Source organism: Pectinophora gossypiella, chromosome 10, assembly GCF_024362695.1.
Source record: "Pectinophora gossypiella chromosome 10, ilPecGoss1.1, whole genome shotgun sequence".
NCBI lineage: Eukaryota > Metazoa > Arthropoda > Insecta > Lepidoptera > Gelechiidae > Pectinophora > Pectinophora gossypiella.
In genome coordinates, this window is record NC_065413.1 from 2,777,455 (window position 1) to 2,849,543 (window position 72,089).

General features: G+C 38.9%; 2 protein-coding genes and 1 long non-coding RNA gene across 6 annotated transcripts; 2 read left to right on the plus strand and 1 right to left on the minus strand.

Moving 5' to 3' along the window:
* The first annotated feature begins 3,713 nt into the window (after positions 1–3,713).
* Positions 3,714–6,072, plus strand: LOC126370312 (ras-related protein Rap1). The gene has a single exon (XM_050015163.1). The coding sequence runs from the start codon at positions 3,875–3,877 to the stop codon at positions 4,427–4,429; it is 555 nt and encodes a 184-aa protein (XP_049871120.1). The 5' UTR covers positions 3,714–3,874; the 3' UTR covers positions 4,430–6,072.
* A 6,948-nt stretch (positions 6,073–13,020) lies between these two features.
* LOC126370192 (rootletin) lies at positions 13,021–39,844 on the minus strand. Of its 4 annotated transcripts, XM_050014948.1 has the most exons (36): positions 39,762–39,844; positions 39,504–39,689; positions 38,391–38,602; positions 37,834–37,999; positions 36,931–37,143; positions 36,021–36,203; positions 35,312–35,448; positions 34,398–34,618; positions 33,771–33,901; positions 33,405–33,556; positions 32,941–33,086; positions 32,107–32,237; positions 31,259–31,455; positions 30,089–30,254; positions 29,536–29,725; positions 28,813–28,982; positions 27,843–28,035; positions 27,162–27,345; positions 26,292–26,467; positions 25,587–25,772; positions 24,823–25,003; positions 24,306–24,471; positions 23,589–23,702; positions 23,177–23,384; positions 22,545–22,831; positions 21,894–22,001; positions 21,719–21,803; positions 21,054–21,148; positions 20,445–20,673; positions 19,889–20,033; positions 19,069–19,201; positions 18,227–18,338; positions 17,303–17,460; positions 16,156–16,326; positions 15,148–15,282; positions 13,021–13,307 (listed from the first exon to the last, which is right to left on the minus strand). In XM_050014948.1, the coding sequence occupies exons 2-36, from the start codon at positions 39,663–39,665 to the stop codon at positions 13,200–13,202; spliced, it is 5,751 nt and encodes a 1,916-aa protein (XP_049870905.1). In that variant the 5' UTR covers positions 39,666–39,689; positions 39,762–39,844; the 3' UTR covers positions 13,021–13,199. The 4 variants fall into 4 exon arrangements, with proteins under 4 accessions (XP_049870905.1, XP_049870906.1, XP_049870908.1 ...); XM_050014949.1 differs by lacking the exons at positions 39,504–39,689; positions 39,762–39,844 and adding an exon at positions 38,753–39,282; XM_050014951.1 differs by lacking the exons at positions 39,504–39,689; positions 39,762–39,844 and adding an exon at positions 39,230–39,260.
* A 6,463-nt stretch (positions 39,845–46,307) lies between these two features.
* LOC126370345 (uncharacterized) lies at positions 46,308–52,795 on the plus strand. Its single transcript, XR_007566862.1, has 3 exons — positions 46,308–46,456; positions 50,732–50,763; positions 52,596–52,795. It is a non-coding gene; the product is annotated as an uncharacterized LOC126370345 (long non-coding RNA).
* The last annotated feature ends 19,294 nt before the right edge of the window (positions 52,796–72,089 follow it).

The following is a 72,089-nucleotide window of genomic DNA, read 5'->3' on the forward strand; positions in this document are numbered from 1 at the left end:
TAAACGTTTCTTTCTTTCTTTCTTTCTTTCTTTCTTTCTTTCTTTCTGTCTTTCTTTCTTTCTTTCTCTCTCTCTCTCTCTCTCTCTTTCTTTCTTTCTTTCTTTCTTTATTACAGAAACGACATGTAACCAGGAGGTTTTAAGTGCAACCAGTTCATTTATTACTTTGCAAAACTGATTGAACTTTTGCAGCTTATCGTACATAATATACGTATATGTTTATGAAATTAGTTATGGGTCTTAGTGCAGGTATATGTTATATGAGAATAATTAATAGATAAATTAATATATATTTTCTGACCGCTTTTGAAGGTGATATACATAATATTCTACTTACAGAAGCACTTAAAAAAGACCGTAGTATTTGGCGTATTTTTTATTTTTTAATTTATTTATTCCAAAAAAGGTACAATTTTTCTTAAAAAAATTATTTCGCCAAACTTATACCAGTTTGTTGGCGGGCGCTCTTATAACTAAATGAGTATGCACCTTTTGTTGCTTAAAAGAAATTGCTAAATACTTAACAACTATTACAATGGTTTGATAATCGACTTTACTACCCACACGATAAGAAAAAGATCATCCAGACAAGGTCAAAAAAGGGCACATAGAAACATTGAAGGACTTTCCAGGCTACGTTCGTCAAATAAACGTAGATGGTGCTGTAAAGATGTCCCTTCGTTTAATCTTCTAATTTATTACCTACACGTTACGATGTCACTTACACCCCGTACGGTCACGAGCATTAATATGTATATACTTTGGTACCATGTCACATTAACTTTTTTGACAAATTGAACTGTAAGTCTCACTAAATGTCAAATATGTTAGTGCGACAGAGTCCTAAAGTGGGTACATTATATTGCTCATGACTGTACAGATAGGTAGCCATACAAGTACATATGGGCGTCAGTGACACCGTAACAAATATTGAGATTTAAAAAACCCCTTGGACTCAACTCCGAATCATGGTCTCAATCATCCCTCAAAGTTTTCGTTATAACACCCTGAATATTTTTTTTTACTGATGTTTACCTTAGCTTTTTAGATGAATTATAATTATCCTATGGCACTCTTTATTTTTATTTATTTATTATACTTAATTTTTATTTTACGCTTCGGGGCCTCAGCGCTCCCCACTCCGCCCCGAGGTAGCTACCCAACGTAACTTTGTAACGTCGTCTTATCGTCTTATTTAATATTCGCGACGCATTGACAAAGTTATCTCATTAGTCGAGAATTCAGATAACCGGAGGCTCGGAGGGTTCGCAACATTGATGAATAGAAACTTATTTAAGTAATCTCTAGTAATAAAGTGATCCTTAAGTGGGTTTAAAATAAATGTTATGGACTCGGTTACTTACCTATTCATAATATAGAAGCGCTTATAATATAAAATTTCCTAGAAATAGGTAGGTGTAAAAAAAAACTTAAAACTTTATAACTACTTTATTAGGGAGCCAGGCCGCATAATACTTATCATCGGTACATACGTATAAAATATATCTCTTTTGTAACTATTTTATTTACTAACTATTTTTTTCTAATACCGCTGGGGACAAATCCCAAAAAATCACTTTGTAATCTTTAGTTTGGCTAGGACATTACAGGCTAATCACCTGATTGTCTAAAAGTAAGATAATCCGTGCTTCGGTAAGCACGTTAAGCCGTTGGTCCCGGTTAATACTTATTGATGTAAGTACGTAGTCGTTACATGAGTCATGTCAGCCTTTGGCGTCTCAATAATAACCCCTGACACCAGGGTGGATGAGGTTGGTAATCCACCTCACAACTCACATGACAGAAGATCTATTTTGGTGCATTAAAGTATTATGTTTATTGTAATATCTGCCTTGTGATATACATTCGCGCGCTAAGGTGACCAAAGTGGCTCGGACGAGTCGACACAATAGCAACTGCCCTATTGCCATTAACCATACACAAGTCATGGATACCATGTAATAACGTGATAACAATTATTTATAATCCAAACATGAATTCAAACTACTTCAAACTCACACAGTGTTACTACGAAACACAAACTAAAAATAAACTAGGTTTAAAAAAGTATTTCGCGCCACGAAAGAAAAAGACTGATTTTAATGAAACTAACTTGACAGGTCATAATAATTCTATGCAGAATCTCCGACAGTAGCGCCGCGGCCTTCGGGACTTCTTTTGTAACCTACGGATTATATTTTAAACGTAGTTAATCTTTGTTTTTTAGTAACACTGATAAAGTCGAATTCTGTGTTTTAGAACCCGAGGCGGGATTCGAACCCAGACACTAGGACGTAAGTCACGCTTTCTCCGGAGGAGATAGGTATACGCTATATTTTATTTATTATTCTTATTAGTTTTGAGGTTAAATAAAACATTTACTTTAATAAAAGTCTGCCCATGTCTACATATAAGTACATATATAATAAAATAGTTCACTCATTTCGTGACTCACGCAAGAGGGCTATTAAACTTTAATTAATAATAATAGTACTTATAGTCATATGCGTAGGTAGGTACAGTGATCGTGCGTATAGGTATATAGGTTTAAAAGTTACGCGTAGATACCTACGTAATCTTATTCCAAACATTTTGTCAACAAATTCCCATAATTTAAACCCTAAAAATAATACACTGTATTTATTTGCCTAAATACTTAGTCTTTTGGCCTAAATTGCTATTTCGATTTTATATACATACATACATAAACTCACGCCCGTAATCCCCAATGGGGTGGGCAGAGCCACAAGTAATCATAGACAACTTGCAGCCACTTTTGATACTAAGTCCTAAGATGGATATGATGAACCTTATGGTGATAAGGGATCAGCCTATCGCCCATAACATTAGTCCATCATGTATCATGTGTCATCATGATTTTATATAGATAATATTTTTTTCGATTTTATTTAGATTTTATCTTAGATCTTACCATTTATTGGTAAGAATATCAAAAGCGCCATCTAGTTAATAACTTAAGAACTTTTACAAACTTAACTTAAACTCGTGGTGTTGCTAGTAAAAAAAAGATTTGGTTATTACAAATTCCTACCATTAAAAATAAATGTTTGTAAAGTTACATAAAAAAAGGAAACCGATTTCTAGAGGCATATTGAAGCTTTATAGATTGTTTAGATTTCATAAATTAAAAACATAAAATGGAAATGTTTAAAAAACATCAAATTACCTATATCTGTGGTATAATATCAAATTGTGTATAAAACATACACAATAATAAATTAACAAATGTTCAACTCTGTATTTCAATTCAATTACAATTCTCGAATTGAAATAACAATAGAAAAATAAATATCAAAATTTAAAAGAGGACGTATTTCTTTTGTGGTTATCTGTAAATACAGCCATTCGCTCAACAATCGTCGCCGACTGTTCAAAAGCATTTAAATAGTAATTGATAAAGTCGAGCCACGTCAATTAAATAATTATTATTTGTGGCATCCTTTGTTTGATTTGTTTAATAATCTCTCATCCGCAGTTTTGTTTTGCATTGCTCATGCAGTGCACCGGCTAACTGTATAAAAAAAAAACATGTAATAATAACGTTGATCTACACAAACACGTGAATTATAATAATTATAACTCCTCTATTTTTTTAAACCATTATTCTATATTATATTTTGTTTACAAAAACAATGAAACAGGCCTTATGTATTAAACACTACCATAGTGTAGTGGTAAGAAATGGTGTTTTTTTATGGTAACTTTGTCACAGTGAGCCATCGCCCTGTTAACGGTGTCATGGCGGTTTGACTTGTTAAAGGTTTTTTTGCAATAACTCAATAGTTAATGTGCTTTTTACCGATTTGATCTTCGATTTCGATAGTTAAAAACACGTGACACAAAATAGTTAATCATGCGTGAATACAAAATAGTGGTGTTAGGTAGCGGAGGCGTGGGAAAGTCCGCCCTGACCGTACAGTTTGTACAAGGCATCTTTGTGGAGAAATATGACCCGACCATCGAAGACAGCTACCGGAAACAGGTGGAAGTGGACGGGCAGCAGTGCATGCTCGAGATCTTGGACACGGCGGGCACAGAGCAGTTTACGGCCATGAGAGATTTGTACATGAAAAACGGACAAGGGTTCGTGCTAGTGTACTCAATCACGGCGCAGTCGACATTCAACGACCTGCAGGACTTGCGCGAGCAGATCCTGCGAGTTAAGGACAAGGATGACGTGCCGATGGTGCTTGTGGGCAATAAGTGCGACTTGGAGGCGGAGCGCGTGGTCGGCAAAGAGCAGGGGGCCAACCTCGCGCGCCACTTCAACTGCGCCTTCATGGAGACTTCCGCCAAGGCCAAAATCAACGTCAACGACGTGTTCTACGACTTAGTGCGACAGATCAACAAGAAGTCTCCCAAGGACCCCAAGCCGCCCAATAAAAAAAGAATATGTGTTCTTCTGTAAGAGTGTCGCGGGAGCCTCCGACGTATCTAGGTATAAAATATTTAATGATTTAAAAGACTTCTTGTACCCGGATTTGGCTCTTGACGGTTCCCAAAATTAATGAGGTCGGGTGTGGAGCGGCAGTGCTCGGCCGAAACCTGTAGCATTTCAAGAATGTGCATTTGTTGAGCTATATCGTGATCCAGTGTTATAGTGAGAACGCACACACAGTGTGGGGGACATCTCTACTCCTGTAGTTGTGTAGTTTACACTTTTTGGTCTATTATCAGTTAGATGTCGCTCATTGCAAGACCCACGACACTGTGTGTGCTGCTCTAGAAATTCTGATTGTATTTTGTGGATGCAGTAGGTTCAGAAGTTAACTAGAAACAGTTATCAATTGATTACGTTATCAACATTTGATGTGGGTCCATTGTTTGGAGACCATGGGGAGTTTATTCTGTAATAACAATTCCACAAATTATAATTAATAAATATTCTTTGTAAGGAAATTAACTTGCAATATTAATTTACTAGATATATTTCAATAAGATACACTTTTCATGGACTCCCTATATACCAATAGCCGTTTTTTCTGATCTTATGGTAATAATCACCTGTATACATTTAATAATAGTTAATTTGTATAATTCGATCATACTAGTACTCAACAATGCTATGTGCAGACAGTCTTTTGTCAATTACAATGAACAGGAAAATTAGAGCAGCAATGTTTTGCCACGAAATTATCTCTCAAGGGCACAATGTTTTAACAAAAGTGCTCTGAATATTAAACATTCATTATTGCATATAATGTAGTTAATCCCATGTAGTACCTCATTAGGTAGATAAATGGAACTCCAATGTTAATCAGCAATATTTATAGTAGAAAGTGTTCCCGCTGTCTGGACCTAGCATAGGGTTTACTTTAGTGATATTGTTGTGTAAAGGTACTGATGCAACTGAGAGCCCCAACTTCTGAACGGCTAGAATGAAAGTTATGTCAGGCTCCGAAGAGACCTGGAAGTGCCAGCCGGCCTGAACCAGTGTGTAATGTTTAATAATTAAGGATACATTAAATTTTTTCAGATATATTATTGTCTTGTTATATAATTCAAATGTATCGAAGGAACGTTGATAATGCGACACCGTTTAGGACTCGGTAACCTTTGAACAAATATTAGTGAGCCTTAGGTGATTGCACCCGCCGACGTAGCGTCTCAGTGCGGGCAGCCGGCCCTGACCTGGGCCTCGCTCGCAAAAGACTATAACCCCTTACCTAAAACCTATGAAAATGAAAACTCTAAAAAAATTTTATCGTTATTGTAAATGGAATAAAGTTTTATGATTACTGGCTCATTTAAATGTAAATTACCAACATATGTTTTGCTGCTACAACTTTGTTAAACGTAATAATTATAGGTGTTCAAATATTGTTACGGGATTAGATGTTTCCTCAATTCTCTTTTCTGTTACATGTAAGATTAACTGCACAAGGATATTGGTAATGACTTTGATCTGAGTTGAATTATATTTTTATATATATCGTGCAAATTAAGAACTTGTATATTTTTATCTTTTTCAATCAATAATCGACATGTACAATAACTATTAATTTCTTTTTTTTTTGCAAATTTATCAATAAAACCAATTTTAAATATTAATTATGTTCGGGGTGTGTTTGTTTTCCCCTGGGCGCGCGTCACGCCGGTGTCGCGTGGTGCGGCGGCGCAGGCGCGGGCGCGGGCGGTGCCGAGTTATCTCGATGAGTCACATCCCAGCGTACCCTCGCACGTCCAATCAACGACAAATAGGCCGGAATGTTAATGGAATTTAATTAAATGAAACAACCATTACATCTACACTATTTATTGACTTGACAAAGTGTAAAAACCTTTCGTAAAATGTGTCTCACTTGTTACAATACTGACCAACTAAGTAGGTATAAAGTTTATATAAATAAAATGGCAGTGTGACGTGGCGGGCGTATGTCGACATTCTAGTAACATAAGAATTGACACAGTCCAATGGAAATGAACACAATACAACTAACTTAATCTCTAACAATGACCCCAATAACTAAGCAATCTAATCTATGTCGCAAATCAAGTGTAGAGTTACAATTAGACTGCACCCCGTGATGTGAAACAAGGTCTAATACATAGATCGAGCTCACTACGAGGCGTGTCACGTAGAAATTAAGTCTTTAATACAATGGTGTTGGGTTCATGTTTGGACATTGAAAGCATGTGGGATAGTGATCAAATCTACATACAATTGCGCTCTCTAAAAATTCCGCGTAAAGTGCGGACGCATAGATAATTTGTGTTAACACTATTTTTATCGAGACCCCACGCTGCGCTGGTGCGCTTATCTGACAATGGGGTCACTCCACACTCACTCGCATATATTCTGAATACCATCACATCACACATTAAGTACAATCAGTATTCCACTATAAAGTTGGCAATAAGTGCTACATAATACTTTTATCGGGTCAATTTATTTCCTGATAAACGTTCCAACGTGAAATGACTGATTGATAAGCGTTATCCACGGTGGTCGCTGCATTTATATGAGCTAATTTCATGCTTGGTTTGTGATGACAACTTTGTTATAATTTTACAATTCAAATCATATTAAAAACTGTATATAATTTAAAAAATATTTCTATGAATATCCATGTATGATATCACGTACCAATGTACGTCATTTCTCACGACCAAAAACGAAAAACATTTGAATATTGTTATTTCTATAGAACCATTGTTTCATGAACACTAGTGACCTTAAAAGGCGGATAAAGTGATTAAAAACTACAAAATCCTTAATTCTACAAAATGTACTTATAAATATGTGTTTTAATAATACTTTTGGACGGATCTTTTTTGTAATTTCTATAGTTTACCCACTATATAAAATGCCTTAAATAGTAAGACGTCATAAAAATGGTAAACCAAGCCGTATAGGGCAACGCTGACTCGATATAATGACGATTTAATAAAAATAGGAACCGATTGACTAGAACAATTAATTAAGAGATCTTTCAAAACTAAATAGGAAGGTAAATCAACTTGTTTTACAACAAAATTACAAGGGTGACTACCCTTAAAAGTGCAACCAGATAACCATGTAGAAATGGAAAATTAATACACCAGTTTACCTATATTACGGACAATTCCCTTTCAAAGTCCAAAGGTTAAAAGTTCCGATTGTCCAAAGCTAATCAACTGACAGGAGCTTCATTTCAACACGTACAATGTTTGACTATACATCTTTAATCGAAACTAAACATCTAATGCGGGAATGAACATCGAAATAAGTGTCAAAAAGAACTCGATCCCAATTACCAGCTACTTACACAACCACAGGTGTCGCTATGTAAATAAACCAGACTCAGACAATGGCTTCTATACCATCTACGTGTATATGGTTACATTGAGAAGACCTTTGTTGTCAGTTTCCCGTTTTCTCAGCTCGAATTGAATTTGTAACAATACTAGTGTGGACAGGTGCGTGGGTGCGACGATCTCGAGCCCTTATTAAATATTCTCTTACGAATTCCATAAAAAAGTACCTAGGTTGTCTATAGCCCAAGATACAACCGCAAACATTCAAGGTAAATTGTCAGATTCCTGATTTACGTCATGATGCAAGGTTTCTTTGTCGACAATCATTATAAGGGTATTTGCAATGACTTTCGTAGAACGTCAATTGGAGGTAATTAGGCGTTGGTTACAATCAAAAATCAGCTCTTGGACTATGAGTACAAGAACTTCGATCTATGTCACATACCTACCTACTCGCATATGGTAACTGTTTTAGTATAGGATAAACCATGACCAACATGAGTGTTTTCGCACTATTGACCCGCCAATTGACGAGTCCGAAGTGGCAGTAGAAGTACCTTCCGCACTCATCTGTCATCTGATATCTAAGTAATTCTCTACTATCCGTAATACAGACTTGGATCGGATGTAGTGCGAAAACGTCCTCTAAAGAACCGTTCTATAAAAGTGTAGGATGAAAAAAGTAAACCATCTTGACTACTCCAAACAAGTCATAGCTTGGAAGTAGTGAGTGCATGTTGCGTTTCAACTTGCTCAAGTTAATTGTGACGTCATAGGCAAACCTGTTGCACTTACTGCGCGCGCATCACACTTGTATTATACATAATTAACGCTTGTATTCTATCGGAGTAGGCAGTCTTCAGAACGTGTAGCCACATGGATAACATGACAAGGGTCCCATTATATTATGCGGTTCATCGAGTGTAGGTATACAATGTATGGCGAAATTGTGGGGCCCACACGATGGTTTATTGACATTATATGGCCTGACCCCGACACATCACGCCCAGTGAATTGCGTAATGTAATATAGCCTTAGACCTACGGCGTATAACGGATACGGGTGAAGACCTCAACGGTTGCAGAGGCAGAGATGGGAGCCATTGGTTCGCGCAATGCAGAACGGAGGAGTCACAGGGACCTGGAACCTGACAGAGGGCAGCAGTCACTGTCAGGAGTCCTAATACAGCTTTGAAATAGACTACTCTGGGCGCCATCCCACTCGCGCAGACAGAGCACTGCGGAGCGGAAGGCAAGAGGGAAACCACTGCCCTATTTTTTTTAAATAAGCAGCATGTAGAATTCTACACCGACAAGAGCGTGGCTCTTAAATTAGTAATAAATAAGGCCTTAATGTGATAGGTTACCAGTGCAATGCCCATAAATAGGCCATCGTGTTTGAGGAACAGAAGCCCGCAATCGAATTCTACGCGCCCTGGATTTTCAATCATGTAAGTATCAAACAATAGTCAAGACAAGAATTCACATAAACAACATAATCACAAAGGCAGTCTAGACAGGTTTTCAAAGTGACTCAGAGATCATAGGTTAAAAAAAACGCTTCCGCCACTTCCGAGCTGACTTCGTGGTTCTTCGTGGCGACCTTATACTGAGTCATTCTGCAAGTAGGTTACTCAAGATCACTGATTCATATGTGTATTGAAACAGTTCCATAATAGGAACTGCGCAGGTAATAACATCTCTGTTGAATTTACAAATCGATTGTAGAAATCGGATTGCAAAATACCTACTGAATATAGATACTTGTTTGAGAAATATATGAATTAATTTTGTTCGATTTGGAAATGACAAGATATCGAGTGCGGGTATATTAAATTGCTACATAGACTCACACGCCCGTAATCCTTTTCAGGGTCGACAGACTTTCATTTCTGTATACATATACCAGGACTGGGCACAGGCTGCTCCACTGCGTGTCGTTTCTCTAGTTTTTTTTTTTTTATTAATAAGACTGAGTGTTAATCTTCTATAAACCGATTGGAAACAGAGTCCCAGGTTCGATGTTTGATAGAAACCGTTTTTTTTCTACGTGTCTAAAGTTTCATCTCCAAAACAGTAAAATTAAATAACATTAGAACTATAGTTAGCGGGGACCAGGAAAAATCTGCGCATTGTCACATTATAATATAGGCCATTGACGTAGTTTTGATAAGGATTAGGGGCGTGAATGTTGACGTAAGGATGGAATATTTCATATTTAAATTATGCAAAAAAAAATAGGAATATTTTAAAGGAAAACTTTCCGTTAGTCCGCCATTTTTAAACAATATTCGAGAAAAATTTCCCTATAATTTGCGATATAAATATTACCTACTATTATAATTTATTTATTACCTAATATTTTTTAAACATTTAGTGAACCACGTGCATTTTCTATCTAATAGGAATTTCACTACAACGAAGGACTTTCTAGGGGACGTTCCTTAAAAATATACAGATGGCGCTGTACAGATTTGCCTTCGTTTAACCTTCTAATGTCATGGATAATCGTTTATCTTTGTTTTTGGGTAAACGATGACCCCAGTTATTACACCCAGGCACAACACATCTTCCATCCATTATTATTCTGATCAAATAAAAGGAAAGCAATATAGCTATGTGATCCAAATATTAATTATATTTTTGAATAATTATATACCCGAGCAACGAGAAAATAGGTAATTATCACGTTAAACCGAATGGCGCCTATATTTTGTTTAGGGAACGTAGCATGGAAAGTCCCTCAATTAAATATATAATATATACAGGGTGTTAGTGACATCGTAACGAATACTCAGGGGGATGATTCAGGCCATGATTCTGAGTTAATATCAAGTGGAATTTTTCGTCGCAAAATTCATGATGTTTTTTAGTTTTCTTTAAATTATTTTCAATTCTATACTTTTGCGATGAAAAATTCCACTTGATATTAACTCAGAATAATCAGCTGAATCATCCTCCTCAGTATTCGTTACGATGTCACTTACACCCCACACAAGTACATACGGTAGCCGTATGGCTAGGTAGTAGTAGGTATGGGTGTTAGTGACACCGTAACGAATACTGTTCAGTAACGTAAGTTCAGACCATGATTCTGAGTTGATATCAAGTGGAATTTTCAGTCTGAATATTCCTGAAAATTTTTGTGTTTTTTTTTTAGTTATTTTCAATTCCATACTTTTGCAACGGAAAATTCCACTTGATATCATCTCAGAATCATGGCCTCAATCACCCCTCAAAGTTTTCGTTACGATGTCACTAACACCCTTTATTTATGTACCTGCTACCAGATCTCTATAAATCGGGGCTAAAAAAGCCACGTCGAAGCAATTCATCTAAAAAGCAATATTGCAATTTGACATTTGCTTATATAAAAGTGCGCAATGCAAACAAACGTCAAATAGCAATATTGATTTATTAGATGAATTGTTTTGATGTGGCCTTTTTAATCCCCTGTATTTTAAAGATTTCATTATATAATTTTCACCGAATCATACGTTAGACGATACAACTATAATAAAAACTTCTATTCATATATTTTAGATAGGTAGGTACATTGAAAATTATTGAACATAAGTTCATGACTATATTCCTCATTGACTTAATCAGAGGCACACTCATCGCAACATGAACCATCCACACTTCATCGCGTTTGAAAGAGACCAAATAACATTTTGATCACGTCCCATAAAATACTAATGACAAATTACGCGTCATTTAATTAAATCACCATTGAGGTAAATTCCGAGAATCTACCTCATACAACGCGTCAAAACGTATTATGATTCAATTTGTACTTGGAACATTATAATCTTAGTCCTGGGGGGTTCAAATGGCCACATTGAAGCAATTCATCTAAAAAAGCAATAATGCTATTCATCAAATTGCAATATTGCTTTCTTAGATTGCTTCGATATGGCCCTTTTAGGCTGCCTGTCCATTGAAGCGGAGCGAGCTTGCGGAGCGGTGAAACGGATAAATATTAACCAATAGGATTGCATAAAAACTCCGCTCAGCTGCAGTGGACAGAGATTGGTTAATCCTATTGGTTAATATTTATCCGTTTCACCGCTCCGCAAGCTCGCTCCGCTTCAATGGACAGGCAGCCTTAACCCCCCTGGCATGTGTAAATCGACCATTACGTTCAATAGAACATAACAAGCTCGTCAGAGGTACATCCATCACACGATAAACTAAGGGGCCGTCCATTAATCATGTGATGTTTTTTTTTTCTCAATTTTAACCTCCCCCCCCCCCCCCTGGTGATACGTGATGATGTTCAAGACTAAATCCCATATCACGTTTTTTTGTAAAAGATCATTCGGCTATTCATCAACGGCTAACAATGGCGGCTTTTCATAGGATTCAGCATATCTTGTTTTGATGCACCATGAGTTTTCCACACTTCCAAATGATAACGATTATTAACGATCTTATTTCCAATGCATAGACGACATCACATTAGCAGCTATTACCAGGAGACTTTAAGGAAGACCTCAGTAGCAATAAACACATACTTTTACATTACTCCGCAGTGAATCTTGAGTAAAGTTGACAAATACTTGAGTACGGTCACGAGCATTAATATGTATTAATATGTATACACTTTAGTACCATGGCACATTAAGTTTTTTGACAAATTGAACTGTAAGCCTCACTCATCATCATCAATTTAAGAGCCACGCTCTTGTCGGTGCAGCATTTTTTAGGGAAAAATAGGGCAGTGGTTTCCCTCTTGCCTTCCGCCCCAAGCCTCACTAAATGTCAAATATCTTAGTGCGACAGAGTCCTAAAGTGGGTACATTATATTGCTCATGACTGTACTTATATAAGTCATACTTTTAATCTAGCATTTCACTTTTAGACGGACAGACAAATATTTGTCGTTTGCGTTGTTCAGCAAATATGACAAGAGGACATGGAACGTACCATAAGAATGTAACTTGGTACATATGAAGTGGGTCGTAAGGTTGAAGATACATTATGAAAATCTGATTACTAAATAAACACAGATCTAAAACTAGGAGACGAAAAACATCTTATTTTTTTATTTAACTTATTTATGAATTTTAATCAAAGTAAACGAAATTGTGTCATTACACTCAGCGGTGAAGGAAAACATCGTGAGGAAACCCACATTCCCGAGAAATGCATTTTCGGAGGTATGTGACCTAACCTAACCTGTATTGGGGTGGTTTTCCCTTCGCGGATGGGAAGGTCAGACAGGCAGTCGCTTCTGTGATTAACCGGACATGTCAAATCATCAGGTTACGTAAGCGGACCCTGGAATAATGCTAGGGAGATGATGATGAGGCGTTACACTCCGCGAACCCTTTCACAGTCTATGATAGTTGATAAGTCTTACAAATCTTCCTTAGCCATTAGCGTTATACTCGACTATGGTTGTTTGTAGTTTGGCATATGCTGGTGTGAAGTGGTGGTTTATTTGGAGGAATCGTAGCTGTCGTTAAGTGGTGGAAGGCTGTGGGCGAGAGTACTATCCAGTTTCCGCGCCTCGTGTTCCAAGGTGTACGAGTCCAGCGCCGGGTCCTGTAAGAAAACAACATACACAATGTCGTGGCTGGGGTTAAAATAGCCACATCCAAGCAATTCATCTAAAAAAGTAGTGCTATTTGACATTTATGTTACAATTTCTGTTCTTTTATAAATTTTCTTTTTGCAGTCGAAATGTTGTAAAACATTAAGCTAAGCTTGTTTCACAAATCTATGTCCAAAATCTAATATATCTATAAATGATTGTAACACTAAGAAGGTAGCTGATGCCTATAGCACAGGCTTGAGTCTATTTTATGCATCAGCTGAAATTATTATTTTGTAACTTCAAAATTGTTGTTAAATGGCTTTGTGTGGAAATACATTTTATTATATAATATTATTTGTTTGCATTGCGCACTTACGTTTATACGCGCAAATGTCAAATTGCAATATTTCTATTTAGCCTGTTGCTATTTATGTGGCCTTTTTAACCCCCCAGATCTTAGAATTGATCATTTCATGATGTGTTTGATCATTTCATAAAATGGTCATATTTCATAAAATAAAATATCATGAATTTGCCACATTATGATATAGTTTGGCCAGATCAATGAACACAAAACGACTGAGGACAGAAGAGGCAAGATGATTGGACACCTAATAAGACACGACCAATTCATTAAAAACATCATAGAAGGAAAGAGAGGAAAGGGAAGACCAAGAAGAGCTTACATGGAACAGATTAAAGAAAAGGTTAACGTCGTGTCTTATAGGGAAGTCAAGGAATTGGCCTTTGATAGACTGGAATGGAAAATGCTGCACCGACAAGAGCGTGGCTCTTAAATTGATGATGAGTGGCGCTGGTGTTGATTATATTTAAAACTTGGTTGATATTATAATCGTTGAATAAATGTAATTCTACAAATTTCCATATCAATAGCATCGATTAGGTAAATAATTTTAAACCTAAGAAATTAATCGACTATTCGCATTTTTAATACACCACATAGTAGCATGGACACCGCCTACATTAAGACCATAAGGTTCACAACATGGTAAAAGAAGTCCAGGTATGCTCAATCGTATGACAAGCAACCACTGCTAGCCCTTGATGACGTAAGTGTTACCACTGCCTTACCATTAAATAGGTATCTCCAACGTTCCAAGGACGTAAATTTTATTATTGAAAATTAAGTGAATTACTGACTAATGTATTTATTTGTCACATATATAAAAAATATTAAAACTGCTATTAAGGCAACAAAGGGACAGCATCCTGTCGAACATGATGGATCATCTGTAAGAGCGATAGGCTGATCACCTATCATCATACGGTTTATCATTATCCACCTTAGGACTGTGTATCAAAAGTGGCTGCAAATAGTTTCTTGATTATTTGTAGTTCTGCCCACCTCTTCGGGGAATACGGGCGTGATTATTATCATAATTAAGAACCCGTTAATATGTGCTTTAATACGGGCGTGAGTTTATGTATGTATATATGTATTAAAACTGCTAGTAACTGTTTAAATAAAAGTTCAAAATTTCCTTGCAAAAATATAAAAACAATTGGTCGTGGGTAATTTATTATTTACGCAATGGCAACGCATGGTGAGATGACGTCACCTGGGATAACCTTGAAATGTTAGCTGTCACTTTTGAGCATACCTGGTTTTCTTATACCATGGTAAAATTATGTATTTTTTTTTTTCAAATAAATATTTTTCTTTCTTTCTATATTGTGTTTGAGGAACATAGCCTGGAGTCCCTCATTCTGGAGCGATATATCCTACCGCACACACTGCAGAAGCCTTCGGCAACCGCCGAAGGAAACCAAGCCGGCAGCATTCCAACTGGAATGCTGCCGGCTTGGTTTAAGTATGTAGTATATTACCTGGGACACAGTACGCAAAGAGTCACCCAAGGCACTGCGCAGGCGCTGCACGTCCCTGGCGGCGCGGCCGCTGCGAGCCACGTAGGCTTGCCGGCGACGGATCTCGGCCGCTAGTTGGGCGCGAAGCTGGGACGCCTAATAATAGAAGATTTAGTTAAGAAAGAATGAAATGATTGATTTCTATTAAGGACGTGACAGTATAAACTCAATCACAGCAAAAAGACACAAAACAATTACCTATTACGGCCTCTGTGGTCCAGTGGTTGAGCGTTAGACTCACGATCCTGAGGCCCCGAGTTCGAATCCCGATGGGGACATATCACAAAAATCACTTTATGATCCCTAGTTTGCTTAAAACATTACAGGCTGATCACCTTATTGTCCGAAAGTAAGGTAATCCGTGCTTCGGAAGGCGCGTTAAGCCGTTGGTCCCGGTTACTATTTACTGATGTGAGTGAGTAATCGGACATGAGCCATGTCAGGGGCCTTTGGCGGCTCAATAGTAACCCTGACACCAGGGTTGATGAGGTTGGTAATCCACCTCACAACCCACACGATAGAAGAAGAAGATCATGCTTTCTGTTAGACCGAGGTGTCAGGTGATGAGCCATATCGTCATCTGTTGTAATCGAGCCAATCATAACCCTTCTCTAGAAGAAGATAGCTTTGAGACCAGGGTTGATGAGGCTGGTATTCCAACCTCACAACCCACACGATAAGAAGAATTATCTATTCAACAATACTAAACTAAGTTTTGTAATTGTTTTCTTTTTATTTTTAAATTTCGATTCTATGGTTAACGCAATGAATGATATCCTGTTATTGGCTATGATACACTATGTAATGTAAAACTGCTGTCGGATATCTTATGAATAAAGTGTTATCGCCTGAAGTAAGAAAGTAAGTAATAAGTTTATTTCCTCCACAAAAAAGAATCCATAGCAAAAGACATTTGGTTTGTACATACAATATTTGAGAAGAGGCTGGTGCCTAAACTAGTATTGTGACCTGATGTTCCAGCCTCACGATCTGCTGCCGGTGGCTGGCCTCCCTGGCTTCAAGCAGCCTCTCAGCCTGCAGCGCCGCCTGGCGGTAGTGCTCCACGTCCTCGCGCATGTTCGGAGACACGCTCGACAGGTCCGTCAGGTAGCGGTTGCGGGCTATTGACAGCTCTGCTTCCTGTTACCGGTAGGAGCATGTTTAAATTTATAGGCAACTAGCTTTTGCCCGCGACTTCGTCCGCGTGGCGTGTATCTATCTTACGCGGTTTAGATTTTTTCATACAAATGTTTTTTTCCCGCTAACTCCCGTTCCCCTGGGAATTTTGCAATATCCTGTTGTAACTAAGCTTTAAGTTTACTAAGGTACCTGCATGCTAAATTTCAAGCGTCTAACTTAAGCTGTTGTTTTTTCATACAAAAGGATTTTCCCGCTAATTCCCGTTCCCGTGGGAATTTAGGGACTGCATATCATTTCACCCAGAGCTTCTGTAGCGACACATTTCATTACATTTTACAATGTCAGCGTTCTTAGTAGCAAGCAACGGCAACGTGGCCCTGTGCCTGGCAGTCTCTCCCGTTCCGTCACCAGGCTAGGTACACTGCCTGTATTTAATATAACCGCGTGTTATTTCCCGGTGTTCCTCATAATTTGTAATCAGTGTTTACTGGACGATACAGATTCTAAACTCACTAAGTGTTTTTAATTTCGTGACTTCCTCCTGATTAGTTATAGTCAGAACAATAATTGGTGTGGGTCTAAGTACTATATAATATACCCATATATACAAATGAAGGACCCCCACACTTCTATGGTGTATACATTTATGAAACAAAACACAAACTAGACTTATAAATATGTAGTCATTTTGCGACGATAACAATATGAATAACTACATTAAATACTATATATTAACTATATTAATTGTGCAACCAACACTGATAACCACAACTTAGATTATACACAATCTGTCTAAACGGTAAAAGGTTGCATCTCGAAAAAACAGCAAATAATATAAAGAAAAGAAAAAACATTTTAACGTTAACCTTAGAAGGCATAGGGAGAACTAAGGACTCTCACCACACATAAGGACTAAAGGGTTGATAAGGTTGGTAATCCACCGCACAACCCACACGATAGAAGAATAGTATCTAACCTTATCAGAGAGTTCCTTCTCGAGGCGCCGTATCTTCATCTTCAGCTCTCTATTCTCCAGCTCCACGAGGCTCAATTCAGTGGAGAAGCTCTTGCCTTTGCACGTGCAACTAGGCGGCTCCTTGTAACGACCTGATGAGTCCTTCGTTGAATCTGGGCCTAGGGAATGATTAATTTTGTAAAAAATAAACATTTTTTTAATAATATAAGATCGCGTTTGTCCAGTCTCACCTGATGGTAAGTGACAATGTTGTTTAGGGTGGATCACGCGTTGAAGACTCCCCTAGAGACTCCCACATTATAACGAGTTGGAAAAATAGACGACGGCAGACAGTTCCAATCCATCGCTGTTCGCATCAAAAAACAGGCACCGAAGTATTTCCTACAAAAGCCGACAGACAGGCTATCCTTTGTCTGTCGACTTTGGAGTCGAGTCTTCACTAACAAGACATCATCATCTTATTGTCTATGAGCTTTAATAAGGCCGCCTGTTGTGCTTTTCTTTATATGTTGTCCCTATCTCGGTATTTTGTGTCCATTGTGCTCAATAAAGTATTTTATCTATCTATCTTTATTGGTCGTCACCGAGTCGAGAGAGTTAATTCCACCCACTCCATTCTAAGCACAAACACTTAGACGTCGGCAGGCATTTCATCCTTATGTTGTCACTGATCCGCGCTAAACGTTTTGCATCTTCCTTATTGTTTGGACAGCAAAGGACTGGAACGGTCTGCCGTCGTCAGTATTTCAACTCGTTATAATCTGGGGGTCTTCAAAACTAAAGTTAACAGGTATTTGCTGGGTAAGCGTGATCCATCCAAGACCACATCGTCACTTACCATCAGGTGAGATTGTGGTCATTTGCGAGCCTATAGTTACTAAAAAAAAACATGCCCCCTCAGAAACCGACCCCAGAGAGAGGTACCTGAATCCAAGTCTGAATAGTAGACGCTCTTCTCGGTTCTATCGTGGCTCTTGCTTCGTAGAGCGGACGGCCGTGGCATGCGGCGATCTGCCTCCATCTTACGTACGGCATCCTGCAATATTAAAAAATATTAGTGACATCATAACGAATACTAAGAGGGATGATTCAGCACATTATTCTGAATCAATATCAAGTGGAATTGTCCATTGCAAAAGTATAGAATTGAAAATAATTTAAGAAAACTAAAAAGCAACGTGAATTTTGCGACGGAAAAGTCTACTTGATATTAACTTAAAATCATGGTCTGAATCATCCCCCTATTCGTCTGTCGTTAACTATATCGATATGTTACGCGTACTTGCGTACTCCTACAAACAAGATTACCTAAGCTTTGGCCACAGATTAAAGAATAATACGTATACGTATAGAACGGTAACTACCCGCACCAATTCGCATCCGCTCAGGCCCGAGCTAAATTTACCTCACCCCCTCTATGTCTAACTTTAATTTAAATGGGTCGTATACTAGGTTCAAGATAAATTATGAAATTCAATTACTAAACAAAGACAGATCTAAAACTAACGAAAAACATTTTCGTTTTTGTATTAAACTTATTTATACATTTCAATCAAGAAAACGTAAAAAATGTCCGATATTTTATCACGTTTATTTATGACGTCTAAGAATGCTTTTTATACAAATTCCAAAGAATTTTCGTGTTTTGACGTTTAGTGGCGGTGATGATGATTACTCCATCGACAAGAGCGCAGCTCTTAAATAGAGAGAGAGAGAAAAAGTAACTGATTTGACTAGTTGGAAACTAGCATACTCTTAACATATACCTGTAAAGCGTCGCACTTGGCTTTCATCTCGGTTCGCTCGCGCTGCAACGCGTGTAGTTCTCGCTCCAACTCGCTGTCGTTGCTCTCCTTACCGTCCCATGTCGTCATGCGGAGCTGCGACTCTAGCCCGGACCTGTTTAATATGATGTAGAAACAATGGTTCTGGTACCAATACTCTTCTTATTCTTTTAATATTTTTATCCTCTGTAAAGGTCCCCCTAGCGCTCGAATAACAGATGACATACCAAGAGTTTTCAACTCTCGGTCAACCGAGCGTCGCCAGGTCTCTTTGGGCCACCCACCTTTCGCGTTTTCCACGCGCACACCAGACTTTTGTTTGCATAGCGCACTTCCTTTTATATGCACAAATGTCAAATTAGAATATTGATTTTTTATATGAATTGCTTCGATGTGGCCTTTTTTAAATGCCCAGGTTCCACAGGTTTCTCCAAGGACACCCATCCCCACCCATGACCCATCCACCATCCTTTCCACACCATCTAATTTTATTTTAAGTTACACCTGTCCCTTTCTTATCCGGCGAAAAGAAGGGACGGGATCGACAGGCATAGAATTTATGGAACACACGTCAATCGCTTAAGTACTTAGTATCGTAGCTGCCTAAAACGCCCTCCGAAGCACGGATCATCTCACTTTCGAACAATAGGGTGATCAGCCTGCAATGTCCTAACCAAACTAGGACTCATAGAGTGAATGTTTCTGATATGTTCCCTCAGGATTTCCAACCCAGGACTTCCACATTTTGAGCCCGTTCAACTATTAGACCACAGAGGTCGTCACGTTACGTCTATGAACATACCTCTGTACTTCTACGTTGGCCAGCTGGTTAGTCAGTCTGTGCACTTGGTCTTCTAGTGTCGCATTCATTCGCTTCAGTTCGCCTAACGCCGTCTTAGCACTCTCCAGTTTCTCGCTTAGTACACGACGTTCATTCTCGCAGTTGGCTGAAATAGGGGATTGAGTTTTATTATCTATTTCTCGTACATACGAAAAGCAAGGACTTGTTTGTTGATTTTTTGAAATTCTATATCCTCTAGTGTGACAGTGTGACAAATAGTAGCTGTATATACTGTACACCTCTGCCTACTCCACCTTGCCTTGGAGAGGTGCATCTATGTTCCTGGTTACCCATTTATTTCCTTTTAACTTCAACCTTTCCAATAATCCAAACCCACTTACTATACTGATTTTAATCTTACAAAATGTCCGTGATCCTGATAATCAACTCTTTCCATCACAATCCTTCACGCTTTACCAAAAAGAAACCAAATACACTTACCGGATTTCTTCCAAATCTTGTTCATCCTGGAATTCGCCACTTAATCCCATAAACAGACTAATCTATATGTACTTACCAATACTCTTCTGAATCTGCCTCAGCTTGTCGACAGCGTTATGCTCGTTGTTCTTGGCTTCGTTGAGCATCCGCTGCGTCTTGCTCAGTTCCGCTCGCAGCTCGCTCTCGGCCGTCGCTGCCTTCTGCAGCGACGTAGACAGCTGCTCTACTGTGCCTTTGAGAGACGTGCATCTGTCTTCCAGAGAGGCAATCGTGCGGGTGTAACCTTCGCAGCGTTCTTGGAGTTTCTGTGGAAATAAATAAAAAAACCTCGTTTTACACAGACACTACACACTGACGTTATCGTACACGCGCATCTGTGTATGTGACGTGTGATGCCCATACGATTGAAGACTAAAGTAAAACGTAAAAGTAAAAGTAAAACTGGGGGGGTTTGAGGTAAACCTAGCTTAGCCGCTGATGAGCGGAGAGTTGCCGTTCTATACGTAGTATTATTCCTTATTCTATGGCCAAAGATTGTTTCGGGGTATCGAAGAACAGAGCGCCCCGCAAGTCGAAGTGTGACTAGGAATCGATGATCCAACGGTGTTGGCAGTTGTACATGTGCGTCGCGCTGTGTAAACATAGTTAACGCGTTTCTCTGAAAATAGTTTAATATAGACCCGACCTTCAAAGCTTGATCTCTATCTCTGGCAGCGACAGCGGCGCGCTGGATGTCGCCCTCCAGTTGAGCTCTCCTCACGTCCAAACGCGCTGCGCGACCTAAACAACATCATCAATATATTATTATAATTGAAACTATTTGAAACGCTACATTACTCCGTTATACCGGTTGTAAAATAATACCGTCTGCGTTCTTCCATAGCTTTAGTGCCAATGCTCGCCATCGGCTCTCGTATTTGTAGTATGGATAGTTAGAATGTCATTATTCTATTTCGCCTTAGAGTAACTCCATGTTAGTGACCGTATAAACTAAGTAAATTAGCGCCATCTAGTGAAGGTGTGTCGTATTATTATGAACACTTTGACAATTAGTACAGATGCTCGCTACAGGCGCTCCAATGGCGCGCGTTTTAGCGGCAACTTTTCTAGTATGGCGAGGGACACTCTGTTTTATACAGTATATTACTTACTCTATGACACACACTAATTTAAGAGCCACACTCTTGTCGGTGTAGTAGTAGTCCATGCTACTATTTAGGGAAAAATAGGGCAGTGGTTTCCGTCTAGCCAACCGCTTCAATACAATACTCAATACTCAAAGACAATACACACACACAGACAGTCATGAATAAGAACGACATTAATAAGACAAGGATATGTTAAGCATACCTTCAGCAGCTGCCAAAGCTTCACGCAACTGCCCGACCTCTTGCACGCGTTCTGCTAGTTGTACACGGAGATTTTCAGATTTGTTCTGCAATGCATCATGGCCGAAAATAAGGGTTATTATCAAGAAGTGTTTGTCTACGTATAACGTAAAAGTAAGTCTTGGTTTTAAACTTACCTCATTCTGTACCTTCTCTTCTGAGACTGAGCTCAAAGCAGCTTCCAAGCTGGTGATCTTGTCTCTCAGGTTACTGATCTCCACTGTCTTCGCTTGAGCTTGTTCGTTCTGAAACAACAAATTGTATAACATAACATAAGCTCTCAACTACATGCCAATTGGGATAGTCAGAGATACATCCATAACAAGATGAACTAAGTACCAACACTTCACCGAGCTTTCCGTTAAACCAATGGGTTAGGTGATGAGCCGTATCGTCGTCTATATAATGATCGAGTCAACTCATCATCTCCCTAGCATTATCCCGTTTTTCACAGAGTCCGCTTACATAACCTGAAGATTTGACAGGTCCGGTTTTTTACAGTAGCGACTCCCTGTCTGACCTTCCAACCCGTGATGGGAAAAGCTCAATACAGGTTAGATCACATACCTCTGAAAATGCACTTCTTGGGAATGTGGGTTTCCTCACAACCTTTTCCTTCACCGCTGAGCACATGATAATAATTTATGATCCAAACATGAATTCGAAAACAAATTCGACAATCATTGGTTTAGGCCTGTGCTGGATTCGAACCTGCGACCTCACAGTGAGAGTCAAGCGTTCTTCCAACTGAGCTACCAGGTACGAGGTACGTATATATTCAAACTTACCAAAGCATTCAACTGCGCCTCTTTCTGGCCAACTGTGCTCTGCAAACGAGCCTTCTCCTCCTGGATATTCCTCAGGTTGCTGGTAACCGACTGTAACTTCCCTTCACCCTTGCCCTGTTGGTCGGTCGCCTCCTTCAACTGTTTCTTCAGCATGTTCATCTGAGACTTGAAGTCGTCCCGTTCTCTCTCTATTTGGCACACTTCGTGCATCAGATTGCGAACGCCTTTCTTGATCATTTCCGGGTCCACGTCTATGATTTCGTTGCGGTCTTCTGAGTGATCACGACCTGTGGTTGACAAAATTTTAAAATGTTCATCGATGTTTTACAGTTATAATTTAAAAAAGTTTATGTCGTCTCTCGCATGGCACAATTACGTTAAAGCAAAATGGTCATCAAAAAAAACCTCTTTTTTCATTCTTTTATCATAACTTTTTGGGTATTTATCCCAATTCACATGACGTCAAGGTATATTATGTACGATATTTTGGCGCTTAAGTAATTTTCTTTCCAGTGATGATATAAAAACAAACAAAATACGTTTTTTAGATCATTCCATGGATGAAGCTTTTCTATTGGTTCAAATATCGCGTTGCACGCGATATGCATATAGTAAATAAAGTAGGTACATACCTCTATGCGGACTATATCTCCTGGCGGGGCTAGCGAGCCGCCTCCTGGCAGCCGCCTGCACCGACCCGTCGGCCTGCACGCCACACACTCGCCGCAGCGCGTGCACTATCGATGACAACTTGGCTTCGGCTTCGCGTTTGCCGTTCTCGCATTGAGAAAGCGATGCTTCTAGCGCGCGGCAGCGGCCTTCGCTGCCTCCGAGACGGGCCTTTAAAAATAAATAACAAAAATTTGTGTTACTAAAATCAACGGAAAAATTTAAAGTTCATCGTTCTTGCGTCCAACGAGTGTTGTCAACTGTTTTCAATCGACGAGTCATATCGTTTTAACTCCGCAAAGACGTCTTGGAGCTAGCGATAAATCAATTTGTAATATGGGCAGAACATCTTCCCTTCCACGATTCAGTTCATACCTTCAACTCTTGGATCTGCTGCGTGGCGTCAGCAAGACACACCTCCAAGTTGTGTTTGAGCTCCTCTAAGCGACGCTCCTTCGAGCGGCAATCTTCGAGTCGCAACACCAGTTCCTATAAAAATATAGATTGTTTTCACATTGCATGACAGTCGTCCCGTGATCATGGCACTTGCAACAGTGTTGAAATATCGGGAGTCTCATATCCCTGATTTTAACGCGGTAAGAACTCGCTATCACGTGTTTTAATTAAACTGTTTTCTTCAAAAACATAAAAAATATTGGTTTAAATTACTAATAACAACAAAGTAGCATAATCAGTTTTAAATTTGAGGTGTCCATCGCCCCGCATGCATCCGATAAACGTGTCCGGCCCAGTCCCACTTCAATTTGGCGGACTTTTTCTCCAGATCATTGAAGTAATTCGTCTATAAAAGCAATATCGGTATTTAACATTTGTTTACATTGCACTTACTTTTATATGCGCGAATGTCAAATTGCAATTCTGTTTTTTGAATAGCTACAATGTGGCCTTTTTGGCCCCCTGATCGGCAAACCTCCTCTAGTACAACTCCTCGTTGGCGACTAGAAGCGAGTCAGCCCTAGCGACTCCCGGCATGGCTTCTAGTTAGAAACCAGCACCACGTTATCAACATATATACCGACATCTTTTGGTATGCAACCCCCTTTATAGGTTATAGTAACGCCATGTTCTTACCTGGTCCCTGGCCCGGCAAGCTTCCTCCAGCTCAGCTCCTCGTTGGCGACAAGCAGCGAGGTCAGCCCTAGCGGCTCCCAGCATTGCTTCTAACTCAGCGCCGTGCCTTCGTGCTGCAGCTGCTTCGTTAGCGCAACGCTCGCGTTCTTCTGTCTCGTTTTGGAGTCTGTAGAGACAAAATTATAGTGGTATATTACTCCGCGACGTATGTACACAAAAAAATATAAAGCTTATCTAATAATGGCGCAGAAAATACTGTTTCCAGTTCCTATTTAATCTTCCTTAGCGAAATGAACTATCACCAATTCCTCTTTCTTGCTGTTGTGAGTCTTCAACTCTAGAGAGGTGAACCTGTTATTTTGTTAGGAAATATCTCAACGACACCATGACTTAATAATACATATACACTAGCAATACATATACCGCAATCTCCTGTTTCTTATTGTTTCCATGATCATTTGTGTTCTCTGGTTGTCCCTTAAGAACAATCCCTATGATACTGCTTCAAGAGTCTTACCTGGAATGCAACTCCTTGATATCATGGTTAGCTTGTTCCAAAGCAGCGCGTTCCCTCTTCAACTGCGCTTCGGTGGCTTTGAGCGAGCGCGTCACATGTTCGCCGCCCGATTCCGCTTCCTTGAGCAACGTCTGAAGACGAGACACCTCTAGCTCAAGAGTCGTGCGGTTCTCTTCTAAACCTGGATGAAATAGGATGGAATGTCTTTATTTGCTCAAAACCAGAAAATAATAGAAGTTTCTGTTATTAGTTATAAGGTTAATTTTTTTCAGTTCCTTGTCTGAGAACTGATTGAAGAATGTGGAGGAAGCACGTGAAGTATGTCAGGATCGAAGCAAATGGAATTCCATAGTCTCCGGTGGGAAATAGGCGTGAGGTAGGTAATTATTTTATTGCATGCATGTCTGAGAACATGTAAAAACATATGAGATATAGAATTAAAAAAAGATATTTAAATTATCTTGACTCCTTTTATTTTCAAAAAACCAAATGCGCCTTACATTCGGGCTACAATCCAATCATAGACAATCACCTTATCTTTTTAAAACTTCCGTCCCATTCATTAACCCAAACTCAAACCAGCCTACATTCAAACCATAACTCAGACCATAAACAACCAAATCTCCGTTCATTATCCTTCTATATTTTTATCTCTTATCTCTTCCTTTCTACTCACTTTCCTCCATGCGTGTACTTATTTTCGGCAGCTCAACAATAGCCCAGACGATTCACAACCCAGACATCAAAAGTCAAAATGTACTTACTGGTGATTTTGTGGTATGCCTCGTCCGTCTGCCTGGCGGCTTCGCGACGTTCGTGCTCGGCCCGTTTGACGTGATCGCGCAGGTCGCGACAACTAGCGCTATACTTGTCGCGCTCGGCTATACAGTTGCTCAGCTGGCGACGCACATCTGTCAGTTCTTTGCGAAGACTATCTGCTTCGTTTTCCACTGATGACAATTTGTTTTTTAAATTAGTCTTCAAACAAAGCGATTTAAATCTACGTACGGATATGCGTACATTTATATACGCTTACCAAAAGCGAACATACCAGGGTGGCAGAAGTCAATTGAAGTCATAGAACCTCAGTAGAAGTTTTCCTAAGGAGTGCCAGATGTAATGGAGGATATTACACAGTACGTCACTTGAAAGAGCCATGTTTTCACTCTAAACAGGTTAGTCAAATCAGTTACTTTTTACTAAACGTCAAAACACGAAATCAAACTTGTATGAAAAAGCAACCTGAGACGTCACAGAAAAGGAATCTACCCATTGACTTCTATGCATGTCACAAAACAGTAATTTCGAAAACATAACGGTAGTTATGTGGGGTTCTTATATTCGAATTCACCTTGAAATATGTCGCTTCTTCCTGCTCTTAAGCTTAGCTCGTATCTTAATACTAGCTTAACATCCTCATGGAAAGCCTACAAAACTCGTTCAATCACGCACTATACACATATACTCACACTCCTTGAGCTTGCGTATGGTGTCCTGCAGCTGCGCGTACGCGTTGTCGTACTTGTCCTCGGCCAGCGACAGCTGCGCGCGCACCTCGGTACACTCGCGGGTCACGGCCTCTTTCTCCAGGTGGAGCTCCTTGATGCGATTCTCGAAGCGAGCGCATTCATCCTCAGCCGCCGCCCTTTGGGAGATATAAGAATCTTATTACTCCTGTGAATTCACTAAATATCTTTCTGGTAAGTGCCATGAGGAGTCTAGTTATTTCACACGGATAATACAAATAAAAAATATGATTAGAATACTACACGTATTCGGAACGTACAGCATTACTGTCATACAAATAAACGGGAGGGAAATCCATTATTCCCGCTAAATGTACGAGAAAAACTACACGAAAGTACCAAAAATACATTACTCCCGCTCGTGTTGCTCTATGCTCCCGCTTTCGCAATTTAAATTTTTCGAAATTGTAAGTAGGTTGGACTGTCCGTACATGACTTATTCTTCCATGAGTCCATGACTCACTTGTACAGGAACACTATATAAATGTCTTATTTTTATTGTGTATGTTACACAGATACACATATCTGTGTAATACTAATATTAGGGAGTAAGAAATCATTGTTACTAACATCCTGGGTCCATGTTACCCGTAATATATATTTTTTATCCAGTACGGTAATACTAGCGACCTGCCACGTCTGTACGTATATAAAGAAAAAAATAATAGAACAATAAATTTAAATAACGACAATCGCGCGCGAATTCTCAATATGAAAATTAAAACATTAGTTACATTCGGTTACTTTCTTCCCTCGGTGAACAACGTAACGTGAACTTTTATGCCTCCAATTAGAAAACGTTACAAAACGTACTTAGCCTCATCAAGTCGTGTCTTCAGTGCAGCCAGCTCATCCTTCAGCTGGTTGACATACGTCCGGTCCTGATCGGCCCGCGCCTGCGCGTCTCTGCGAACACGTTCTAACTTGTTCTGTTCGCAGTCCAGCGCACGCTTCAGTTCTTCTAAGCGTTCTATGAGCGCTTGCTGTTCTTGATGTGCTGTGGAGAAAAATATAATGTAACTAAATTCAGAAGTAACAAATAACATAAGCTTCCAAATATATCCGAATTGAGGTAATCAGTGATACATCATACATCCATCGCAAGATGAACTAAGTACCCACACTTCTCCAAGCTTTCTGTTAGAACAACGTGATAGGCGGTGAGCCAACTGTGTTAGTGAAAACTGCAACAATTAACAAAACTCCTTTATTGAAGTCACCAAAATTTTCATGAGTTTTCCTACAGGAAATTCCACTTGATATCAACTGAATCATGGTCTGAACCGTCCCCCTCAGTATTCGATACGGTGTCACTAACACCTATATCTACTTGTATGGCTACCATTATGCATTTGTACGGGGCGTAAGTGGCATCGTACTTGTATGGCTATCTGTACGTACTCCCACGGGGTGTAGGCTTTCTTCTACCTGCTTAGCCACTAACACCCTGTATTAGACTACAAAAGTTAGAAAATCAACTATGAAATAACATACCCATTAGCAAAGCCTGCTGCTTATCATTCTCAGCGCGCAGCATAGCCTCGTCATGTTGCAGTATCAGCTGGTCTCTCGCGAGCAACAGTTTCTTCTCTCGCTCCCTCGCATTGGCTTCCGATGACTCCTTCTCGCTTGTTAAAGCAGCAATGGTCTGACTCAACTTCTGTTCTAGGGTTTGACGGAGTTGTTCCTGTAAAAAAAAAAACACATATACGAGGATCGATCCAATAAATAACAGTATTTGTAATGTTATATTAACTCTCACTTCTTCTTCTCTCGTGTGGATTATCAGATCAATGACCGATCTACTCAACCCTGGTGTCAGAGAGTGTCTACTACTGAGCTGCCAAAGACCCCTGACTTGACTCATATAACGACACTTAATCTGTCCTGCGAAGCGATAACGACACTTAATCTTCTTGTTTTGCAAGCAAGATGATATTTACTTATTAGATTTTTATATAATTTTGGTTTGCACCATCCCTCGCTCCATTGCATAAACTTCTTTCATCCTAAGGTTGCCTGATAGAAAATGCTGTTTAGCAATAAGGCCGCATATTGTGCTTATTTTATTCGCCTGTATATGTGCTGAGATTATGTTTTGTGCAATAAAAAATTGGGTAGTTTACTAGGTCAAAGATAAATTATGAAATTCTGATTTACTAAATAAAGACAGACCTAAAGGTGACAAAAAATGATTCCTTTTTTCTGTTTAACTTTTTTATGGATTTAAATAAAGAAAAAAATAATAATAAGTGCGACATTTTGTCACGTTTTTCTATGACGTCAGAGCAACCTCTCGACCTCAGAGGTTGCTGTTTCAAACAAATTGACGTTTAATAGTAATTTAATGTTTTGACGTTTAGTAAAAAGTAACTGATTTGACTAGTTGGAAACTACCTTATTATTTATTGATTGATTGATAGGTCTACCTACAATATTAGGGCATTATATCAAAGTCACATACCTTTTCCTCTTTAAGCTTGTTGATGTTAGTAGCGCTTGTGCGTTGCAGATTGGTTAGCACTTGCTGGTATTCTGCCTCCTTCTTCCCAGCTTGTGATTGAAGCGAGGTTCGTGTGTCTCGTAGCTTCTTCTCGCTGTTCTCCAGGTCTTTAGTAAGACGGGTGATCTGACCTGAGGAATGGGAAAGTTAGACGTCAACAAACAACAACACACTTCGGAATTCTATGATATCAGGGTTGGTTACAAATACCACACGGAATCAATTCCTCTAAAAAGCAACCTTGATATTTGACATTTGTTCGCATTGCGCACTTAATTATATATGCGCAAATGTCAAATTGAAATATTTCATTCTTAGATGCATTGCTTCGATCTGGCCTTTTTACTCCCATGCCCAGACCCACTTCTAAAAATATAATAACTAAAATTGAACGCAACACCGATGCCAGTTTAAATGTTTTACAAGGTTTTTTTTATTATAAAGTTGATTTGATTAAGTTTTAGCGGGCAAGCTCGAAGACCTGCCACTTTCTTGGATCCGGTCCTCGTTGCCACGTGTTGTAATGCTTGGCTTGTATGTGTGTGGTATGGAATATAACGAAGAGGCGACCAACAGACGCGCTAGTCAGTTGCATACTGATTAATCATTACGAAGTACCCATCACCTGTCAACCTTGACACATACATTCAAATCCATTAGAAATTAGGTTCTAAGCAACGGTACCTTTATAATTCTCGCACTGCACCAGTGTGTCCTGCAGCTCCTGCTCGAGCTTGGCTCGCTTGTTGTCGGCGTCCTCCAGCATGTTGGCAGTATCAAACAGGACGGCTTCCAGCGCATCCTTCTCCGACCGCACGCCCGCCAGCTGCTCTTGCAGGTGATGCTTCTCTTTCTCCAGGCTGTCTATAAACATCTGGAATAAAAAATGACGGTGCGTTATGACCAGTCATGAGTACCGAAAGGTCATCGACATCTCAGGAGTAGCGTGAAGTCTAGCCATTGCTGTCAATTACCTACTCAGTTAACCAATGCCGACGTGCATGCACACAGGATCGAAAATAATAATAAATGTATATTGTGAATCAATCTTTGTTAGCGCTACAAAAGCTCGATGATAAATAGCCTATAAAACAGACAAACGCTCGAATTCCGTGTGAGTTTCCCTAAGAGCAAGTGCTATAAAAACAAAAACAGATTTGTAATCATTTATGATAAACAAGTCACATAAAGACATATTCAAGCCAAACAGACCAGTCATTTTACGAGTAGGACCTACCTGTTTCTCCTCCCCATCCTTGACATGGTCTTCGAGCGCTCTGTTGATGCGTCCTATGGTCTCATTGGCCTGTTCGAGTCGCTGTTGTAAGCGAATGATCTCTTCGTTTAATGTATCCTTCTTACGGACCATGGCTGTTAGTTGGGAGCTCAGCTCGCCGCGTTCCCTGTTAGCGGGTTAGTCGTTAGTATAGCTATAGTGAAAAGTATTTGTTAGGTTAGCTTTCCCCAACATCATTCCTGATGGAAAGGTTGCACACCCCGAGTTGGGACATCAGCTCACAGAATAGGTTAGTTTCCAAATAGTCAAATCAGTTACTTTTTACTGAACGTCAAAACACAAAATTACTGGAATTTGTATGAAAAAGCACACTGTGACGTCATAAAGAAACGTGAAGAAATTTTGCACTTATTATTTCATGTTTCTTTATTAAAATTAATAAAAAAGTTAAATATAAAAAGAAAACGCTTTTTGTCACCTTTAGGTCGGCATTTATTTAGTAATCAGGTTTTCAAAATTTATCCTTGACCTAGGAAACTACCCAATTCCCTATTTTACCGGTTTAGTATACACAGTCTGATCGCGATCGTTGTATCGCGCCTTAGCAACAGATGTGCAGGGCGAGATAAAGCGAGAGCATCAGTTCAAATGCTCTCGACAGACAGAGACACAGTGCAGCGGGCTGCCCTGATACCTTCGACGCTGTTGTAAGTGAATTAACTCGATCAACATATCCTTACGGACCATCGTTGTTAGTTAGGAACTCAGAGGGACCAAAAAGGCCAAATCTAAGCAGTTCAGCTAAGGAAGCAATATTGTAATTTGATATTTGTTGGCAATGCGCACTTAGTTTTATATGCGCAAATTTCAAATTGCAATAATGCTTTTTCGATGAATTGTTGCAATGTGGGCATTTAAACCCCTCTGCTAGCCGCGCCCCCTGTTAGCGGTTAGTCGTTAGTATAGTTGGTGTGATGTGATAATTCTTTTAATACCGACTAGAAAGAAGTTCGCATGATGATACCATAATAGGCTCTGGTACGGTGCGCCTTGAGCAACCTGCATTCAACACGACGGTAAACCAATTTCTAAAGGATATGATATCGATACCTAAAAGAAGATATATAGGAACATCCTCGAACGAACTAAACCTCCAAAAAATAGACTTACCTAGCTACCTGACGCAGTTCCAGCTCAACTCTCTCCCTTTCAGTCTCTAAGAACTTGATCTTCTCATAGAGCGAAGCCTTGTCTGCCTCGAGTTCCATCCTTGTTTGTTCTGCGGCTAGTAGTTCTTTACGCAAGGAGTTGAGATCCCCTTGTTGCTCTGATGTCTGGCTTGAGAGGGAAGATTTCTCGTCTTCTAGCTGTGGGGATTAAATGAAAATATTTTCGTTTTATATTAAGTTTATTCCATTAAAGCACTGGATTCGACTTTATGAGTTTGAATTCATATTTAGATCACAGAAGTCATAGATAATTGGTATCACGTGGTTTTCGTAATTTATGTCCAGTTAATGGCAATGAGTTCGCATGATGATTCTTATCTTAAAGCCTCACGTTTCGGAGGTATGAGGATTAGAAGACCGTCGAAAACTACCTATAAACCCATGCGCCGCCGTTTTTCAAAATCCACCAGATGGCGCCACTGTTACTACGCTACCCTCCATAGCAAAAACTTCAGACGCCTTCAGCAGCCATCAACGACCTCTCTGATCGACCGTCCGCACAGGAAGTCTGACACCCAGCTACCAAAGTCCGGGAGGGAATCACTTAGTGATCCCAAGTTTAGTTAGGACATTACCGGCTGATCCCCTAATTGTCCAAAAGTAAGATGAGCCGTGCTTCGAAAAGCACGTTAAGCCGTTGGTCCCGGTTACTACTTACTGATGTAAGTTAGTAGTCGTTACATGAGCCATGTCAGGGGCCTTTGGCGGCTCAATAGTAACCCTGACACCAGGGATGATGGGGTTGGTAATCTACCTCTCAACCCACACGATAGAAGAAGACCGTCGTACCTGTTTAACATCTTCTAGCAGTTTCTTCTTGTCACACTCCAAGTTTCTGATGGCAGACTCGAGTTTCTCCACCAGATCTTGCAGGTCACCTCTCTCTATGAGAGTTCTCTCTAGCTCGATCTCAAGGTCACCTGTTATTAAATAAGATTGTATGAATAACTAGACAAATGTAAGGATAGGTTTTACTGTACGTCTACAATAAATGAATTAAATAAAAAAATATATATTTATTTCTTTAATAGAGATGGTACATAATAATATTTGCAGTTGTGACCTCCTAGTAAGTGTGAAACACCTGTGTCAGAAGGTCAAGCTCCTCCATATCCATAAGTACTTATTGGTACCAAAATCGTATTAGAAAGAAAGAAGAAAGAAAGAAAGAAAGTATTTATTATTAGAGGACACCACAGTAACAATACAAACACAGTAGGGGAAAAAAAAATATTACACAGAATCACAATTATTAACAAAAACGTAAAAGAAACAGAAAAATAATAATAAAATACAAAATATTGGTTGTACAGTCATGTGGCGGTGGTGGACGTCCTCAATAAATGGACCTCGCTCAGCATAAGCCGCGGCGTGAGCCACGACGCTGGTATTCTGCGGGCCCAGACGAGTGAGGCATGGACATCGTGTTCCATACTTATTTATAAATTTTTCAGTAATTAAGTATTATCAGTAAACAATGAAGAAAATATAAAAACAAACATATATGTGTGTGTTTGTGTGTGTGTGTGTGTATGTGTCAACGACACTAATTACGTCCTAGAATTACAATATTATACATCTTAGGACTGAGATTGGAATACGAAAAGAAAGAACAAGACATACTCCTATGTTTCTCCATCTGCGATATTATAGCGTCTGACTCCATCTTCTGTTGTTCCAGCAAGTCCTTGGCCAAGGCTGTCTTGTTCAGGTCCTCTCTCACTGTCACCAGCTCTCCGCGGAAGCGTGATGAACGCTCTTCTTCCGCTCTAGAACATTATTGTCCCTTTACATTCGAAGTTCTAATTGACCGAGAGTTAAAATCCCTAGGTACCTATGTCATGAGAGCAAGCTATAGAGGTTACAAACAATCGCCACCGAAATTTTAACCTAAGCTTGTATGACTTGGCCCAGAATCGTCCCGGGGCTACCTCAGTGTGCAAGGTGTTAATCCCGGCCAGCACTCAATTATCAGATTCGGAACATCTGATTCAAGTCTAAGGTATCCAGCCATTACATTACAGAGGTCGTTTGTGAGGTCTTATCATGATACTTCTGAAGTTGAGAATCTTTAAGAGCATACAAACCTCAGAACAGTCTCCCTGGTCTGCGCCTCGCGATGCAAGTGGTCCACTTCAGAGTTGAGATTCCTCTTCTCATTTTCCAGAGACTCTATGGTCTTCTCTAAGCGGGAGTTGATCTTCTGAAGTTTCTCGTAGTCTGACGTTAGAGACTCTACCTGCGAGATGTTTTGATTATTTACATACAGAAGCACAAGAGGTTCGAGGTCTTCCTGAGGTCACCTTAAATGAGGATGAAGTCGATGAAAGCTGGATTTAACATCTTAAAATACAAGTGATAGCATGGTATTTTATCTGTCAAGACAGAAACTGAGTTACACAAACACCCCCCTGTACTAATTTGTCAATTAGATATTTCTTTTTCTCTCTCACCATAGCGTTAATTTCGACTCTGTTCCTCTCCAAGTTGTTCTTGTCTATGCGCAGAGATTCAACAGTTTTCTGCAAAGACTCCTTCTCTTGCGTCTGCTGGTTCAAATCCGCGTTAGCTTGGTCCAGTTTCACTAGAAAAGCAAATTGAAAATCACCAAAGGATATATTTTATGTTAAATAATCGGTAAATTGATAGAAACAATTTAAACCATATTTGGTAATTTCGGAGTTAAGATTTAGCAGAGAAGCCAATTAAAATCATTAAGAGAAAAAACGAGGAACAAAGTATTTTTTGGAACAAATGTTATTACTTATTTAATACAATATGATAACCAAAATATATTCGGGACTACGCCGTCTATAACTAACGAAATATTTGTCGAAATAAAAATACATACATCTGAAGAGTTCACCCAAAATACTGAAATGTTTTAGAACTTTAAAGGTCCAACACCACCCTAAAACGATTGCTGGCGGTCAACTACTGATCAGTGTAATGACGGGAAGCTTGCCAATACCAAGCTATCTGCTAATTTATGTCGTGGCCTCGATGTAAACTCCATATTTAAATTTATTATTATTTGGTGGTAGCAGTCGTGTAAATGGGCTACGGAGTTAACTCTTTACCTTGCAAATCGTGCACCTTGCCCTCCAACTGTCCTATAGTCTGGTCAGCCGCGTCGCAATGCTTCCTGGCGCCGGCGAGTTGCTCCCGCGCGTTCTGCAGCTTCACTTGCAGCTCGTGGATCTGGATCTGGTACTTGTGCAGAGCTGCTTGTACTGCCGATATCGAGCTCTCCGCGAACGCTGTTGCGTTAGCTGACTGAGGCACGCTGCGTTTTGGTGATCTGTTGGCAGTGGACAAAATATTATCATAATAATTCAAGATTCAACAATGCCAAATGTCAATATGCTGTGCAATCGAGTTCAGACTTTTCAGGCGTATTCATGGCGAATATTTAAGTATTTTAGTAAGCGAGACCGGGACCACCAGTGCTCGCTCGGTCCTCGTCTTAGCCGCTGTGGTATAGCAAGCCCGAGGGCCCCCAACAACTGCGCATGATACATTTCCCTCCAATATAGTTAAGGATTATTACAGCCAGACACACACGCGTACGATACTTATAAGATGACAACAGTATACACATGGTCAAACCCCGGACAATCCATACAAAAATCTCATTCTTCTGCATAAATGCAAGCAAGACAAACAGTCCACGCGCTCCTTCTTACTCCTTAGTGGTATACCAGACTTAAGTGAGACCCAGAGGGGGTGAGGTAAATCTAGCTCGGTGCCAAATACGAATTGGTGCGGGGGGCGGAGACGTTTGTTTATACGTTATATTATTATTTACTCTATGACTTGGTATTGTAGACCTAAGATAGAAGATCGTATCTTAACATTATGTTGGAGTGGTCATAGATAATGCCTTTACAACGCGCCTATTATGTGTGTTTTTGTTTACGTGATAAATAAAAATGGGAATTATTGAATGTCTATGAAATTGTTAGTAGTTAAGTTACGGTATTGGAAAACTTACCGATCAGACAAGTGCACGCTAGATGGAACAACGTCGGTCTCAGAGTCGTGTATGAGTGCGCGCGCAATCTCTTCCAGCGCCGAGCGCATCACGTTGGCTTCCGAACACAACGTCTCTGCGCAATCGCAACGCTCCTCCTGTAAATAATGAGGTTATTATTCTTGCGTCGTGTGACTTATGTGATCGATGGCGGACTTCAACTATTCAACGGATGGTGTCAGGTCTGTGACAGGAAATAAACGTGGAAGCATTCTTGTGGCTCAAAAACAACGCAACGAAAATCTTACCGCGGAGAGCGACGCTTCAAATCGACGCTTCATCGAGCGATCACAGATCCACGCACACATACAGGCTCTGCCCGGCAACCGCGCCGGTTAGTCGCCGTCAGCCGGCTAATAGACGCAGTATTCTATCTACGTGGATAGACGTACGGATATTGTACAAAAAGTCTCGATAATTCGTGTCGCGCGCGGATCAGTTGCCGTGTCGTGCCACGGGTGAAGTCAATGTACACGCTTGCAGGTGTTTGTATCGTCAATATAACATTACCAGTCCCTGCAGCTCTCCGAGCAGGTGTTTTATCCTGGCATTCCTCTCGCGCAGTTCAGCGGGCATCGAGTCCCGCTGTGACGTCATATTGCGTAGATCCATGTAGACATAAAGTCAATACACACAATTGCAGATGTTTGTATCGTCAATATAACATTACCAGTCCCTGCAGCTCTCCGAGCAGGCGTTGTATCCGCGTGTCCCTCTCGCGGAGCTCAGCGAGCGCCGAGTCCCGCTGTGACGTCACATCACGCAATTCCACGCGCAGAGTCTCCACTGTTACGGAGGGGGCGGAGTCGTAGCCGGGGGAGTAGCCTGGCGCGGGTTGATGGTGCGGGTCCGGCTGTCAGGCCAGATACTCAGTTTAAAATAGGATAGTTTCCAACTAGTCAAGTCAGTTACTTTTTACTAAATGTCAAAACACGAAATTACCATGAAATTTGTATGAAAAAGACACCTGTGACGTCACACAAAAACGTGACAAAATGTCGCACTTATTATTACATTCTTTATTAAAATTCATAAATAAGTTACCTAAATAGAAAAACGAAAACGTTTTTGACACCTTTAGATCTGTCTTTATTTAGTAATTAGAATTTCATAATTTATCTTTGACCTAGGAAACTACTCAATATTTTAGGCAGAAATGTAAAAAACCCTCTAAAAATTTTACATCACCCAATAACCCGACAGAAGTAAGTTGACAGCACACGTCAAACGAGTTGCATACTAGCGAGATACCTATTTGATTCGCCCGGGTTATTAATTTTAAAATAAACAGCCGTCAATAAATAGAAAATAGAAAAATAGAAAATAGAAAAATATTTATTTCAAAAAAAGAGATTTACAAAAGTAATCTGTTACAAAAAACTGGTTTTATGAGGTACAAAATCAAAATCAAAATCATTCGTCACTTTCCTTTTTGGTGGATAAGAAAATGAGAAGTATAACTTAAAATAAAATTAGATGGTGTCTATAGGAATTAGCACCATAGTTTACTTGTAAGTAGTCTTCACTCCTATCAACAACATGAGTACTTAAACAAGTAACTGTTTTTTTATGTTACCTACCTTGTTCCCATGTCCACTGGCATAAGCATTGATAGCGAACCCACTTAGCGTTCCAACAAGCTCCCTGGCCGCAGAATCGAAGTCGTTCTTAACCCGGTACAGATCACGCTCCGTGCACGTCTGTAGTTCTGAGAAGAAGCGCTTCACGCCGACCACCTCACGCCACAGGCTGAGCAGGCGGTTGTGCTCGCCTGAGTAGTAGTCGTTGAAGGCCTGGAGGTAGGGAAAGATAAAACGAAAAAAAACTTAAAAAACACAACAAACCAATGACCCAACAACAAACAACAAGAAATAAAATACAATGACATCAATTTTGTTTGTTGAATGACAGTGTAGGAATACAGGCACAAACAAAAGTTTCTTGTAATTATATTAACCTAGAGGTTTAAAAGCTTATAAAACGAAAAACTACATATGTAAAATCACACCTATCCCACTGCGATAAGCGCAGACTATGGTATTTCACGAAAAACTAGGTAGGGCTCACCTGAGCTCTTTTTTTATACTTCATAAAATATTACATTACGATGCCTCCCAGTTAACAACAAAAATAGATTCATCTACAACAGATACTATTGCATACTGGCTACTGCCAGTGGTAATAATGATGATGATGATGATGATGAGACCCTACTTACCTACCTGACTAATGTGCAACAATGTTACTGAATGATGAATTTATTAAAATACCATAATATATATTTTTTTTGTTAGAGCATGTTTTTTGTTTTGTTGTTAACATCTGATTATTGAATTAAAAAAAAAAAATTATCAACACTGACAGTCACACAAGTAACTAATCTTTTACTTACTTGAACTAGGTCTAAATAATCTAAAGGAGAGGTTCTGAACCAACCAGATTTCAATTACCTAATATTTCAAAGACAAATAGGTAATACAAACCTGTTCTTCATCCTTCCATTCGTCTTCCTTGATGGCCATCTCGTCGCGGAGTGTCTCCCAGTCATTGGTGAGCTTCTGCAGGTCATTAGTCAGAGCCTCGTTGAGCTGGTGGGACTCCTCCAGTTGGTCACGGAGCAGGTTGTTCTGGGTCACCAGCTTCTCACACCTGAAAGTATTTTTTTAAGTGAATTATTGGAACAGTGCTATAATATAAATGATGTTAAGTGAGATTGGACTAAACTTTGTGAACTTTATTACCCGGTGAGAAGAAAAAATTTTCTACCTACTTTTTTCAATTGATAAAATATGAACAAAATATCTATTTAATTATAATGTATTGATTTGTTCATGGCTCTTTAGTTTTTTATAAGTCTGAAGTTGGTTTCTAAAATGTCATAACAAATGGGAACACCTTTACCTACCAGCAGAATCAAGAAGACAATGTTAAGGCTTATAGGTGGGAATTCACTGGCATGTATATTCCCGCCTTCTTTAGAAACATGCCAGTGCCCTACTGCATTCTGAAAAAATAAAAACAAATCTCAAACAAAACTCACTTGCGCTTCTCCTCATCAAGTCTCCTCAAAGCTGTTTCCAAGTCCCTGATGGTCTCATCCCTGCGAGAGTCAGCGCTCGAGGAAGATGTCACCGGCGGCGGCGGCAGCGCAATAGAAGTCTTCGCTGGCTGCCGGTACGATGGTTCGCTACGAGGCGTAGTCTCCAGCATTTGAGTCTCCAACTCGGAACATCTTTGCTTGTACTGCAATACCTAGCGAATTTCAAGTGAGATTTAAGCTCCTTGTAACGCTTTGAGTGGATGTTTAGAGTTCTTTCCATGGATATTCCTGATTTACGAAATTTTAAATTGAAAATGGAATGTTTTGAAATTTTGAGTCTATGTAAACACAGTGATACTAACGAAAGATTTTGAATACAGAGCAATGTCGGAGACGACATTTCATTTATACCACTAAACGATACTGCCTATGTATAATTTACTTATTAAGAATTAATAAGCAAAAAACTAAAAATCAAGAACCGCAATGTTTTGATTTTTGATTACAATGACCGACATCTCATTTTTTTTTTGTTTTGGTTTTCCCCGAAGGGTAAGGCAAAGGGAACTATGCCCATACAGCCATGTCTGACGTATTTTTTTTCTTGATGATTAATGAAATGATGAAAGGTGATGATGATGAAACCTAAGCCCCCACCCTCGGAGTAGACTCCTACTCCGAACCCCAAACGAATTAACTCAAAAGTCCGCATAAACTTTTGAGTTATGAAGCGGCTTCCCAGCACGAAGCGAAAATAGGCAGATACACTTTGTTTATTGAATACTCCAATATAATAACACTCGCGAATGTCTTCCGACTAACTTAATGCGATCATTAACCACAAAACACCACTTCGTATTAATTATTTAGATTACTCAATGAAGAAAGCAACTGTCCCGTTCCCGTTTCCCGCCGAAAAGCCGACCGACATCTCAAGTCACGTTCAGAAACATGTTTTTTTTTTTCGTTACATGTATATTAGGCGAAGGTACGTCACACAACCTTTTCTTAAGTCAAAACAAAAGTTTTCAATTATTTTTATTATTTCTTTTTCTCCAGAGTACAGATTAGTTTATCCAAATTATACAGGTCGTGTTTTTCAAACTACATTACCTTAGCCTGCAAACGGGACACAAGCGCCGCTTGTCCCTGCTGCGAGCGACGGTAAGCATCAAGCCTGCGCTTGTGATCAGCCGCCTCGCCCGCCAGGCGCGCGCGCAGCTCCTCATTCTGCCGCCGCAAGTCGCTGTTCACGCTGCCTCCAGGCGAGTCCATCTCTGGTGGACTATCCAAGGATTTCTAAAACAAAAAATATGCCTGTAGGAACATTAACAATTTGGCTAGGCCTTCTGACCTCCTAAGCGTACCTACCTCCTTTTTAAGCCTCTGATGTGGAAGCGTGCCCGCCCGCCTGCCGCCGATCGGAGCCCGCGCGCTCCGCGGCGTCGTCAACCCTTCCCTCGTCGGCAACTGTAAGCAAAGCCACAATTATTTAAAAAATACTAGTACCCAATCAGATATCTACACTCCGTAAAAGATGCTGTGACTAGATATTACAAGCATTGAAGTGTTGTTGTTATTTCGTCACAAGTTTTACGGTAAGATTGGCCGGAATTCGCGTAAGAGGCGGAGAGTGGAAGAATAACAAGAATATTCATTTTGCGCATCCGGACCCCTTGAGAAATGAAATAAACGGCGTAACGCTGCTACACAGGCCTCCCTCTGGTTTAGCAGATGGCAGAGGAGCGTAACGAGGAATAAGTATTACGCTTTCTATAAATTAGCGCAGTAGGTTAGTTTCCAACGAGTCAAATCAGTTTCTATTTATTAAGCGTTGCCTTTGCCTTTCCCCAAAGGGATAAAAAAGTTAAAAAAAAAAATTATTAAGCGTCAAAACGCTTTTCGGCGGGAAACGGGAACGGGACAGTTGCTTTCTTCATTGAGTAATCTAAATAATTAATACGAAGTGGTGTTTTGTGGTTAATGATCGCATTAAGTTAGTCAGAAGACATTCGCGAGTGTTATTATATTGGAGTATTCAATGAACAAAGTGTATCTGCCTATTTTCGCTTCGTGCCGGGAAGCCGCTTCATAACTCAAAAGTTTATGCGGACTTTTGAGTTAATTCGTTTGGGGTTCGGAGTAGGAGTCTACTCCGAGGGTGGGGGCTTAGGTTTCATCATCATCATTCATCACTGTACGGTTTGCAACCGTACATGTCCCGCGTCAGCTATTTTACCTTTTACGCAATTGTATAATTAGTTCACGACTCATCAAGGTAGTGTGTACTCGCGTATTAGTGTAATTAACTTTAACAAGAAAGTAATCAATAAAACGCACTTTTTACGCTATCAAGATTGTTCTCATTTTGCCTCCACATCAGTTTATCAAGATTATCATCTTATCATCAAAAGATCATACAAGTCTAGCAAGAGACTGTACATCTTTTTGGTCCTTCGAGCAAACACGAGGTGTTCGCGTGTGCAGAGTGATAGCGAATCGGTTCAGCCGGCCTCCCACCAGCGGGTCTCACCGGCTGGATTGAGAAGGCGCAAATATCATCCCAGGACACAGTGGACATAGCAATCAGCAAGACAAGAGGATTATATCCACTTTATCAAGTTTTGTGAAGTTTGTGATATAAGAAAAGAACTCGCAAATTATCAAGAATCAGTGCAAGTGATAACAAGTACATCAAGTATCAAGTTTATTAAGAGCATCAAGGCTTATCAAGCACGTAAAAGCATCAAGGCTATCAAGTAGGTACCTATACTATCAAGTGATCAAGACTAATACCCAACGCCAGGGATTAGTAAAAATTGAAATATTAATCGAGATTCAATCAAGTGAATATTCAAGTACAATTCAAACAAGTGAATAATAACACTCAATCAAGGGAGTGTATATCAAGCTTAATCAAGGAAAACAAGTTTTCACCATGGAAAACATACTTGAAAATCAAGCAATTTTAGAAGATGGTATCAAGAAAGTTTTAATAAACTTTAAAAAGGATGGTGCAAGTCGCAAGACCCCTGAGAACATCAAGAGACGTCTCACGACCTTGGACTTGTACTGGGAGGATTATGTCTCTAACCACGGTAAGCTTAAGGAGCTTTTACCTCAAGACCACGAATACTTCTCCGGTCGTTATTACGAAAACGCAAAGAGTGCTTACTTAGAAACAAGGGAATTTATAGAAAAATCAAGCGTAACTATAAACCCGGTCACGGTGGTCGACAAGGACAACAATCCAGTGGATGATTTCCAAGAAAGTGTTAGCCAACAAGGTGCTTCCACTTCTAAAGATAATGAGTTCGTGCGGGAGAATAAAATCAATAATATTCAAATACCTAGATGGTTGGGCACCGACGTCACGTGCAGAGTCGAATTACATGGCTTTTGTGACGCGTCGCAGAAAGCGTACGCGTGCTCTATATACAGCAAGATTGTGACATCGAATCAAGTCAAAATCGTTTTGGTAGTTGGCAAATCACGGCTAGTTCCGATTAACAAGGAAATTACTCTACCAAGACTGGAGCTGAGTGGAGCTTTGCTTCTTTCCAAACTTATGATGAAAGTCTTACAAGCTTTATCATCACATCAAGACATCAAAATCTACGGATGGATAGATTCTACGGCAGTATTAGGATGGTTACAAGGCAATCCTAATCGTTGGAAACCATTCGTATCCAACAGAGTTCACAAAATCACCGAAGTAATGCCATCTGATTGCTGGCGTTATGTGAAGTCTGCAGACAACCCCGCAGACTGCGCCAGTCGAGGGCTGACAGCGACAAGGTTGCAGCAACATTCCCTGTGGTGGCAGGGACCGGCATGGCTATCTACTTACAACAGTAGAAAGCAAGAGGAACCAACAGTATATACAACAAGTGAAGATGAGAAACAAGCTCAACAAGTTAACGTCGTAACACAAGGTACGGCAAGTCAGGAAAATCTAGTAAACGAGCTTATAAACAAGTATAGCTCCTACAACAAGGTAGTTCGCGTGCTATCATGGGTGCGCAGATTTTCCACGAAAAAGCAAGATCGTCAGCATACAACATGGCTCACGCTATCTGAAATAAGAGAAGCCACTTCAATTCTTGTAAAACAAGTACAAGAACAAATTTTTCATGACGAAATTGGGAATCTGAAAGACAAGAAAGTTATATCAGGAAAAAGCAAGTTATTAAGCCTGAACCCGTTCTTAGATGATCATGGGATTCTGCGCGTTGGTGGGAGATTGCAAAACGCTCATATCAGCCCTGCAATGAAGAATCCAATAATTTTACCTCAAAATCATCGACTTACCGAGCTAATAATAAATCATGCACACAAGCTCACATTTCACGGCGGGGCTAGAGTTACACTAGCGCTCACGCGCCAAAAGTATTGGATACTGAGTGGTAATCGAACAACGAAAAAATACTTACATCGATGCGTGACCTGTAAGAAGCAAAAGCCTAATAAGCAAGTACAATTAATGGCTGACTTACCTGGATCGAGAGTGAATCCTTCTCGTCCTTTCATGCACACCGGTGTAGACTTCACTGGTCACATCCTGTTAAAAGCCAACAAGGGCCGCGGAATAAAAACCACAAAGGGATATGTGGCAGTTTTCGTGTGCATGGTAACGAAAGCCGTCCATCTTGAGTTGGTCTCCGATATGACTACTTCTGCGTTCATAGCAGCACTGCGAAGAATGTCTGCGCGCAGAGGGACACCGCGTCATATTTACTGTGACAATGGACGCAATTTTGTAGGCACAAGTAGAGTCCTTCAACAAGAATATCAAGAGCTTATGCAAACATTCAGCGACAATGACGAGTTGCAAAAGGTGCTAACTGAGATGGAAATCAAGTTACATTTAAATGCACCCTCATGGCCATCAGCAGGGGGCCTCTGGGAAGCGGCTGTCAAGAGCTTCAAATTCCATTTGAAAAGAGTCATTGGCGAGCAAAGACTCACTTACGAAGAGTATTCAACATTGCTTACCCAGATTGAGGCGTGCCTAAACTCTAGGCCTCTGTGTGCTTTATCCGAAGATCCAGATGACCTTGCCTTTTTGACACCGTCACATTTTCTCACAGGTGGTCCAACACTGACACTTGTCGAGACTGAAAGAGATCTACGAACACGCTGGCAGCTTACTCAAAAAATATTACAAGATATTTGGAAGAGATGGCGTGCCGAATATTTGTCTCAGTTGACAGCAAGGTCAAAATGGAAACGTCCGCAAGAGAATATCAAGCTAAACGATGTAGTTCTCGTGCATGAAGATAATCTGCCTCCAGGCAAGTGGATTATGGGCAGAGTAGTGCAGCTACATCCAGGAAAGGACGGCTACACCCGTGTCATCACCTTAAAAACAAAGGGAGGCTTCATGAAACGGCCTGTAATAAAGTTGTCTGTACTAACGGAACATGATGACAACCAAGCAAGCAATTTACCTGTACAACAAGCGTACTATGGTAAACACGCCGAACAAGAAGGCAAGCCACAGAGAACAAGTAACGCAAAAGGCAAGAAGTTTTGCCTTACTTCAATTCTTACTGCATTCATGCTGTTTATGATCGTCATATCAGAAGTTGAGAGCAAAGTCAATGTTACCAAGTTCAGAGAGAATCAAAGTATGTACTTTGACAAAGTCTCAAATATGCTCTTAATCAAAGATGAATGGAAGCTCGTCGTGTACTATCAAATGGATCCTTATTGGCAAGGTAATAAGGCCCTCGAAACATACGTGAATACAATGGAGAACGCATGCACAACAATACGAGAACAAGCTCACTGCAAAGCGATACTACTCCAGTTACGTCATGGCTACGACGAACTCGAACACTACAATCAGCTGTTGCTCAGTCAGCAAGGCGAGCAGCGCGTGCGCCGGCGCCTCAAGCGGGGGCTTATCAACGGTGTCGGATATCTCGCTAACACGCTGTTCGGAGTACTAGATGAGAAATTCGCCGAACAATATCAGAAAGACATTGCCCTCCTACGTCAGAATCAAAACCACATCGCAAGCCTATGGAAAAATCAAACTTTAATTGTCGAATCAGAAAACAACCTATTAAAACGCACTGAAAGAGTGATGAACGAGCAACATAAACTCATACATAGACATATGAATACATTAGAAAACTCCGTACAAGAGCTGAAAAACGTGGAACGCACAAATAACGTCCTTAATGACTTCGCATTAGGAGCCATTATAGCAAGCAACGTGCTCCATAATTTAAAAGGCCTACAGGACACATTACTGGATACAATCACGGATATTTATCAAGGCCGCTTCAACTTACACTTATTGACACCGGAACAACTAATCAATGAACTCAGCACTATATCAAGCAAGTTAACCAAAGATGTGACTTTACCAGTTGACAACATCCATTCTGATCTGCGAAAGTTATACAGTTTAATGAAGATTAAAGCAAGGATGTTACAAGACTATCTACTTTTTGAGATCAGAATACCCCTCGTCAGCAGAGAAACATTTGAGATTTTAAAATTGGTTCCAATACCTAAACTACAAGGAGAGAACATTATTAATCTGATACCAGTGTCAGATTACATAGCCATGAACTTGAAGAAAGACACTTTTATACCTATGAGCGAGATTGATGTCAGAGCATGTATCGTACAATTAGAAGTATATTATTGTCACAGCCAGAAGCCAGAATTTCATATGAAGATTGACAAGAATCTATGTGAGATGCAGAAACAAGACTGCAAAACAACAACAAGTACTTGTAAAAACAAGTGGCTAGACAGTTATTCAATCAACATGTACATGTATTTTTGTTGTGAGCCCTGTCAAGTTAGAACAATGTGCGAGGATCAAGTAACCACACAACAGCTGACAGGCGCTGGACTCATAAGTGTAGGTCATGGCTGCATTATCAAGACGGATGAATTCATGATTTATCCACACAAGCCTCATACAAGTGAGATTAGAATATCACCGAACTTGTACACTCCAACAATCTCTCCGATTAACAATTTAATTAATCTCACCATACCTCACCTCAGCTTACCAAACGCATCTTATTCGGAGCTAGAACAAGAAGCTTCCGACATTGGCAACAAGATAAAAACTCTCAAAACAAGCGAACCTGTTTTGAGTGATGGTGTTACTTATCATGATGTACACCATTATGCCATGATTTACGTGATATTTGGCATAATAGCACTTGCAGCAATTATATTCTTAACAAGAAGAATTCGAAGCCAACACGGAGCAACGACTGCAAGCGCATCAGGGTTGCCAGCAGCACCACCGGCGCCAGAGCCGGCACCGACGGCCGCGGCGCGGGCCGCGGGGAGCGCGCGACGGACAAGCAGCGTGCGTAGAAAATACGACACCAAGTCTACAAGTCCCGTTTTGCGAAAATTTAATGATTCTTTTAATGAAAATCCTGTTTAAGATACTTTTGTTTAATTTCAATTCAATTGTATACTTACATTCAAGTTTTATATAATTTACTAACATAGCAAGTAATTCATCTCATCATAATCTTCTGGCCCGGGAATATGTACGGTTTGCAACCGTACATGTCCCGCGTCAGCTATTTTACCTTTTACGCAATTGTATAATTAGTTCACGACTCATCAAGGTAGTGTGTACTCGCGTATTAGTGTAATTAACTTTAACAAGAAAGTAATCAATAAAACGCACTTTTTACGCTATCAAGATTGTTCTCATTTTGCCTCCACATCAGTTTATCAAGATTATCATCTTATCATCAAAAGATCATACAAGTCTAGCAAGAGACTGTACAATCACCTTTCATCATTTCATTAATCATCAAGAAAAAAAAAATACGTAAGACATGGCTGTATGGGCATAGTTCCCTTTGCCTTACCCTTCGGGGAAAACCAAAACAAAAAAAAAAAATTAAGCGTCAAAACACGACAGTAACTACGGAATTTGTACGAAAAAGCAACCCGTGACGTCAAAAACGTTTCAAAATGTCGCTTTTAAAAATACAATTTTCTTTATTATAATTCTTAAGTTAAATAGAAAAAGAAATCTTTGGTGTCGCCTTTAGATGTGTCTTTATTTAGTAAGTAGTAATCAGAATTTCATAAATAATCTTTGACCTTGGAAACTACCCATTGTTTCACGAATTAACACAAGCTATTGTAAATAAAAACTTAACCAAAACCACTCACTTACACACTCACGTACCTACATCTTTAGTAGCTACAATGTCATATTAACTTATAAATGACCGGTGTTTTTTATATAATGCGACAGGGTTCTAAAGTGGGTACATGATATTGCTCATGACTGTACTATCGACTCAATCAGCGCTTATCGCTATCGACCCACTAGGGTCGATTAATTCTTTCAAATATTTTTCCTCTCAGACGACGCCCTGGTCCGAGGTTCGTGCCCAACTGGGCACCCTCAGGCCTGTTGTCTTAAATGTTGTACCGGGTGAGAGCCTTCAGCGCTCCCCATTCGTCCGCCAAGTAGTTAATGCCATCTGCGGCAAATCTACAATAAATCACTACACAAACAACAACCCAACTTTAATTCCTACTGAAATATAAACCAAATTAAGCAAACGATCACCTGAAATGTAACCTTCTTAGCCTTCCTCTTGCGTTTCAGCTCAAAATGATAATGCCGCGCATATTTGCACTCAAAAGACATAATTTCAAACAAAAGCACTATTAGAGTCACGGAAGGCGTTAAAAACGGAAGCTAAAAACTGGCTAAAAAGGCTAAAAACTGCACCACAAAATAAGCAAAGACTTTGATAGAACTGCGGCAGGCTACTACTGGGAAAACAGGCGATGTGGGTAGGGAAAGGCTATCGGGCATACCATCTAATTACCACTGCAGCGTTCTCAACTAGCTCCCTTTACAGACATAATCCTGTCCTTGTTCAACAGTGAATAAATGAGTAGCTAGGTACTTATAGTTGTGTACTTACAGTTACTTATAGTTATGGTTATGCGGCGATATAAGTAATTCTTACAGGAGGGACTGTCATGCGTGTTTCGGTCAGTCGTGAGGGGGTGACGTTGACAAAGAAAATATTATTCGAACTACGTAATGCAGTCTTTGAGAAATACTTACATATATTAATACATATAGTAACGGCCTCCGCGGTCCAGTGGTTTGAGCGTTGGGCTCAATCCCGGTGGGGACATATCACAAAAATCACTTTATGATCCCTAGTTTGGTTAAGACATTACAGGCTGATCACCTGCTTGTCCGAAAGTAAGATATTCCGTGCTTCGGAAGGCACGTTAAGCTGTTGGTCCCGATTACTACTTACTGATGTAAGTGAGTAGTCGTTACATGAGCCACGTCAGGGGCCTTGGCGGCTCAATAGTAACCCTGCTACCAGGGTTAATGAGGTTGGTAATCCACCTCACAACCCACACGATAGAAGAATACATATATAGTAAGCAGGTATAGTACTTATCGTCATGTAATGTAGGTAGGATTATAATACTTGTACATTGAGCTCTGGTAGCCACGTGAGTAGAACGCTTAACTCTCACTGTAAGCTCGCGCGTTCGAATCTCAGAACGAACCAATGTTTGTATTCTAAGATTATCACGTGCTCAGCGGTGAAGGAAAACATCGTGAGGAAACCCACATTCCCGAGAAATGCGTTTTCAGAGGTATGTGACCTACCTCTATTGGGCTGGTTTTCCCTTCGGGTTTGTAAGCCAATTAGGCAGTCGTTTTTGTAAAAAAAAAAACTGGACCTGTCAAATCTTCAATTTATTACTGAGAAGCGGCATTACGCTTCTAAAGTGTTCCTTTTAAACATATACCTAATTACACTCTTCGTATAAAAAAAAACATATATGTTTCAAAACAAAACATAAACAAAGTACGGGTTTCTATTAAAATATTAACCTGTTGAAGTGTCTAGATTCTAGACTTAGAACCTTGAACCTAGGTCATGGTAGCAACGAGTCAAATCCCTTACTTACCTTACTCTATAGCAAACTCTTTCGTAAAGCGAATATTTATCGAATAAGTAAGTAGTGTTTATTCGGGTATTTAGTCATTTTGTTTACATTTGTTATCATTTTGTTTAGTTTTATTTATAGAATTAAGAACTGAAAATAAAAGACCAAATCAATTTATAACTTCGCATTAACGAAGCTTACATTCAAAAGAGTGATTAGACTTAGTACCTACCTATTTAGCAGAAAAACGTAAACAATTTACTATTCTAACCTTCATCAATAAGTTAAAGACATAGGAGAAGTTTAAACACTCTAATATGAAATTTATATTAAAAAATAGTTACATAAAACTTACCTATTAATTTTCTATGCACTGTCGTTTATCACCATGACTCACAAGGAAAATAGTCACATAAAATAAAACCCTTAGAATTGATAATACGCAGGTATCCTAGCAACGCAATCAGGACACGCGTTGTTACGTACAGTTGCAAAGAAAAGTTGAATTTTGTATCACTTTCAATTTTTATTTATTTTTAAATAAGAATACCTAGAAATAAAAGGTAATAAGTATTTATACTCCTAATTGTTGTGTGCGTCAAGCTAGCGGCCTCAAAAAAAAAATGGGCACGAAAAAATAATTTGACCATACCAAAAAATAGTACTCTTATTGAAAAAAATAGTACCTGTTGTAAAAAAATTAGTACCATCACGGTTCTGGATTTATAGCCATGTTTTATTGCACTTGCTAGCTTGACGGTGAGCGAAATTTGGCGAGAGTTAACGACAAGGTCTTTCGCTTTGATTTAAACGCCAAAAAATAGTACCGAAATAGTACTCACCCCCTGCAAAATACCGAAAGTAGTACTTCAACGGTTCCAAAGTTATAAAGGCAGTTCTTTGATCCCGCTAGCTTGACGTTTTGAAAATACCTATTATCTGGGGAACGCTTGCATACTTCAGTATGTAACTAATGTCAATAAACTCGTATGAAATAGTACTCCCTACCATCATAATTTGGACCTGATTCTCTTTGTAGAAATATGTCAAAAAGTCATTATAACCTATGTCATACATTTATCAAGACAAGTACAGTCGCGAACAAAATTATTACACATGCTCAAGAAGGATGTTGTCAGATTTTAGTAATTTTTCCCCATTTTTGGGTAAAAATTGGTGAAGTGCCAGGGTTGTCAGATGAAAGTAATATCATTGTTGAAACTCTTTGAGTTATTCTACAAATACTGCAAATTGTTTATTAACAAACACTTCGATCCGTAACAAATTCAACATGAAGGTATAAATTATAAAATAAAACAGCAGATTAAAAAAAAAATAAGATTAAGATGAAATGATGATGATGATGATTAAGATTGAAAGAATATTGAATATATATATATATATATATATATATTGATTAAAAATGTATTATGATGTATTAAAATCACAGATTGTTTTCGATAAGAACTAGACCCATGCAGCCATTTTCTATTAAAATTAGTGCATATGGGTGTATGCAATAGGATTTTTTTGTAATAGCAGCACTCTGAAGTGCAAAGAAATGGTAGGGTAGACCTCCAAAATGGCAATACTTACGAATAAATTGTGAGGTTATGTAATTGTCTACGTGACTGTATCAACAACAAATGTATGGCATAGGTTATGATGATTTTTTAACATTTCTACAAAGAGAATCGGATCAAAATTATGATGGTAGGGAGTACTATTTCATACGAGTTTATTGACATTAGTTACATACTGAAGTATGCAAGCGTTCCCCAGATAATAGGTATTTTCAAAACGTCAAGCTAGCGGGATCAAAGAACTGCCTTTATAACTTTGGAACCGTTGAAGTACTACTTTCGGTATTTTGCAGGGGGTGAGTACTATTTCGGTACTATTTTTTGGCGTTTAAATCAAAGCGAAAGACCTTGTCGTTAACTCTCGCCAAATTTCGCTCACCGTCAAGCTAGCAAGTGCAATAAAACATGGCTATAAATCCAGAACCGTGATGGTACTAATTTTTTTACAACAGGTACTATTTTTTTCAATAAGAGTACTATTTTTTGGTATGGTCAAATTATTTTTTCGTGCCCATTTTTTTTTTGAGGCCGCTAGCTTGACGCACACTAATTGTTTGGTAACAGACATCGGTTATTTGAATATTTCATTGGTAATAATTAGTGAGAAACTTTTGTTCGTGATTGTACTTATCAATCGGAAACTGAACTAGATAGAAATGTTATGCACTGTTTTTCAGTTTTTACTAGGTTTTCACACTAAGCATTTTTTTAAACTAAGTATTTAATTTCATTTTTCGAACACTGAATTTACAAGTTGCCTGATCAAAAATAAAGCAAATAATATTATATTTATCAATTACATGTTATTTTTTGCAGGCGTTTTTGGATGTGTGTTCTTGAGGAACAAGGTAAGTGTACTGTTTAAAAATTCACCAAATGCATACATTTGAAGGGCGTTATTTGTGAGGGTTACGGTTCACTGGCCACCCCATATTGAGTCCCTTCTACGGTATTGCTGATAAGAATGATATCAACACTTTTTTATTGATTAACTGTTAAGTTGTCGTAGAAAATTCAGTGGGGACAGTACTTTCTGTATTTGGTTACAAAGAAGATTTTTTAAGGGAATATTAAATCAATAATATATGTTGTTGTCATCTGTGTACTATAACCACCTGTCACCAAACTCAAGGACCGGGATGCAATTACAAGCCTGATGCATTCAAAACTATAACACCAACTAACTAACTAACTAACCACCAACTAATTAACTTAACTTGCCTTGACCAACCACCGAGGTTGATGGGGTTGGTATCTGCCTCACAACTCACACGATAGCTGAAGACCAATTAACTAACTATCCACCAATAACTAACTAACCACCAACTAATTAACTACTACTACTACTAGATTGTACTGTATCTATCATCATCTGTGTTAATTTGTTTTGTATGTTGTGTGCAATAAAGTATATTTGATTTGATTTGATTTGATTTAACTTAACTTGCCTTGAGTCACAGAATAAATAATAATACTACGGACCTATAGAAGGGACATTCTCCGCCCCGCACCGATAAGAGCTTGGAGCGAGCTTTACCTCACCCCCGATGGGGCCCACTATGTTTATTTAAGGCGCTATGGAGTGAGGGAACGCGGGCGAACTGTCTGTCTCGCTCGCATGTAGTTCTCTCGCTCTCTAGCTCGGGCTGTAGAGCAGCTTGGTAGAGTAACTACGCTCTTACTCCGTCCAAAAAGAGCAAGTTTTGTCTTCGACGAATTTTCAACGACACCTATTGTGGATTTTCTCAAATGGCTAATTCATTACATGCCTGGACAAATGGGGAACGCTGAAGGTTCTCACTTCTCCCAAGGGCATTGAAAGGGCACCAACCAATCACCTGATAAGATCGATTTTTTATTATTATTTTTTCTAGTTATTTCTTTAATGTTTTATCTTTCTCCCATATCATGTTTGTAAGTGTTATACGTGAGTAAGGCAGTGGGCGCGTACATTATTTTATCTAAGAAAGTCAAGACTAATAAAAATTATGGCAATTATTGTTTACCAAATTACGTGTAGACTGTTATCTTTAATAATTTAAAGCTAGTACACATAACATAAGCTCACTCACGACTTTATCCCAAATGGGTAAGTCAGAGGTACGATAAGCTGGAAAAGTCCAATCAGTTTTTTTGCTTCTATGCTGTTCTGGGAGCAAATAAAAAACATAGAACACGTTCAGCTGCTTGTCTTCCCGGGCATGTCGTAAAAACCGACAGAGGGATTGTGTCCTCTAACATTATGGACTAATGTAATGGGCGATAGGCTGATCCCTTATCACCATAAGGTTCATCACACCCAGCTTACGACATCGTATCAACAGTGGCTGCAAGTTGTCTTTGATTACTTATGACTCTGCCCACCCCATTAGGGATTACGGGCGTGAGTTTATGTATGTATGTGTACGTATGTCCAATCAGTTTTTTTAAAAGTCATAAATTAAGTGGTTGCACTTAAGACCTCCTGGTTACATGTCGTTTCTGTATTAGACCAAAACCACCTACAAAAACATAAATTTTAATAATTATGAAAGAAAGAAAGAAAGTATAATTATTAGAGGACGCCACAGTAACAATACAAACACAGTAGGGGAAAAAAATATAACACAAAATCACAATTATTAACAAAAACGTAAAAGAAACAGAAAAATAATAATAAAATACAAAATATTGGTCGTAGGTGGTGGACGTCCTCAATAAATGGACCTCGCTCAGCATAAGCCGCGGCGTGAGCCACGACGCTGGTATTCTGCGGGCCCAGACGAGTGAGGCATGGACATCGTGTTTCATACTTATTTATAAATTTTTGTTACATAAGTTCGTACATAAATAACATAAAAAATAATACTTAAATATATTGCAAGACAAGTAATGTTCATAATTTCACCACTGTTTACAAATAATTCGCTGGGCTCAGTGACTGCAGTTTTGCTATTTAAATGTACATCCATCGCAAGATGAACTAAGTAAGTAGGTACCCACGCCTCATCGAGTTTTTCCCCACATACTTGTACTACAGATACAGAAATCAGACATCAAAATCATCGCGTCTATTACCGTTAACCGGACATACACACATAAACTCACGCCTATTTCCCACCGGGGTAAGCAGAAACTATGGAATTCCATTTGCTTCGATCCTGACACACTTCTTTTGCTTCCTCCTCATTCATCAATCGTTTCATACACGCACGCCGGTTCAGAGTACCTTACTGAACCTTTTGTAAGGATTTCTCCAATTTGGTCAACGTACGTCGTCCTAAGTCAACTAAATCTACCTACCTAAATCCCGAAAACCACGTAATATCGATTATACATACATACATACATAAATTCACGCCCGTAATCCCAAATGGGGTGGGCAGAGCCACAAGTAATCAAAGACAACTTGCAGCCACTGTTGATACGAAGTCCTAAGATGGATATGATGAACCTTATGGTGATAAGGGATCAGCCTATCGCCCATTACATTAGTCCATCATGTTAGAGGACGCAATCCCTCTGTCGGTTTTTACGACATGCCCGGGAAGACAAGCAGCTGAACGTGTTCTATGTTTTTTATTTGCTCCCAGAACAGCTTAGAAGTATTATCTATGACCCAAACTTGAATTATAATACATACTCATAAAGTAAGCATAAAGTGGAATTATCTACTTACTTACATCATCATCATCAGCCCATTAACGTCCCCACTGCTGGGGCACGGGCCTTCCCTATCGACGGATAGGGAGAACGGGCTTTGAACCATCACGCAGGCCCAGTGCGGATTGATGGTTATTAACGACTGCTAATGCAGCCGGGACCACCGGCTTAACGTGTCACCCATCCTATGACCGGCCTTTGCGAAAGTTGCTTAACTTTAACAATCGCAGACCGAGCGCGTTAACCGCTGCGCCACCGAGCTCCTCCTTACTTACATAACATAACATAATCTGACGACTATATCCCAATAGGGTAAACAGAGACAATCATCGTACGATCAACTAAGTACCCACACCTCATGGTGCTTTATGTTAGACCAATCAGAAAGGTACTGAGCCATATCTACTTAGAAAAAAAACAGGAAGTATTATACGGGTGAAGACCTCATCGGTTGCAGAGGCGAAGATGGGAGCCATCGGTACGGCAATGCAGGAAGGTAAGGGGCAAGTCACAGGGTCTGTAACCTGGAACCTGACAGAGGGCAGCAGTAACTATCAGTTCTATTCAGAGACAGAGGACAGGAGCCCTAGTACGGCTTTGTAATAGACTACTCTGGGCGCCATCCCACTTGCGTTAGACAGAGTACTGCGGGGCGGAAGGCAAGAGGGAAACCAGTGCCCTATTTTTCCCTAAAAAAGTAGCATGGAAAATGCTGCACCGACAAGAGCGTGGCTCTTAAATTGATAATGATGAGTTATTAAAATATTCCATTTATCTCTATTAATGGGTAGGTTACCAAATCGAGACCGCCAGTTAAACATTACCCAACTACTATGACATAATTCGCACAATAATATAAAAATCGACCATGTGTACTGAACTTAAAGTTGAAAGCGTACTTGCGTCAATAGATCCATCGCCGGCGCAGGGGCAATGACCGATACCGATCCAGCTGATAAGTGCAAATACGTTTAACTTTTTAAATCTTCCGTTGATATGGTTTGCATTTCAATATCACATAGAAAAAAATAGATTGGAATGTCTTAGGCAGTAACAACCTCCGTGGTCTAGTGGTAAGAGCAATGGGCTCATGAGAGGTCCGGGTTCGATTCCCGATGGGACATTGTCGATATCACTATGTTAGACTGTCCTTTGTTTGGTAACGACATTGCAGGCTTGAATCACCTGTTTGTCCGAAAAAGTAAGATGATTCAGTGCCTTCCGAGCCACGCACCCTTTCCTTTTCGGTGGATAAGAAAATGACGGATATATAACTTAAAATAAAATTAGGAGGTGTCTGCATGAATCGGGGCCATTACCAGTCATTTTCTTATCCGTCTAAAAGGAAAGGGACGGGTAATCGACAGGCATAAAATTTTAGGCAGAGATTTAAAAATCCCTCCCTAATATTTATATTGGCCAATAACCCGACAGAATTAAGTTAAACAGGTTACATGTCGGCGAGATGCCTATTTGATTCGCCCGTGTTATTCATTAATTTTATAATTAACAATTACTTTCTCAATCATCCGTTCCTTTCCTTTTCGGCGGATAAGAAAATGGCGGGTATAACTTAAAATAAAATTAGGTGTCTGCACGAATAGAGGCCACTGTACTATATGAACTATAGACACTGTTAAAAAGTCACCTTAACCACATTTCAGATAAAAGCGCACGATGATAATACAGAAATAAAAAAATAAAGTGCATTTTATAATTGTTATCGCGGGATGTTATTCAATGCAGCAATTCTGTTGACGTACATCGTATCTTACTGACCTCGAAATATATTTAACTGTTTCGCATAATAATATGAGTCACATTATACCTACCACTGTCCCTCCTTACTCCCTTTCTAGGAAAGACATTATTAGACTTAAGTACCTAGAGGAACTGTGATAATGGGATTTTAATGAAACTAAATGACAAGTCATAATAATGTTATGCAGAATTTACCTAAACCCTCTCTGCGAGACTTCATTCGTGGCGCGGACTATATTTTTAAACGAAATTATTTCTAAACTTCGTTTTGTAATGAACCAGCATATGTCAACTGCACAAATGTTGTTGGTGGCAGGACCCTGGTGACTGTACTTGCGCTTATAAAGTAATGAAACATAATAACACCCCTCTTCGCGTAGCATCGGTTAAAAAAGGTCATTGTGTCATCCATCATCAGATGTAATAGGTTTATTTCCAACTAATCAAATCAGTTACTTTTTACTAAACGTTGAAACACGAAATCACTGCGGATTTTATATGAAAAAGCAACCTAGACGTCATAGAAAAACGTGACAAAATGTCGCAATTCTTAAATAAGTTACTTAAATAGAAATAAGAACACGTTTTTTGTCATCGTTAGATCTGTTTTTATTTAGTAAGTAATCAGAATTACATAATTTGTCTTTGACCTAGGAAACTACCTAATTCACCCACGTACTACGTAACATACTTAATTAAAAACTTACCTACTAATTACATCATAATAATAGTAAGTAATACTTATCTATTTTCCTTATCGGTTCTCCAAGAAAATATTTCGTAATGTTCATTAGGTAGTTATTTTTTTATTTCTCTATGTCGCTATCCACAAGTATTAAGTATCTGTTATATGATTAAATATTAATTTGTAAAATACAGTAGGTACCTAAATAGCTTAATCTAAATTTCGTTCTTGTATTACCGTACATAACCGTACGTAAACTGGCTGTGGTAACCCAGTTGGCAGAACGCTTGACTCTCAATTTGAAGTTATAGGTTCGAATCCCAGCATAGGCCTAAAACAATGATTTACGAATTTGTGTTCAAATTCATGTTTGGATCATAAACATGAATTTGGATCAAAAACATATTATAAGAAAATGACAGGCATAAGTAACTTAAAATTAAATTAGGAGATGTCTGCTTGTATCCTTATGTATCTTTATCTCAAAGTATATTTATCTTATCCAGAATGAGTACCAATAAACTTATAAAAACTGTGATCTTCCGTGATGGTCTAGCAGATAGCACACCTTCTGCTTCGAAGGTCAAAAATATTTTTAAATATTATAAAAAGTGGAGTATAAACCCAACGGCGTCGATAAGCCGGTGATAATTTCGCGTAAACAATAAGATAAATGTGAAATTTGGAGTAAGGTCCACAACGTGAGGTGATTACATTATCTGATTACCTATATACCTCCCACACATGGTAAACACTGCAAATGCTTGCTAGATTATTCCGTTAAGAAATGATTTGCATATATTTTCTATTTTTGCCAAAAAAATGTTTTTTTCAATTTGTTCTACAAACATTACCTGCTCAGAAGACATTATATTGAAAATAGTTATACTTATTGATGTATAATGACACCGATTTCTCACATTTTCTATATTTATTTTATGTTATAAGTACCTGTCATTTTTTTGTCCGCCGAAAAGGAAAGAGACGGATGATTCACAGCTGTCAATTTTGAAAAGAATGAGTGAATTAATAAATACAAAACCGTCTTTCAAAGTTTTTGTTACGGTGTCACTTACGCCCTGTATTTTGATTAAAACCACAGCTAACACATTCGCATTTACAATATTTGGATCTCGATACAACAATAGCTCTCTAGGTAATGCGCAGTCGCACACTTATCATTTGTAAAAGAAAATGACGCAAGTGCGTGAGGACAGAGAGAGCAATCTGTCGGTCATTCACACGATGTTATCTTCTTTATATTGATTTCTAACTCAAAATATTGTGATTCAAACTGCTGAGAACTGGCTGGTTGTCGGACGCTTTTTGAAGGTCGCGCGGGAGATAAGTACAGAAAATTGTACCGTTCCCGAGAAAGTTCCCACTTTTGGAACGTTCCCGGTAGTAAAAACTTATGTAAAAAGAACTTAATTACCGTAGTATTTGGGGCATTTGGCGGCTCAATAATAACCCTTACACCAAGTTTGATGAGGTTGGTAATCCATCTCATAACCCACACGATAAGAAGAAAACCATAGCATTAAATGTCTGTGTTGTTACCTACAGAGGGCAGCAGTAACTGTCAGTACTATTCAGAGGCGGAGGACAGGAGTCCTGGTATGGCTTTGTAATAGACTACTCTGGGCGCCATCCCACTTGCGGGCGGAAGGCAAGAGGGAAACCACTGCCCTATTTTTCCCTAAAAAAGTAGCATGGAAAATGCTGCACCGACAAGAGCGTGGCTCTTAATTGATGATGTTGTTACCTAATCTTAAGCACACCTCAGACACTTCAAACAAAGAACCTCGTTTTACACAGACAATACACATTGACATTATCGTACACGCGCAACTGTGTGTGTGACGTCTGAGGGCTGTCAATTACAATACCTAATTTAACTTCCAATACTTACTTAAGCAGCACTACTTACGAAAGAAGCTTTTATAATCATCAGTTAATATTTATTTATTTACTAAACAAATCACAATCAAAATGGATTTAATTTGATCACAAACAAAAAATAACAATGAAGATTCTAATATAAGTACGTAAATAAATAAAGAGATATATAATAAATAAGAAAAGCAAAAACCAGCCAGAGTTTTTACAACGGGAACATTCCCACTTTGGGAACTTTCCCGGGAACGGCACTTCACTGATAGATACCTACTTTTGCTGCGAAAGATAAGTACCTGCCTACTTTCATGCTTACAAGATTGTGACGTCATTCTTGCAATGACTTGCATACTTAAAAAAAAAGAAAAAAAAAATATTCATCATCTTCTACAAAACTATGTAGTATACAATTATATAAGTTTTTTGAGTGTTATAAACAAGGTTTTTTCTACCTCCTAAACTAGGTCAACCTGTATTTTAGGAGGCAGAATTCATCCGTGAGCTTATAAATAATAACCTATATGTTTGTGCAACGAACTATTATTATAAAGATATAGATGAATGAAACATGTGTGTGTAAGTGTCTCTGTGTGTGACAATGATGGTCATAACTTCCCGACAATGATGGTCATAAATCATCTGGAACAGGCATCATGTGGACTATGAGGTTTAATCAACCCTGGAGTCAGGTTTAATATTGAGTAGCAAAAGGCCCCTAACGACTACGTACTTACATCAGTCTCTCTGTTGTGCTTTTTGCAACAGGACTTTCAAAACCTAGTTTTGCTAGTAACGCTCGCGTCAATGTAAGAGCTAAGGCTAACACTAGCTAAGGGTGTCATCATCACCACATCAGTAAGTACTGGGGAGTTAAAAATGCCACTACGAAGCAATTCATCTAGCTTAAGTGCGCAATGCAAGGAATGGCTAGTTGAGAAGTGTTTTTATGGTTTGCATGAGTACTTCGGCTTAACTTGGTGATTGTGTCGGAGTTTTATTGTTTGTATGTTGGATTGTTTGAGGAGTTTAAATTAACTACTAAATCTATTGTAACCTCCTAATATTGTACGTCCGTAAAGGACAAACTGTTGATACCTTATAAAATGTAACACCCATTGTACACAGTTAGACAATAAACGATTATCTTATCTTATCATCAAAATCTCATTTGACTAGGTTGTCAAGTAGCCCTCAAGTTGTCAAGTAAATTCAGTATAAAATCCTTTCTCCATGATAGGTATGCCATACGAATAGCAGATGAAAAACAAGTGAAACCATAATTTATACTGTTACAACCACTATTCTATGTCATCATCATCGTCTCCATTATCCCCTTATCACGGGGTCCGCTTACCTAACCTGAAGATTTGACAGGTCTGGCTTCTTACAAAAGCGACTGCCCGTCTGACCTTCTAACCCGGAAACCAACCCGACCCTAAAAAAGTAAAAACCACCCCAACACAGGTTAGGTCACATACCTATAAAATGCATTTCTCGGAAATGTCGGTTTCCTCGCGATGTTTTCCTTCACCGTTGAGCACATGATAATCATTTATGATCCAAACAAAATCGACAATCATTGGTTTCGGCTAATGATTGTCGAAAAACAACCACTATTCTATGTATTATTTGTAAATTCATTACAACTTTCTCAATTTTCGCAAGTCGCCCAGTTGGCAATATACCTTATTATTATTAGTTTCGCAGGCAAACGTTATTTGTACGAGGATGATTCGCGTGTCGAGCGAAACAATAAACTGGGTCAAATAACCGTTTACGACTAAATGATAACACAGGTAAATGATGAACGCGATTACTCTGGGGTGTGGGTGGACATGGACTGGCAACGTTTCTATCAGTATTTTTTTTAACGTACTGTCCCGAGCACTAATATGTATACGCTTTGAAACCATGTCACATTAACTTTTTTGACAAATTAAACCGTAAGCCTTATTAAATGTCAAATATGATAGTGCGACAGGGTTCTAAAGTGGATACATGATATTGCTCATGACTGTACGAGGAACTTAATACGCCTTAACAATCCTGTATCCCCGAAGAGATAGCTATAGGTGCAATAGTATATCCACTCATCGCCAGCTATGATCAAGTCCCATGTTATAGGGGCGAGCTCTTCCCATCCCATCCATGGAACCCACGTGATATCAATTGTCTATGAAACTTTTTTTACGTGACTTATTGTTTGCCGCAGATGGCATTAACTATTTGGCCGGACAAATGGGGAGCGCTGAAGGCTCTCACCCGGTAAAGGTCTATGAACCAAACATGAATTCAATCTTTAGAATTTAGTAGTTTAGAGCCCGAAGTTTTCCAACTTTGACTTCAGTCATATTCTATGCTTCAGTTTTGCAACTGTTCTATAAACTTTGACTTGTAAAGCGTGACGGGGTAGGCAGAAGACAATGTCGCCTATTATTTGGGATATATATACTATACACTTTTGCTTATCCCTTATACATATGTGATACTATGTTGTAATGTCTTATATCTTCACAACAAACTTTTAATGTCTGCGGTTAGTTTGAAAGTTATGAGGTAATAAGGAATTCAGGGTAATGAAACCGAAAAAGAATTCGCCGTGATATTGAATCCAACTTTTGGTAGGCCATCGAGTGAATCCTTTCCATAAACCTGTCATGAATAGAAATGGTTTGTTAAAGGCATATTTCCGCGGTTCGTGACGCTCTTGCATGTCCTATCCCGAATCGCGAACTTCCCGCACTCATAAATAACATTTTATGTCACGTGTCAAAGCCGCCATATTGGATTGCCGGTAAAATTTTACCAACGTAACTTTGCTGCTGGTTGCGTGGTTTCCGAGTCACATCCCTACGTAATCCCTTGATATAGGGCCTAAATTCTTACGTAAGTCCTTTTAGGATCGGTAAAATCAATTACGTACGTAAAAAAAATGGGCTTGCTCGTCTCCTTATCGATTGTGCCAACTCGTGCTTCGCTCCGATCTCGATTCGTGGGCAATTGGTGGGTAATCGAGTAGATTAGGTACTCGAATGGTAAAAGCGAGTAATGTTAGGTTTCGCCAAGTGTAACTTTAGACGCTATCCAATTGTTTTCCGTTTGGTTACTGCAGTGAGTTTTTCGATTGCACGCGAATGCATTTTGTTTTTGTTTGAGGTAGTTGTATTGATGTATTGCTTTAGTTCAGCCATCTATCAGCATTGATTTAAATAATTTTGGGTACGAAGACAACATTTATTTAAAAAAGAAATATATTCCGTGTCCTAAATGGCTGCTAATGCATAACAATTTATTTCAAACTTCCTCATTTTTTTAAAACACCACAGTGGTACAACATTACATTGTTTCAACTTAATTTCAGCGTAATTTCGTATTATATATCTGTAACCCGATGTTCTGTTAGAAATTCCGTCCGTACCGACAACATTTAGCTCAAATTGGATTGAACTAGGCACGCACATTGCCTTGGCAACAGAGGTTGATGTTCTTTTGTTTGGCTGACCTAAAACTTGGCTTACGACGAGATTTGCATCAGATTTTGCCGACTGATAAACCGACTGAACTACTTATAGTCGAAATATCGACTGTTGTTTCCTAACTCGATTGTTTATGCCCACAGACACTTTTTACGAATTTGTTAGTTTAAGTTAATAAAGTGCAGCCTTTATTTTTATGTTAGTATTTTAGATAAATAACTAACTAATCTACTAAGATTTCACAAATTTATTTTAACATAGAAATTCGTTGTTATACCTTATTACCTTACCTACCTCCAAGCTGCTAGTTTTAATAATATACCGGTGTTAATTCCTTAACACACCATATAATTTTATTTTAAGTTAAGTATACTTACCTGTTTTCTTCTCTGCCGAAAAGGAAAGGGACGGATAATCGTCAGGCATAATATTTATAGAATACACGTCAATATTAGGCAGAAATCTAAAATGATCCTCTAAAAATTTTACATTGGCCAATAACCCGACAGAATTAAGTCGACAGCACACGTCAAACGGTTTGCATACCAGCGAGATACATATTTGATTCGCCCGGGTTATTCATTCATTCGCTCATTCTTTTTCGACGGATAAGACAATGACAGATAAAACTTAAAATAAATTTAAGTGGTATCTTTTCCACAGGAATTAGTACCATTAACTTTATTACCAGCAACATTTCGACTATAATTTTATGAAAATTAGGTAGACTTATTAATTAATTTGCTTACTTTAATTTAGGTCTATCCTGAAGATACACTGTTGCGATGTCTCTAATTAAGCTCAATTGACAAAGTTATCTTATGTAACGTAATATTTCGTGCTAATTACTAATTTAAATACGTAAATGAAGTATATAAATGACCTAGTGACTTAAAGAACGCCTTATATCCGCTTACTTGGATATTGCAATAGAGGAAATTATATTGTATATTGACCCAATTGGAGATGTCCTGAACCTTATCTAAGGACATCTCCAATCCAATTGCGTGCGTGTTGGCGTGCGTGTATGAAACGATTGATGAATATGGAGGAAGCATGAGCAGTGTGTCAGGATCGAAGCAAATGGAATTCCATAGTCTCGGCTTATCCCGGTGAGTTAGGCGTGAGTTTATGTATGTATGAATGTCTATTGTAACTATGACCACCGATACACAGAAAGATGGCATCTACTAGGTGGGTTTGGAGCAGGATTTTTGATTTTCCTCATTCAGAGCTTATCGCTATCTATTAATTGCTGGGTAAAGACCTCCCTCTTCTCTGACCCTCCCTACCTACTTAATTAATTAAAGATAAGCAGTTGAACACGTTTAGTTTTTTGCAATCCCAGTTCAGCGTAGATGCTACCGTAAAAAATATTACGTTATTACCTACGAGTATCTAATTAATATTTATAATTACCCTGAACTCTATACGTAGTATATGAGGCGCCAAATCGAAGTCCGGTTAAGATTTAACCTTATTTGCGATTAGCGGTTATCATAGGTCAGTTCCGTGTGCGAACGAAGGTCGTGATAACGTGCATTGAGTGCACGTGGGCGGACAGAGCGTCTGCTGGCGCCTTTATGTGGCGTCTGTGTGTACGCTCCTTAAGAGTTCGTGTTAAGGTGCAAATTTTTACTCATTATTTTTATTTTAACAGCCTCTGTGGTACATTGTTATAAGTAAAAATAAAAAAACATAAACATAAATAGCCTATGCCTGGTGTTGGTGTTAGAGGGTAGACAGATATGTCTGCCCGTAGAAAATTATGGATTTACCTACTCCACTCCAATCTCATCAGTCATCCCGTGACCATGGCACTTGCAACAGTGTCGAAATATCGGGAGTCTCATATCCCCATTTAAACGCGGTAAGAACCCGTTATTATGTGTTTTAATTAGCCTCCGTGGTTAGACATGGATTCATGGACTATGAACCATCCCCTGCAGTATACTTACTTATGTGGTGCTTTAAATATAAAGATGTTTCTTTCTAACTTCTTAAATTAAAACTTAAATATAATTAATGACTATATAAAACAGCAAAAAGCATCTTTCCCTTAAAATCACGCTTCCATGTCATGTAAGTTAATGTGAGTCTTGAGAATGTGCAATATATTAATTTACTAATTAGTATATCTGTAATTATCTGGTCCAATAAACGGTGGTTGACTGTCTGGGTGTTAATAAGCTGAGACAAATATATGGGTTTAATTATAATAATTCTTACTAAGTAGTCTAAGTAGATAGACATTTAATTAGTACAGTCATGAGCAATATAATGTACCCACTTTAGGACTCTGTCGCACTAACATATTTGACATTGTTCGTGTTAGTGAGACTTACAGTTCAATTTGTCAAAAAAGGTAATTTGACATGGTACCAAAGAGTAGATATATTAATGTTCGTGACCGTACCTAAACCTGTTTTTGCTTCAGGGGAGTTAAAATGGCCACATCGAAGCAATTCACCTAAGAAATCAATAAAGCAATTTGACATTTGCGCATATAAAAATAAGTGCGCAATGCAAACGAATGTCAAATAGCAATATTGCTTTCTTAGATGAATTGCTGCGATGTGTCCATTTTAACCCCCCTGTTGACCTAAAAAGCAATATTGTAATTTGACATTTGCGCATATAAGTGTAAGTACGCAATGTAAACGTCAAATAGCACTTTTAAATGATTGTGGCTCCCCTGGTAACTACTTACTGATATAAGTAGGAAGTAGTTACAAGAGCTAAGTCAAGGGCCTTAATAATAACCTTGACACCAGTGTTGCTGCGGTTGGTTATCCACCTCACAACCCACAGGAGATTTCTCTCATAAGCAATGATTACCTAATTTAGAAAAAATATATATTTAAACGTAAGTAAGTCATCGTGAGCGTTATCCCATTTCTCACAGGATCCGCTTACCTAATTTGAAGATTTGACAGGTCCGGTTTTTTACAGAAGCTGACTGCTTGTCTGACATTCCAACTCGCGAAGGGAAAATCAGCTCAATACAAGTTAGGTCAAGTGTTTATACCACTTAAAAATATTCAATATTAAAACAGATAAATTATTAAACATTATCACATTGTAAACAAATAACATTTTTCTTAAACATAATTATTTACATTCAGTTTATTAATAAGACGTACTTAAATCTATTTATAATAATTGCGTTTAGGAAATGGTTATCTATCATACTTATTTAATAACAAGCACAGGTATCAACACCAATACTCCTTTCTTAAGAAATCATGTTTAGGTTTTTCATTATAAGTCAGTAATGTAGTCAGAATAAGAGACTACTTTCACCAAAAACAATATAGATGGCGTTGTACAGTTTTAATGTCGCCGAGCTGCATTGTGTGACGGATGCAGCAGAGACTTGGTTAAGGGAGCTTAAGCTGGATATTTGATCCAAGCAGGATATTTGTCTGCCATACGCAATAATAATAACGTGATAATTGCCTATTTTCTCATTACTTCAGTGCATAATTATTCCAAAATACAATGTTATGGGAAAACCATAATATAAAAATAATTGTTGCTTGATATTTGGATCACACCATGCTACCTAAGTTAAGTACTTCATTTTGATCAGAATCATAATAAAAAAAGGTTACTAACACTAGCTAATAAGATAAATGTAACTACAATACGAATAAATTAGCGTCTGAAATAAATTATTTTTATTTATTTATAATGGAAAATGTAATTGTGGGTGTGTTTAATAAAATCATCATCATTTATGCCCAAAAACAAAGAAAAAATATGCATATGTCTGTTATCCATGAAATTAGAAGGTTGAACGAAGGAAAATCTGTACAGCGCCAGCTATATTGTTTTGCCCTCAAAGTGCCTCATTACGAAGTTCTTGAGATGTACAGTCATGAGCAATATAATGTACCCACTTTAGGACTCTGTCGCACTAACATATTTGACATTTAGTGAGAGTTACAGTTCAATTTGTCAAAAAAGTTAATGTGACATGGTACCAAAGTGTATACATATTAATGCTCGTGACCGTAAGTACGTAACTAAACGTTCTTGTTTACTAATAGTAACAGATACGCGTATTTAATTAATCGGTTCCCTCACGGATGTTGATGGTTAAATAATTAACGACCGCTTATGTAACATAACAAAACGAAATGTCACAACATAATAACAGTTACCACTAGAGTCGACTCGACACTGGGGTACTTTTACCAATAGGCTAATTTCCAACTAGTCAAATCAGTTACTCTTTATTAAACGTCAAAACACGAAATGACTATGGAATTTTTATGAAAAAGCACACTGTGATGTCATGGAAAAACGTGATAAAATATAGGACTTGTTATTACGTTTTTCTTGATTAAAATTCACAAATAAAATCAGAATTTCATAATTTATATTGAACCTGGTACAGTCAGGAGCAATATAATGTACCTACTTTAGGACTCTGTCGCACTAACATATTTGATATTTAGTGAGACTTACAGTTCAATTTGTCAAAAAAGTTAATGTGACATGGTACCAAAGTGTATACATATTAATGCTCGTGACCGTACACGACCCGATTGCACTGGACCACGGAGGTCGTTGGTTTTATTGATGACGTCACAGGACAGTATTTCCATACAAACTCCAAAGAAAACTTTCGTTTTGACGTTTCGTAAAAAGTACCTATCTCATTTGACTAGGTTGTCAAGTAGCGTATCATAGAATAAAGAAAACTACGTATAGAACGGTAACTCTCCGCCCGCACCTTAGAATGTTGAGCGCCTTTGGTCTCTATAAAGTTTTTTCATTACCGTAAGCCGCTAAGGAGTTAGAGAGAGCGCGCAGACTATCTGTCGCATTTGCACGTACGCGTTAGGCGACACACAAGTGACATTCATAACGTTATTTTTGTATGGAGTGTCCGGGTCAATTGTAAAATTTTTTGTATATACAGTACATATACAGGGTGTCAGTCACACCACACTCATTTGAGAGGTACAATTTTAAATAGGACATAGATATAGATACGTTTGCTTATACAAGGCTCTAGCCATAGAGGCAGCCAATCAGCTTGCGACACCAAACACTTCAGGACCCCGATACCGACCCCGCCGGCGTGGTCGACGACTTCCCTCAATCAGCGCTTATCGCTATCGTCCCACTAGGGTCGACTAATTCTTTCAAATATTTTTTCCTCTCAGACGACGCCCTGAGCCGAGGTTCGCGCCTAACTGGGCATCCTCAGGCCTGTTGTCTTAAACATTGTACCGGGTGAGAGCCTTCAGCGCTCCTCATTTGTCCGGCCGAGTAGTTAATCCTGCGGCAAATCTACAATAACTCATGTCAAAAAAAATCTTGTACAGGGTTTTAGTGACATTGTACCGAATACTGAGGGGGATGATGCAGACCATGATTCTGAGTTATTATCAAGTGAAATTTGACTCTGGGAGAAATTTACCTTAAACCGCTTTAAACCGATTTAGATTACATTTAGTACTTACGGAGATAGTTAGACCTAGGAAAAAACGTAGGGCCAGAGTTAAATGTTTCTTTTGGTCTACCTGGTTGTAGATTAGCGTTATGGTATACATCTATTACTTGGCCGGACAAATATGCACGGAGTAATTGAATATAAGTGTTAAATATGTCGTACTGAATCCACAACAATCGAATCTAAAAATATTCGTCTACATCCGCTGATATACAGAGGAAACTAAACTGCATACAACCACATTACTGGTACAGTTGACACAAGTTTTATCATATAAAAAATAAGGTCGTTTTTATAAAACTTGAGCTGTGGGAAGTTTGATATAAATGGTGATGTAGATTTGTAAAGAACGCTCGAACGTGCAGTGCATCGACCTACCCTATCTGGGAACTATTAGGGAGGTTACACATAGGCCCTTTTTGACGTTATTTATTGAAGTTATATAATTTTAACCCTAACTTTAACTTCACCAAGATGTTAATTAACTCATTATTATTACAATTTGAAAATGTATTAAATATTGTAAGTTATAATGTAATTGCCCTCTTTGCGACACTATTTGTATGAATATGTATGATGTATGAATGTATGAATTATTATTTATGATGATTAACATAACAAGCAATAAACAAATAAAGTTTGTTTCAGATATCGTTAACTTCGATTCGCTCGGGTTATTCATTCATTCACTCATTCATAATAAAATTAACAGCTGTCAATCACCGGTTCCTTTTCGGCGAATATGAATATGACAGGTATAGCTTAAAATAAAATTAGGAGGTGTCTGCAGGAATCAGGGCCAATTAACATACTTAAGTTTATAGACAGTATTTGACCCAATTATCGTGTTGTTGTGTTTTCAGTAAGTAAATTGATAAAATATTTTCATTGTTCGGTTATGTCCGAATAAAGATGAATACAAGAAACATAAATATAACTTTGAAAGCACTTGAAAAGTTTAGTTTAGAATATTTTATTTGTCGGCCGTGCTTATTAAAACAAAATTAAACCGTAAAACAAAACCTGAGGGTTCAAATCCCGGTAGAGTCGGATATTTATGTTTTTTCTATTTATATTTTCATACATCATACTTTGATCTGTTTATCTACTTACTTTAAAACGCAGTAACTAGGTAAGTAAATAACTTTATTTTTTTCACACCTTTTAAACTGTAAATTAGTATGTTAAAAGTTTATATTCTATTTTGAACGGCAAATGTGACAATTACTAACCGTAAGTGATTACTTATAGCAACAAATCATAAAATATGAAAGAAGAATAACAACATAATTTAATTCCTTACCTACGTTTACCTAGTCGAATGATAGAGTGAGAAACAGTGAGATACAAGAGAGATGTGGTATAAAAGACGATATAGTGACTAAAATTGAGAAGGGAATGTTAAGTTGGTTTGGACATGTTGAGCGGATGAAGGATAAAATAGGATTACGAAAGCAGTATATAAAGCAAAGGTTAGTGGTAGGGCTGGCAGAGAAAGACCTAGAAGGACGTACATTGACCAAATTGGAGATATCCTTAGAAAAGGTTCAGTACGATCTACTCTGAATCGGCGTGCGTGTATGAAAGGATTGATGAATGTGGAGGAAGCAAGAGAAGTGTGTCAGGAACGAAGCAAATGGAATTAAAAAGTCTCTGCGTGGAATAATATAGTCCTAGTGGGAAATAGGCGTGAGTTTATGTATGTATGTATATACGTTTACGTAGTGAACATATTAACTATTGCGTTAGGTCCACGCTTAGACTTTGTATCGGAAATTGCACTTTGGGGTTAAAGTCCTCGAGGTTTTATCACTGAAATGTGTCACGGAATATTTTACATTTAGTTTCAATCGGGCAAAGTTCTTTAGTGTCACTACGTCATTTCATTAACAACGGAATTTCATCATATATACACACGTGCGTGAGATATCAATATTAACTAATCAATAGCATGTGAAATAACTGCCCCAACTCGTGTTAGCTGATAACTAATTAAAAGATCATACAATAAGAGAGGCCGGGAGCCGTGGTAGCCTAGTTAGTAGAACGCTTGCCTCTCACTTCGAGGTCGCTAGTTTGAATCCAGCACAGACCTAAACCAATGATTGTCGAATTTGTTTTCGAATCCATGTTTGGATCATAAATGATTATCACGTGCTCAGCGGTGAAGGAAAACATCGTGAGGAAATGTGGGATTCCTAAAAAGTGCACTTTCGGAGGTAGGCGAGCGTAGATAGAGGTAGGAGGCGGGTTGGAAGGTCAGACAGGCAGTCGCTTCTGTGAAAACCGGTCCTGTCAAATCTTCAGGATCGGTAAGTGGACCCTGTGAAAAACGGGACAATGTGGGAGATGATGATACAATAAGAGAGTCAGAAAAAGCTAGAAAGTTCACCATTTAGGCATCTATTTACTCCAGCCCAGAACTTCCATCTTAGGCAAACAAAAAGAAACACTCGATAAATGGCCTACCAGGGTGCCAGATAAGCTGGACACTCAGCAAAGCAGTCTTCTTCCATCGTGTGGGTTATGAAATAGATTACCAACCTCATCAACCCTGGTGTCAGGGTTATTATTGACCCGCCAAAGGTCCCTGACATGACCCATGTGACAAACATACGAAAGCAGTTACGACATAAGTAGTACAATTACAAGATTCAAGAGATGCTCTATTATATCGAGGCAGACCTCGACCATAGTAGACCATTGCTGGTGGTCTGCCACCAGCCAGAATGATGAGGCGAATTTGTGGGGTAAGTATCCCAAAAGTGGGGTAAACGAATGGATGGGAATGAGACATACACATGGAAATGGAAAGGACGGGCAGAAAGCGGAGAAATAACAATCACACTAAAGAATGGACACTCCGCCCCGCACCCCTTCGCGCAACCTTGATTTACCTCACCCCCTCGATAGAGGCCACTTTAGTCCATGTTAAGGCCCCTATATACCTGAAATGACCGATTTCGAATTACTACTCCTAATTTAGCCGGCCAAAAGTTCCACAATGTTACCCTTATCTTCCCTAAAATCGGAACGTTTGAATAGTTTGTGGAATATTAAATAACTATCTTACTAAAAAAGGCCTAAGCCTTATGTTCAGATTTCAATATCCACAATAATAATTCTATGATTTTGACAAGGTCATTGGCGGCTATGGAGAAAAGCAGCATGTGATAAGAACGACATTTTAATATGGGTTGTGAGTAGGTGTGAGTGAGTTCAGGCCGAAATTTGCCTCCGAATACACAGATAGTCCCTGTAATTTAGCGGAATTCGAAATAGAAATAATCTATACATATCAGTTATTTATCTGATTAAATAACATAAGTACTTAAGTACTTATCTTAAATTCTGGCACAGTCATTGTTGAGGGAGTTGAGTACGTTATATTAGTCATGAATTCGCAAAATCATACTTTGGACTTTGATTTGCCGTGTCACTTTCAATTAATTGAGAATTACAACAGAGCAGGGAAAAACATCGTCTGGCGAGCGTAATTTGTTTACTCGTGGTTATTCGTTACCTATATAAACAAGTTAACTCTAGACACAATAAATATAAAACTATATAGTTAAGGTTATTAATAATGTTTTGTGTTTTCAGGGACCTTCACAGTTTGGCTTCGACCCCTAACTCATCTTCCAAATGGGTAGTTTCCTAGGTCAAAGATAAATAATCAAATTCTGATTAAGTACTAAATAAAGACAGATTTAAAGGTGATCAAAAAACGTTTTATTTTCTCTAATTACTTAACTTATTTATAAAAGGTGATTCTAACCCTGACACCAGGCTTGATGAGGTTGGTAATTCACCTCACAACCCACACGATAGAAGACAGAATTGATTTTTCGTTCTTCTATCTGTGAGGTAGATTACCAACGTTATCAAATTTAGTATCGATCGCCATCGACTCACAAAGAAGAAGACCATAATTAGGTTGCCAATAGCAAAATTGACTTCAAGTTTACCAGGCTGAGAATAAGTACCGCGACAGGTTATGGATATAAATTGTGACTGTCTGTCTGTCTGTAGGTAAGTTTCAGGGATTCCACTGAGCTGTTATTGACCCTGAATGCGCGTACGCAGACGCCACGCCTGTCACGTAGCCGATCGAGACGCGCACGCAGCCCGCCCGTGATCGAGATAAAGCTAAATTAATTTACTAATTACTATTAGGTGATATCTGTGCCAATTTGCGGTAGTATTAATGAATAGTTTTTACGGTTACTGTTTCCTCCGTAATTAATATGATTAAATTATACTATTACGAGTTGTAAAGATAAATTAACATTTTACCTACTTGTTGATTTTTTTTTGATGCGTTAAGCCGTTGGTCCCGGTTACTACTAGCTGATGTAAGTAAGTAGGCGTTACATGAGCCATATCAGGGGCCTTTGGCGGCTCAATAATAACCCTGACACCAGGGTTGATGAGGTTGGTAATTCACCTCACAACCCACACCATAGAAGAGAGAATTGGTTTTTCGTTCTTCTATCTATGGGTGAGGTAGATTAACAACGTCATCAAACCTGTTGTCAGGGTTATTATTGACCTTTCAAAGGCCCCTGACCAACCGGGACCAACGGTTTAATGTGCCTTCTGACGCACGGACCGTCTTACTTAAGGACAATCAGGTGATCAGTCTGTAATGTCCTAACCAAACTGGGGACCACAAAGTGATTTTTGTGATGTCCCTACCGGGATTCGAACTCGGAACTTCCGGATCTTGAGCCCAATGCGCAACTACTGGCCCACGGAAGTCGTTCGGTTTTTATGTAAATGAATTGCTGTATATTAATAAGTCTGGCGATTGTACAGTCATGAACAATATCATTTACCCACTTTAGAACCCTGTCGCACTATCATATTTGACATTTAATGAGACTTACGGTTTAATTTGTCAAAAAAGTTAATGTGACATGGTTTCAAAGTGTATACATGTTAGTACTCGTACATCTACTGTCATTATCCAATTATCCTTTACTTACGTTGTGTTTTTGTGCAATAAAATGTTTTGAAGTGAATTTAATTGAATTGAAGTATGTACTAGTTATGTATATTATACAGAGTGTTACCTGTATAGTGCAAGGTAGTGGTCGACTTTACCGTTTGTACGCGGAATGTTATGTCTGTTATGTTATCTTATCAGATATATTAATCTACATTGCACTACTTAAGTCTAACTGGTTCATTGAAATGATCTTTGGACGACTTGTTTTGCCTAGGCTGAAACCAGTTTATTGTCCT

What these genes read in the sequence shown, in the direction of transcription:
- LOC126370192 (XM_050014948.1), bottom strand. Translation starts at nt 39,665, where the DNA reads ATGGACTCGCCTGGAGGCAGCGTGAACAGCGACTTGCGGCGGCAGAAT. An exon ending in ACACGACTTGATGAGGCTAA is followed by an intron (nt 26,468 to 27,161) that starts GTACGTTTTGTA and finishes TATCTCCCAAAG; the next exon opens with GGCGGCGGCTGAGGATGAAT. An exon ending in GAGATATAGTCCGCATAGAG is followed by an intron (nt 22,832 to 23,176) that starts GTATGTACCTAC and finishes TGTCAACCACAG; the next exon opens with GTCGTGATCACTCAGAAGAC.
- LOC126370312 (XM_050015163.1), top strand. Translation starts at nt 3,875, where the DNA reads ATGCGTGAATACAAAATAGTGGTGTTAGGTAGCGGAGGCGTGGGAAAG.